Source organism: Mya arenaria, chromosome 17, assembly GCF_026914265.1.
Source record: "Mya arenaria isolate MELC-2E11 chromosome 17, ASM2691426v1".
In the NCBI taxonomy this organism is placed as follows: Eukaryota; Metazoa; Mollusca; class Bivalvia; order Myida; family Myidae; genus Mya; species Mya arenaria.
This window is the reverse complement of record NC_069138.1, coordinates 1054341-1126429: the sequence shown is the minus strand read 5'-3', so window position 1 is coordinate 1126429 and position 72089 is coordinate 1054341. Positions and strand designations below refer to the sequence as shown.

Below are 72089 nucleotides of genomic sequence, written 5' to 3'. Positions count from 1 at the left end.
TTAACATTCATACGTAGTATTGTGTAACCTTTTAATGAAACTTTACAACAGGTATTAATTTGTATTAACACACGCATCAAAATGACTTTTATTTTAAAATATGATCGGATTGCATGCTCGGGACCAGATGAGTTCGAACGGAAATGTGACGAACATTTGGAACAATTGCAAAATGAAATAAAAAAGCAGCGACATGAGAAAATGCTGATTTTGCAAAATGAAAATGATAAAATAGAAGAGGAGTTGAGATACTTAAAATATGAAAAAGACAGAAAATAAAATAAAAATAAAGGGACATTTTTTTGGGAAACCTAGCATTCTTTATATATGGAAGAAAAGGAAAAGACAGATAAAACGAGGAAATGCAATGACGAATTGACGAGCCGCGAAGACGAGATGAGCACGAAAAGAAAAGAAACGAAAAGTTGCATCAATTGAAAAATGATAAAAAGGAGCGATATGATAAAATGCTGATTTTGCAGTGAAAAACGCTAAAAGATCAAAAAAGATGAAGAGAATACAGGACTAAATTGAAATTAAAGAAAAGGAAAAGGAAGATAAAAATGTTTTTGGAAAACGGAGCTTTATACAGATGGAAGAAGAAAAGAGGAATGGAAATGGCGAATTGACGAGCAGCAAAGACGAGATGATTTCGAACAGAAAGGGATCGAAGAGTAGCATCAATTGAAACATGATGAAAAGGAACGATATGAGAACATGCTGATTTTGGCAGTTACTACTCTAAAAAAATCAGGAGAGCTGAAGAGAAAAGAGGAAGAAATCGAAATAAAAAGGAAAGGGAAGAGAGGTTTTTTTGAAAACTTAAGCATGAATTCAATACATCCACTTAAATTCTTTCATTCAGGCATGAACGCATATGTGTCTGTGAAGTTTTTATATGACTGATGAAGCACAAATAAATGCCGGTGTTTTGTATTTGTTGATCTTTATTGTTTGTTTTTTTTGTTTTTTTGTTGTTTTGTTTTTGCAGTTTCCTTTTTTGTGATTTAAATCTAAAAAGATTAATGAAGTTGAGACAGACTCATACACTGGAACTGATATTCAGATATTGTATATATTGAATCTTATATTCACTTCCATTGCTGTTTTGGCTTTCGTCGTCATTTGTTTTCCGCGGAGTTTCTTTTTCAATGCACCATGTTGATTTCTATTAAAAGTATAAAAAACAATTAAACAACTGTAAAAAATGTTTCGGATTTTAGAACAGAGAACTAGAAGATGGTTTATGTATGCAAAATGTAAAAATTATAGGCAAATATAGTGCTCTATTAGTTAATTATCATATAACACTTCCGATGAATAATTGCTATTCCAAAGTCATACGAAGCGTTATTACTGTCAAATGATTTTATTTCAGAAAGTTGTGAAACAGTCCCATGTATACACAGCTTTGATAAAACACAGTATTCTTTTCATAACAAGCGCAAAACAAAGTCGTTATAACGTTGTATATAGTCCTATGTCATTCGATTACTTTTATCATACTGTTCTATTTTAATGAATAAGGAAGGTTATTTTATATGCAAATTAAAATTAAAGACGCACAATATAGGTTGATGCTAATCTGTTTTTTATGCATGATCATGTTTAACACATTTGACTTTAATGATAAAAAGCATATGATCTTGGTACATATAAAAATAGCGTTGTTTTGGCGCTTCTTTACCGGGGATTTTGTAGCGACGTAGCTATAAATTTAATTTTGATTTTACTAAGGTTAAAATTTGCACCTGAATGATATGTTTTTCAATCAATAAAGTCAATTGAGTATATTGACATGAAGTGTGTTTTTTTTCCCAGTGAGACAGTGGAATACCAGTCCCACTTGGTGTTTTTCTACATGTTTGCGTGACACTGGAATAACAGTCCTATGTGGGGGGGGGGGGGGGTTCGGTCAGAGATTATGAGCTAATTGAAAAGCATTTATCACGGATTTGCTCGAAAAAAAATATACTTGGATACTTGTTACAACATTGATCTAGATTGAATAGCATCCTGCTGCCACTGTTAATTAACACACTGATCCATGAAAGTTCATTGAATGACTTTCAAAAATGTATAGTTAATTGTACTTTTCTATGATTAATCAGCAGTTAGAAGCAAAAGCAGCTGACATAAACAATACAGACTTAAAATATATTTTTTTAAATGTTACATTAATTCATATTGCAATCCCCTGTGGAATATTCGTATATTTAGGAAAATCATCGCCTGTTCAATCAATCGTCAGAATGCAAAACAATTTCACAGGAAAAATCATTTGTTGACCAGCTTTCAAAAATCTTCAAAAGAACCTGATATATAGCTGACTATATAGAACACTTAAAAACTGAAGTATTTTTACAAATATGCTAACGTAAAATTGTAAATTGACCGAACTTTAATCAAATTTAGTTTAATCATAATTTATTGCTCATTTCTGTCAACAGTATAAATTGCATACAATGTACACATACACATACTACTGAATGAAATCAAACAAAAAAAAGCTAATTGGTTGGGCTCCAAGTTATTCCAACATTCGTTTCAACACTTTACAGGCGTCAGTGTAACGTCAATGATAAAACGCTACTAGAAAATTGTGAAACTCTTAACTTCTTGAATTCTGGAAAAGTGAAAATTGGTTGCCACCAAAGATGAAAAAAAACAACATTTAATAACATCCCACACCATTTATATCGTGCGTGAGGTTGATAAAAATAGAAACGTTTGGTTTAACTGATATACTTCAATATACAACACTTTTTTTTTATCGCCTTTCTTTTCCAAAAGGTATTTTTTTTAAGTACTTAAACGATAATATATTAAGTATTTAGAAACAATAACATGCGTTATTTGTTTTATTTACATCATTTAAAAAATAATCATCTGCATCTTTTGTTTCTTGTCCACAATCACAAACAAGATTATCTCCAAGAAAAAATATATGGAGATGTTCATTTAGATTGCTGCCAGCATTTCTAATTCGTGTGAGGTTAATATTAAAAGGGTGTCCCAGACAATATAATATTTCGGAACAATGGAGTCTTTGTATGTATATTTATTTCGTGACTTAAAGTTGTTAAGCGTGCTACTGTTGCGAACGTGAATATCAAGTCGGTTCCAGAAATCTATGGAAGATGGAATGGTTGATTTCGTACAAACGCTTAAACGTTTATATGGTTACACGTATGTCTATTTCGAAGCGGATAGTTGCTTGTGTTATATTGTTTGTGGTATTTGGTCGCGAAGATACTGTCATGCTACGGATTTTTTGACGATACATGAAAATAAACGTTTGCATTTCCCAGCAATCACTTAGTGGAATCCAACCATATTCTATTACAGTCTATGGTTAGAAACTAATCTGGTCTTCCCAGTTACAAGTTTTGCCCCTTCATATTGCATTTTTCTAAACATTTCTTCTCATTCCTAGACGGCACAATTATCCAAAACTAAAGATGAATATCTTTTGCAAAGGTCCCATAATCGAGACAAGTAATTTTGTGTAAGTGTTATTTCTAACAAGTTTATATACTTTAACATCTCCTTGACACAAGCACTTTAGAGACTTATTTAATAATTTGGCATATATGCTTGTGCCATGTTAAATTCTCTGTAAACCAAAGTCCTTAGTGTTTATGATGTTCAACAACGTTGAAAAAAGTGCCATCGAACATAATATTTGGTAGAATTTGGACCAAGTACAGACCGTTGAGGTAGTCCAGCATTGAATTTGCGAACTTTAGATAACGTTTGTCCAACAATGACTCTTTGTGACCTTTACGTCAACTTATGAGAAATCCAAAATTTCACATAGTGTTCAATGCTTGATTTTTCTAAATTGAAAAATAAGACCTGTATGCCAGACTGTGTCAAAGGTTTTGGAAATGTCACAGAATACCAAGCATGTTGATTTATATTCATTAAATGCCTTACCTATTTGATTGTATAAGTCAATCAACTGAAATACCGCGAAGTGACCAGGCAAATCAAAACACCAGATTAAATAAGATTGTTGGCATTTAAATGGTTGTTACAATACCTTCCATGATCTTTCTACTTACACAGCTTTTTAATGAAATCGGTCGATAACTGGACGAGAGATCTATCACTCTTTTTAAAGAGGAGTAAATTCCCAGAGGCACGATACACGCTTTCATTAATCAATTTATTAAACAGTAATTGTAACGGATACGACACGGCGGAAACCGTTTCCTTCAACATGATTTAGCAATGTCTTCAAGCGTATTACTTTTTTGTCTTTAAGTTGGAGAAGAACGAGTACTGTTCCGGCAATTTTAGACACGAGGGTAAAGGAATCATTTAGTAACTTTGCTTTATCGTCATCTGTGAAAATAATGTTATTTGTTGTTGTATTTAAAAGTGGTAGAACAGCATTAATATTATTATTTACCTTCTTCTTCATCACTCTTACTACTTTCCAATATTGTCGTGCGTTTGGTTGACTTGCATAAGAAGTCAAGAAATTATCGCAATACGTTTCAGTCTGTCGCGTTTACGAGACATTCCATGACTTTCTGTTTTAAACCAAGGTTTATCATTAGTTCTTATCGTTACATCTTTCGACGGAATACGCACCCATGCCAATTCTAAAAATTTAGAAGTGCAGTTTCGCATGTATAATCAACTGGCGATTCTTGAATTAAGGACCAATCAGCTGTCAAAATAAGATGACTTAAAAAATTGTTTATCTGCTTTATTATAATTCCAAACAGTTCGAATGTTAGTATTTTCTGGATCAAAACTACTTTTAAGGAAAAAGTATGCTCCAAAATAATCGCTTATTTCACTAAAGATATTTAGGGAACCGACGTCAAATGGTTGTTTTGTTTCAGAAATGGCAATTGGGACTAAATGTGTAGAATTTGTAGCCATCACACTATTAATATTTATGCGAAAAGCTACAGAAACAAGCTCAGTTGCAATAAGGTTTAAACATAAACCCGGTTTAATGGCACTAGGTTAATGCCAAAGACATATAAGATAAAATCACAAACAAGAAACATGGAAAAATAAATATTCATAACCGGACTACTTTCTTACTTCAACCTATGACTTCATGTCATAATAGGTAGTTGTTAACATTAGTGAGCGCATTTAATATGTGTACTTTCCTTCTTAAAAAATATTTGGGGTTAAAATAAAGCAATAATTGAACAAAACACCTTTTAAAAATATAGCTCTGGTTTTATGTTTTATTATTAATGACAATAAATCAATTGCGGAAAACTGGAAGCTGATAATTCGTCTGCAGCACAGAGTCAACATCTGTCAGAGTTCGACTTGTTTAAATATAGTTTTGGTAGTTTTGAGTTGTTTGAGACGGAATTAAGTGAGGAAACTACTGCTGCTGAGATTACTCCGGGAATCGAAGAACTGATGGTCATTTCTTTTGATGATTTGCCTGAAGTTACAATTAAAAATAAAAGTGAAAATAAAAGTTTATATCTAGGTCAACACCTTAATGAAAGAAATTACATTTCAACCGTTCATGCATATAAACAACAGGGCAGTAGGTTTAATGGTAAAACTATTTTCTTAGGCAAGGAATAATGGAAGGTACATTTCAGAGTTTAAACAAGTCGCCTTTACCTAAACACATTACCTGAAAAGTGCTGTTAATCCGTTTCTAAATGGTAAAATAATGAGGAGTCGGCAGTCTTCACATCGACAATGTATTCATACGCATTAGAAGGTTACATGCTACTTGGAATTATCGAGTAATGAAAAACATATTAAAGTGATAAACAGAGAACGTGACTCAACACACATTTAAATACAATCAATCTTAGTTTATTTAATTAGAGATTAATTATGCATAACGTAGAAAATTATGCAAATATTGTGACCAAAGTGCGTTGAGATAATGAAAATAAACCGCACACTCAGTTAATAAGATAAGGTTGAATGCAATACGTTTCAAAACGAATTTAATGTTTTTAACATATTGCGTCGAAATCTAGTTAAGCAAGGATGGCTACAAAACCTGTGTTGATCTGTTTATGCCTTTTTCTCATTTTACTGTTGCATTTTGCTCTCTGTCAGGAACCTGGAATATGTACGTCAAGGTTTGATTACGATTATAAAATACTTAAAAAGCTTCACGACTTAGAGCTGGAAATCGAAGCCGTCAAACAAACATTACATGACAGAGGTAAGACAAATATGTCCTTGGATAATAGTAATTTGTTTTTTGCTGAAGTCTAAATTTATCAATTTCAATTTTACTGAGGATAATTGTTTGTTGCATTTTAAGATGTGCAATAGTTTTCACCGAGTGAGCAAGATAAGTAACATTTCAGGAATGGCTTTGCCGCATGTGAAGTAATTTCTTTTAAAGTTCACGAGATAATACATATTGCAATCTTACACTTTTTTATTTTTATTTTTTGTTTTAGTCTAACAACAAAAAATAAAGTTTAACTGATCAATAATAGGAAAACTGCGCGGAATTATCACCAAATGTCGTGATACAGGAGACGTAATACAAAACTATATTTTTGAACAATACACATATTAATGGAACACTATTTATCATGGTTTCAGTCGCATTTATGGCAGAACTATCCCACGATTTGACGTCATTCACCAAAGGAGCAACGGTAGTTTTTGACCACACCATTCTCAACAACGGCAGTCGTTACAACCCTAGCAACGGCGTTTTTGTTGCAAAAGCTCCTGGTCTCTACGTATTCCACCTCGTTGCCACGTCGAGGCCCGGGAGCGGCAATAATGTAAATGATTCAATTGTTGACATACTGCTCCACTTGAATGTTCTTACCTTACAGAATGCAGAAGTTGTTGAGGAATGCCAAACATTTAACCGTTTCAAAAGTTCATTTTGTGCAATGAAATTTTCCGGAAAAAAAGGAAATCCTGTTTGATTGGAAACCTGATAAAATCTTCTTTAATAAAACTGCCCATCTCCTTATTAAAGCTAATAAAAGCTACACATTTTGTAACGGATATATGAATTATTCTTGCTAAATATTGAACCTCAAAACTAAATGAAAAAGGATATTTTTATTCATTTTTGTTTTGAACATTCAAACGACATTTGCACTGTGGAAGGCCCTTATTATTATTCGCAAATCTATTTCCCAAGCTGTTTCTTGCAATGAACTAAGTGAATTCAAATTACTTAAATGTCCAGTCTGTCAATGAATTCATCTTAACTTCTCCAAAACTCTTGTTCTTTTTTGCATTCGCGATATAATTGTATATAGTTTCAATGGCATAGAGCATGTTAAACTTTACGTCAATGAATTGAAATAACATGATATATTATAGTTATATATATATATATATATATAGATGGCAAGTAAACTTTCAATAGGCATCAATACCATTTCATGAAAATAAGTCGTTACATTCGCACCCTGTAAGGTAGATGCAGCCAAGTTCGAGATAGCATGATTAAACAGCATTTGTAAATGATTAAGGGTTTTATAGTTGCTATGGAGATCCACTATTATGTGTTGTAATGTCAATTCCAGATTAACCTTCACGTCATGAAGAACAATGAACAGGTGAATTACCTGTTTCTAGAGAACAACGTAGATTTCCATCACCATCGTTCCGTCCCGACTGTCCTTGAGATCGCCGCAGGGGATCAAGTCAAGGTCATCGTCCATGGAAGTGGTGGAACCCCTACTCTTGTGGGATGTTGCTTCCATACACACTTTAGTGGATATTCGCTAAATCTCGCATAAACAGGTTATGCTCATTCGAAACCACTGACAGGCGAAATTTACTTATATGGGAATCATTTTCGCATTGACCGGCATGAAAACTCTGCGCATATCAAGTATTCTTTGAGAACTAATATTATCAAAAAAAACGAATGTTTTGAACAGGTTTGCGAGTAACAGTAAGGTGATGCATGACTGAACAATGGATATGGAATATACGCGGGAAATAAGAGAGCATAACTATACCTTGTCGATTGTAATTAAAACAGTGCTTTAATTTAATAATTTGCTTGTCATTCAACCGGATTTTGGCATTTATGGTTGCATTGATTTATTCAAAACCCATAAATGTTGCATTTTGTTTTTGTTTAAAGTTATACGAAGAAAATAATAATAGCTCATTTCAATTGTTGTATATCGCCATCTGTAAGAAATTGTTTAAAATTTATATAAAATTTCAGATAAAAAACTGACGGGCGATGCTTCATACTGGCCAATGATTTGTTATTTGTTATATATTATCATTTGGCTTATTGTTTCCAGTCATTTTACCAGCGTTGTAAAACCTGCAAGGCTTTTAATCAAAATTTGAGATGAATAATCATCAAAACACTGAGGATCTATTTGACGTTAATTGTGATCTAAAATTTAATGCGCTTAATGAAGTCAGTATACAACGACCCATGTGCCCTTGGTGAAATCTAAAAACAAATGCAATTTCTAAGTCATTTTTTTCCACAAATTGATATTTTAGTTATGAAAGAAAAATAACTATCAATCATGCTTTTTCTGGTCCGGATAGAAAACTAGCCAGATTTGGACGCTGTCCCACCATACCAGTACATATTTCAAGTTTTAATTTATCGATCAGCCATGTTGGTGGCCCGCAGCTACCCGATCTGTCTTGAAAGCTTCCTCTGACTTCCTGAATGCGCCACGAACACAAAAGTGATGCGTCAAACTCAAAGCAATGCTTACAAAATATTCGGATACGTGTTAACACCGAACTCGACGTGATACAGGTCACCAGAAAAGCGTCCTATCATAATAATCCCTATATATCACCTGTGTAATAATGAAAATGCGTGTTAGTTATATAAAACAGGAAACCAGGAAAAGGATGTGATTAAAGGGGTTATGCGAGTATAACAAGGCCTATCCCGTTAAATGCCAATTCATCTGAAAGGAACGGTAAGATACACGGGTTTAAATAAAAAGAATGGGTATTATTTAGTAAATTAATTTTTTAAGGCGTGCAGATTTCTTAAGTTTTTTTTAATGCCAACGTCTATTTGATAGCAATGAGTCCCACCGGGAGTAGGGGGTGGTATATATAAAGGATCTGACACTAGTTGTCATTTAATATAAGATTTTATTAAACGAGTTCATGAAATTTGTTAGTAAGCGAGCCTCTGGCGAGCTTACTAACAACTTTCATGGACGAGTTTAATAAAATTCTTGAATTAAATGACAACGGGTGTCAGATCTGTTTTATCACATGCTTAAACGGTGTTTTTATTACCAATTAAGTTCCACTTTCTGAACCGATTGTTTGACAGCCAAAGTACTCAAATTAGAATGTCAACGATGCGCCATATAAATAGTTCCAAATTAAAATGACAAAAGTAACTAGCAGTTATCAAGTTTTAAAATCTGATAAAGCGCTTAACAAGTCACAAATATAAAAATGTGTAGTAAAATATCCAACAACATGAATAACGAACGATATTAACCAAAAAACCCCAATAAGTACACAATTTGGTGACGTCACACTCAGAGTACATGCATTTACGCGGTTTATGTGACCTACATCGGTCTGTCAAGTTTTACTGTGTGCACGGATTTAAAAGTTATTCGCTGTCGCTTTCTACGATGATTTTGCAGCGATTTCTTGGTGTACATGATGTTTCACAACATGCAGATGATAACGGCGAAGCCTTACTCTGTACTGCATGGATGTTGATGTTGAAAAAAATAATTTCCACCAGGAATGTTTCCAGAGAACATGATGTTCTAGCCGCCATGGGATGTGTCATGAGATGTCTGTGCTGCGGAATTCGTATTTGTGTTTTCGGTAACCGACAGCTAATTAAATCGGCAAGCAAATGGCATTGATTGCTTATTGCTTGTGTTGGTCAAGATGGAGATGTTTGAACTGTCCTGTTTGTTACCATTGTGGCTGTATTTGTTGACTGACTGGATATTTCTGTGACTAGTAATCTGCATTATCTGGTTGGCGGAACATTCGTTATCAGAAAGATTTTGTACAAGATGCTTTCTGGCACTATGATTCGTTAGCCATTTCTCTCCCGGAAGTCTTACAGCTTCATTATTACGGTAAGTATTTGTTGGCATTTAAACCATTTTGTTTACAAACAATGCGGAGGGATATCTAGGTTGCGTGTGATTAGTCTGATCAATAGAAATGTCTGATAGGTTATCTTACACATGTGTAAGATAAAATATTCGTAATGGGTATATTACACGGAAAACAAAGGTAAGCATGTGATAAATAATATCTTTGCGTTCTGGTACCATATAGTATTTGTGTTATGTTTTACTCTTTACGTTTATAAACAAACGACATTGATACTTTATGCGGGGCTAACCCTTACCTCAGGGGCACGATTTGAACAAACGTGTACCTGGTAGGTTAAAACCAAAGGAGAAAGAATGACAAAATGCGAATATTTTAATGATGTTATCTTTCAGATTGGTAAGATAAAGCATATAGACTAGCCTACTAAGCGCACATTTATGTTAGCGGAATGTTTGTATTAAAGGAGTCATTTTAGCTGATGGCGAGTTTATTTTGAATCTAAGAAATGAAAACAAACGGTTTGAAATTTGCCATTGAACATTTCTTATAAAAATATAATGTCTTGTCAATACAAATAGATATCTATTACACTAAATATTAATTGATACTTAACCTTGAAACGTATTTGTCTCCATATTGAATTTCAGTGTCGTTATGATATGTATAAATTGACTATATCTGTAGTATGATTGACATTACCAAATATATGATTACCTTCACTTGTGTAACATGCAAATCTGATACTACTATCACTCTGTATAACATTGTACTTGTATGTTTTCACGAAAAGTTATATCGCCAGACAGAGCCCCTGGTGTTTTATACCGCGGTCTAAACAACGTTATTGACACGGTGTGATTATGCCCCATTTTGTAGACGGGATGAAACAACAGTGGCCCTGCTAAGCTTTTATACATGTACATGTATATATGATTATTGTTTTTCGTACTATTAATCAGTTATTTCGAATTCCTGTACCCGATTACCAATATTTTAACATGCGTTTTTTATATCCTATTTATGTTGTTGCATACATTGTAACCTGAATTAGTAAATAAAACGAGTTTTATAATCCAGCTAGCCTATAACGAGATCTGAATATCTGAAGAAAAAGATGCATGAAGCTTTGTTCTAACATATATTTATTCACTCAACCTGTAAGACATAGACACTCCGATGTAAATTTTAAGGTTACGTAACACCTGTAACATATCAGTGCAGCAGTCGCTTCGTCTAGCAATCCAGAGCTAAATACATTGTTTTGTAATGGGTTTATGTATAACTTAAATCATGTGAATGATTTTTATACCTTGAAAAATAACTGATGTATGCTTTCTTCATCACCCAACATTATGTGCCTTTAACACTATTTTAAAGCCAGTTTATCACATTTCAAATAAATACTCGAAAAAAGCGCAGCGGAGGATTCATTGTTGAACCCCAAGGAAATAAACGACTGTTTCAGTTGGGAGGTAAATCAGTGAAGTCATTGTTGAAAGTCAGTCAAATGGTATTTAGTTTTAAACCTGATACACCTCTATTGTTAAATTCCACGAAAATATTTTTTGCCAATGCATGTAGATGAAATTTATATTAAACTATGCGATTAAAAAGAATATATTCACAACTCGTGTGTCGCGACAAAGTCTGCGACTCTAACTTAAATATTTGTATCAATAAAATCAAATCTGTTGAACTGTTATATTTGTTAAAGTTAAAGTTATTTGAGAGACGCGGGCTAATCATATCTGTAGCAGATCACTTGTATCAATAATATAAAATATGTTGAACTGTTATACTTGTTACAATTAAAGTTATTTGAGTGACGCGGGCTAATTATACTTGTAGCAAATATTGCTAAAAGAGGATAGCAATTTTAGTCCTTTATATAAGATTTTTACAAGTTATGGTCCAACTGTGCTCTGGTAAGACAAACCTTTTTCATTACTTTTTTCATATTTATTTTCACTTTTTAAAAAAATAATGTGTTGAGCATAAACACTCTCCTTCGGGTTAACGTACTAGTACTGGTGTCATTATGAGATTGAGATCGAAATAAAAGTCGTAAAGATAAATGTAGGAGATTGTCAATTTACGCCGGTATGATGTTTTAAGCGATGTTCAAATGTAAACCATCCCAGGTTATTAACACGTAGCAAAGCCTGAGTTTCATAAGGGTAATGCTACAAGATTCTGTCTGCTCTTTTAAAATTTAAACATTTTATTTGAGCTTGATTTAGTTCCTATTGCACAAACTATACAGCAGTAATTTAAAAGTGTGATGATATATTAGCTTTAATATATATTTTTTATCTTTTGAAGAAACGCTTGAGGCTTTGTCAATTATTGTCGATAAAAACGCCGATGACTGCCTGACAAATCATAGTTTCAGCCATAGTATCATGTATGTGCAGGTTAAGAGATACACATCGTTTAAGTAGATTGTTTATCCTTATAAGCGTACATTTTTTAACATATGTTTTCTACACCAAAGTGATATTTTTTTATGCTTTGTTTGATATTCGATTCTTATGATTTTACATTATATCCTGATTCATAAACGTTTGAGACATCATTAATTCAATATTTAAAGAATTACGTTTTTGTAAATTGATATATTTATATTTAAACGAAATAGATGAAGATAGCAGAACCCCGACTTTATTTCCTGCTATCTAGACTTAACGTCACTCACTCACTCACTCACTCACTCACTCACTCACTCACTCACTCACTCACTCACTCACTCACTCACTCACTCACTCACTCACTCACTCACTCACTCACTCACTCACTCACTCACTCACTCACTCACTCACTCACTCACTCACTCACTCACTCACTCACTCACTCACTCACTCACTCACTCACTCACTCACTCACTCACTCACTCACTCACTCACTCACTCACTCACTCACTCACTCACTCACTCACTCACTCACTCACTCACTCACTCACTCACTCACTCACTCACTCACTCACTCACTCACTCACTCACTCACTCACTCACTCACTCACTCACTCACTCACTCACTCACTCACTCACTCACTCACTCACTCACTCACTCACTCACTCACTCACTCACTCACTCACTCACTCACTCACTCACTCACTCACTCACTCACTCACTCACTCACTCACTCACTCACTCACTCACTCACTCACTCACTCACTCACTCACTCACTCACTCACTCACTCACTCACTCACTCACTCACTCACTCACTCACTCACTCACTCACTCACTCACTCACTCACTCACTCACTCACTCACTCACTCACTCACTCACTCACTCACTCACTCACTCACTCACTCACTCACTCACTCACTCACTCACTCACTCACTCACTCACTCACTCACTCACTCACTCACTCACTCACTCACTCACTCACTCACTCACTCACTCACTCACTCACTCACTCACTCACTCACTCACTCACTCACTCACTCACTCACTCACTCACTCACTCACTCACTCACTCACTCACTCACTCACTCACTCACTCACTCACTCAATCACTCACTCAATCACTCACTCAATCACCCACTTACCCACTCACTCACTCACTCACTCACTCTCTTATTAACTCACTCACTCAATCACCCACTTACCCACTCACCCACTTACTCATTCTATAATACAGCGAAAGCTCCAATGTACATGTTTATGTGTTTTTTGTTGTTAACTTTTGTTTTAGAACAAAGTTACTATGTCGACATAAAGCGATAGGGGGATAAAAATAAGAATTAAAAAGCAAAATTCAACTTGTTTCTTATTTCTTAATTCATAAATATGCACAAATGCACAGCATACGGCAAGTAAGAGCATTTACGTAAACATGCAAGTTTCTAACAGCTACCCTAAGCCATGTTTATGTTACGCATTTTTCTATTCTCGTTACTCGCTGCATTCAAAAACGTCTTTATTATTAATATATGCAATAAAGAGCATGTATGCTGTTAACATACCCATGTTAATCGTTATTTTATTGCAATAAGCAGGACGCAAAAGGGAGCTTGCATTTATTTGTCTTATTAGGCAGATGTAATGAAATTTAATCCTTCATCTTCTTCAGCACAGAATAATATTCATTTTAAAGTAAAGCAGCATATACAAAATTCATTTTATCATATTTAATATGACCTACATTACACAGGACGTGAATAGGCCGGTTTCAAATTTCGTTTGCACAGTGAGAAATCTGAATACTTATTCCTTTTTTATGTATCAGGTTCGTATAAAGATAATGCAACCAAAGAAACAGACCTAAAATTAATCTGCCTTTATAAAATTTTAAAGTACAATTTTTACACGCAGCGAAGAGATATCAATAGTATAATATGTCACAAAACGGTTAAAGGTCCTTATATAACTATGTACAAGTTAACTGATTATGTAATTCCTTTAAATTTTGACATTAAACGACTGTTGGAGAAGTTGATATACGTTTCATATTCATCTTTTATTTAGAGGAATTTAAAAACAACGGAATTCTATCTTGACATGCGAAATTCAATTCTGACACTCTTACTTTCTCAACACTATTAGAGTGAAGTAACATACGGCAATGCTTGGTGTACCAATCCAGATAAGGACACGTGTTTGACGAAAATTACTCAATTTCCAAAATCTTCAAAATAAAAATAGTTTTTATATCTTGCTTAATATTTTTTTTTAAATTTAACATAAATCTTCACGAAATTGATCTTAAGTTCGTACCATTTACCAGTTACCGCACATATTCCTCCGCCAGAGCAAACGAGTAATATTTTCAGCCAAAATTTCAAGTCCTATTGGCGTCCTCCGATGTTTCGTTTGTAGCGTAAACTGTAGTCGCCCTAGTGCCATAACCTTATCTCTAACACGCCCTAACGCCAAGAAGTGATACGCCATACAACCGATCTATGCCGTAACCATATGTAACGCCATGATGTTCTTGGCGTTTGGACACTTTAGCTATAATATCAACAAAATGTGAAAGCGGCACACGACGTTTACACCACAGAAACATGCGCTAAATTTCATTTTTGCACCAGCGACATAACAGTTGTTTCGCTTTGCAGTAGAGTGATTACTGCGGATGTAAATCAAGTGATAACGTGATTATGATCATAATCATATGGCTTCTTTTAAACAAACAGTATTCTTAATTATTTCAATTAATTGCAAACTTTTAGCTTAAAAACAACTTAATTTATTAAGGCTGGATAAATTAATGCATGCATGTGTTTATTGGTTTGTCGAAACAATTAATATTTTCTATATGGTGGCAGGGATTTACTCTACATAATAAAGGAATTCACGGCTTAAAGGCCCGTTTTAAGTATTTTTGGCATGCCTATTCACAGATGGGCATCCCTTGTTAATTGCACTGGTCTCAGAGCAGTTATCAAATTTCTTTGTATTATAAAGTAAGATTTAATTGGGGATGTTTCAGTTTGAATATATTAACTGGCTATCAAATTATACTATGCAAGTATCATTTGAGTCATAGTACCAGTTGTACTTGCTTGCTTCATATTTTTTTTTTAATTTAGGTGTTTTCTTAATCAATGGTTCGTCACCATACGCGGGAATCGTTGTTGGAGATACTGGAACCTTTTGTGATCTTGGTTTTAGTAAGGAAGCGGCGAACGTAACCTGCACTAGTGCTGGATTAGGGTGAGAAATTTGATGATAAATAAATGACTTATTTCTATGTTATTTATCCATGTAAGTATTTTGTCCATGTAAGTGCAATCCTTAACTTCAAGTAACACTTTAGTACATATAATCGTTCATGTTCGTTCATGCCGTAACTGATGATACTAGGGGTATTATGTTCGTGGAATATATACGTACTTTATTCAATATTGTATACCGCAAACGCCTTAACGTACGATTTCTGTCCCTTAATGTCCACTGCCGAATGTATTCTCAGATGCTTTTTTTCTCCGTGAGCAATATAGGAACGATAACGATTAGTTCCTGCAATGAAACGAATTTAAGTATTTAAGCTAATTAACTTTATCGAGAGAGACACACACTTTTGCATAACCATTTCAGTGAATACAGCAAGCCTTACCCGTGGCCTAAATTAACTAACGGTGAAACGCCAACAGTGTAGAAGATCATAACGTGTACAGGATCAGAGACAACTATGGAGTTGTGTGACATTTCTGAAATTGAGCTAGACGGTTGTCAACCAGAAAACGTTGTAAGCATTGAATGCAAAGGTAAACGCATTGACCATATCAAACATTACTAGTTAATCTTGTTCAAAATTAAATAAAAATTGTTGAATTGAAATTACGAGGACAAGCCCAGAAGCAAAAAATAGAGGCCTAAAAGTCACAAAAGGCACATAACTACAGCATACCAGTCATTAAACGAGAACCAAAAATACGTCTGAAAGAGAAATTGAATAACAAACATATTCGAATTGTTTGTCGAATATTGCTTTTGTACAGTTTTATGTTTAAAACACTGTTGACTTACTTATTAAAGAAATGCGCTCTGACTTATCCATTGAGTATGCTTGAAGACCCAGTATCGTTTTAGCTATCCTCAGACGAGGAATGACATTATCTGACAAACTAGAATCTTATAATCCGTGTATATTTTTTTTATACATAAGACCCTTTCGAATAAAACACGAAATAATATGAATCACCGTGCATATAAGTTACCTTAATCACAGCAATTTTGGATTGGGAAAGTTCCTTGACAAAAAACTCTTAGTATGCAAATCATTGTGATCATATAACACACTCATATCTATGTATGTAAGTAGAATGCTGAAACAGTAAATGCCAACTATATATTTATTTTACAAGTAGTGCAACAAAGCTTAATACTTGCATCATTTATTTAGATTTGGTCAATATTGCAACCCTTGGTTAATCTTACCTAATTGACAGCTGGACCTATCAAATTGGATCCGTTATACGATAATGCATATTAAGGAGAGTTCAAATATTTCATTGACGGTTTGTGGTGGAGCATTTCAAATCGAACATCAAAAGTGACTGCGAAAAAAGTTTGCGAATTTCTCGGATTTGGGTATGTGTGATTATGAAATTTCCCGCTTGACTTTGAATTTATAAGCAAAAAATACAGCGAATTTCAGTATGAATCTAAAACAATGTATGTTACTCAGTTATTTCTCTACTAACTAATATAGTATGTATATAAAAGAAAAGAGCTACAGTACGACACAAACCTTCACCTCTGGGAATTCGTGCGATCGCCGTACACCCTGCACTGGCGCTCAGTCTGCTTCTGCGGGATTTTGCCGCGGTCATCCTGTGCTTAAGCAGGTTGCAAACACGTTACAATGTAAAATATCCTTAGATAACTTATAAAGCACGCTATACGGAGTAAATATGTCAACCGTTACTGGGCGTTGTAGGTTTGTGGGATTAAATTTCGAGCATGAGTTCCTGCAATCGGGCAAAGATATGTTTTCAATGGACTGTTATGGGACTGAGACAGACATTTCACAATGTTAATGGTCAAAGGAAGATAATGACAGAGAATATCAAACGCTGCAACTTTCCTATTCGGGTATGAATTATTTCGTATATTAGGAAGCTTTTTGTGTATCAATATATCTATTATGTTTATTTTCAGATGTTATTTAACATTTAACGTGATAAATAATCTACATATAATTTTTGAATTGCTAACGTTATGGCTAGAACAGTAGGCGTCACAGAAAGTCCCTCGCCGCTTTGGGAAGGGGCGACAAAAGAATGTAGACAAAATGCCCTATGCATTACTTAAAACCAGCATTTGAATAGGAAACATGAAATTGCTTAGGAATATTTAAGAATAAATCAACCTTATGTTAGAGTATCTGTTTTTCGTAGTTTAAACGTCGATATAGATTTACAATGTTATGGTTATAGGCGGTGGTGTTAGCATCGTCGAGTAAATGTTGTCATTCGATACGATAACATGCTTATTGAAATGTACCTCTATTGCCATTTAAGACTATGAAATAAAGAATGTTCGCCTTATTGGTCAGTCTAATGACGTCGGGCTAGTTGAAGTCTTTGTAAACAGCAATTGGCGGACAATTTGTGGGGCTGGCTTTACCAATTACTCTGCAAATCTAATATGCCAAGAGCTTGGATTCAGGTAAAATGTTCAACCAATCTGATATGCTAAGAGCCTGGATTCAGGTTAAATGTTCAACCAGTCGGATATGCCAAGAGCCTGGATTCAGGTTAAATGTTCAACCAATCTATTTGTACTTAAGCTGGTTATGTTACCCGTGAAGCTTACTACTGGACAATATTAAATAGTTTTCTCTTGTTTAAATCTTATGAAGTCAGACAAAAGCATTATACTCAATAACGTAATTTATATGTGGCGATTGGTATACATTTTGGGCATATAATTTTGATTTTCGCTGCCCGAGTTTTATAAACTTCATAATAACTTTATTTATTTTAGTCGCATACCCTTTTGCTAAGCGTTGCTTTATAAAACATGACACCTGTATATGTTTTTCAGCAATGCCAAATGGTATACAACTATGGATCAATCGAACAGTGATGCTAAAGTCGGGTCATTGATTTGGGAGCAAACTGATATATTATTACGAGATTGTGAAATTATACCATTGGTATATTATACTTATGGATCTGGTGATTGTTCTGGCAACGGGGTATCTATCGCATGTTTGAAAGGTTTGTATCAAATGAATCTGCATTGTATGTAACATTTTTGGTAGATGCTCTTCGAATAAGTAATTACTGTCGTTGTATTGAAACGTGTATTAGCTACCAAAATATTAAATCCTGCTACATGTCCAAGTAGTAGTTGATCTTACCTTAAAGTGCTTTTAAATATGTCAGGAAGTAAACATATTTACTTTCCAGCAAGGATAACGTTGCTTACTTGATCTAGGACATGTATCTTTATTCATAATGTTTGCAGATCAGCCAACCAGCACCGTTTCGACAGTAACACAAACTAACAATGAAGGCCTGGATATGTATCTAGTTGTGATTTTGATGTCCGTCATTTTGGGTATTGTGCTATGTCTTCTTGTTGGAGGACTGTTCTATTGCAAGCTGACAGGTATGTATCATTGGTGAAAATATCGGTCAGCTATGATGAAATTATGTTTTAATATACATTTGTAATTGTATTCAAACATATGTGTAGTACGAAGGTATTCCGGACCGTATTAACCACTTTCCTTAAAAAAATACAAAAACACCTAGTACATGCGATCGCATTCAACACGGTATGTTGTTTTGTATCTATTTGCACAAATAAGTTAAAGAATACGCTACTCCGTATGGACCGGAATATTTTATTCAATACAAATTTAAAAAAAAATAGTTTACTTTTCCAAGTAGGTAGACTTTGTTTTTTCAAATCGAAACCAAAAGGCCAACGAGGAAAGGTATGATAACAATTCATTTATATTGATGTTTAGGGGATAATATACAAGTAAACACTCATCATTGACATGGTACATTACTAACATTTATGCATTGAGCAAATAAGCACAGTTAAAATGCCTTACGCAAATGCATTGGCTCCAAATTCAGTTACGTCTTGTGTATGGGATTGTGCGTCTAAACAGAGTTTATATTTGAATGTTCGACTTCAGGTCTTGTCTGGGTAGGTTTCATTGAGTCTCAACACTAAAAACTGTCATAATCGATGTTATTGTGATATTGTGAGTAGACACTAGCAAAACGTTGAAGGTGGCAATTGCTTAGTATGACATACACGAGCTCTATGGTGGTTTGTCAAAAGATAAGATAGCATATTGACGCCGTTTCAAAATATTTAAAAAATAATGATTCCGAATATCAAGACCCGAATCAATTCGTAAGTGTATACTTTCCCTGTGTCACGGTACCGATACCTACACATGTGGTGAGGAGGTGTGTAAGCGGTCCGGTAGCTCAGTCGGTAGAGCACTCTCCCTGATAGCGAGGGTCCCGGGTTCGAGCCCCGGTCTGGCTGCACACTTTTCTCACCCTGTGACATTTGGCACATGTTATAGGTCTTCCGGGACGAGACCGGGAACCAGTGGTCAACAGTGAATGGTTGTAAACATCCGGTTTTAAATTGACAGACGATTTTGGTGACATTTCGTCTTATTTATATTTCATTTGACACTTATATAATAAGTGCGTGGTTGTGTTTGATAGATATACGTGTCTTGTGAGAATATTGACACTATTTAGTGCATTATTTCATTGGAAGTGAAACTTAGACTATTTAAATAGCAGTTTCCTTGATTTGACAGCTGATTAAATCAACATAAGCATTTCATCGGTGACATTCTACATTAATCAACATTACGCATTGGGACTTCAGACTTCATACTACATGGACAATTTATTTAGTGTTTTGAATATTTAATTAATTACTTTTGATTTTTTGATTGATTGCTTTATGAATTTATTTTTCAATTGTTTAAATTTTTGATGTATTGTTTCAGATAGTATTTTGAGTGAACATACCTGGGCACAGCACAGCATGCAGCTCTTACACATCCTGTTGCAGTTGTAGCATAACAAAGGTGTTGGTGAGCAATTAACATCGCATTTCATTCATTTACTTAACAACTTATTGATAATATAAAGGCATTTGATTGACTTGAATAAATCCATTCTTCTCTTTCTTTCTACAAGTCCCTTGTGTCTGTTTTTCACTTTGTCTTTGAGTCCACCGGTATATTATACCCCTATTATACCCCTGTGTTATTTATATATTTTGTAAAAAAAAAAAAAAAAAAAGCATAAATCTTGGTCAGATTTACTAGGTTCTTTTTGTCTTACTTCATACAGATAGACACATAGTTGTTTAGCTCTTAGCAAAGTTTAGTGTTTACACTGTGTACGTAGAGGAGAGATTGCAGTTGAACATAGTAGTAGTAATGTATGTAGTATGTAGGTCTCTTTAGTAGTCATTTTTATTGCCATATTTTTCTAGGCAATGAATTTTGCGTTCGCACCGACAATAACCCCTTGACCTATGCGTTCAAATCAGCGAAACTTGACGCTTTGTCACACAGATGGTTAGCAGCGTTGTCAGCCTTCAATTTCAATATTGTCTACCGTTCAGGAAAAGAGAATATAGATGCAGATATTCTTTCCCGTCTTCCTGGTGTTTCGCGGAGTAAGGAGAACGTTATGTTTCCGGACGTCATCAAAGCTTTGTGTCACTGTACCGATACCTACACATGTGGTGAGGAGGTGTGTAAGCGGTCCGGTAGCTCAGTCGGTAGAGCACTCGCCCTGATAGCGAGGGGTCCCGGGTTCGAGCCCCGGTCTGGCTGCACACTTTTCTCACCCTGTGACATTTGGCGCCCAACGAGGGACCGTGGCAGCACTGTTTGGCAGCATAATGCGCTCTCAGTGTTAATTATGTGCATTCCTTAGCACTGGTGTTCCTCAAATTCGAGGACGGATTTCCAGTTTGCATGGAAGTATTTGATTACCATCTAGTGAGAGTTTGTCCTATTATTGAGTGTTTGTCCTTCTCACAAACGGCAGCTCAGACACCAAGGGACGAGGTTGATCTTGACACTCCATTAGCTGATATTGATTGGAAGGTTGAACAGGCTCGGGATAGAGCTATCAGTAGGGTGGCAGAGATTTTGAAGTCAAGTTCTAGACTGACTCGCCAGATGTGCTTAGAAATTGAGTCAGTCAGGAAGTTGCTGAGGGAGCGGAACATGTTATTCTTTCGGGATGGTTTGTTGTACCGTCATGATATGTCAAATGATCATCCTGTAGACCAGTTGGTTGTTCCAGACGTATTTTACGATATTATATTTGCGGGTCTACATGATGAGGCAGGTCACCAGGGCAGAGAACGTACACTTTCTTTGATAAAATCTCGATTCTTTTGGCCAGGTCTCGACTCGTTTGTTGAAACACGTATCAGGCTTTGTAAGAGGTGCATTTGTCGTAAGACAAGAGAAAAGGTATCTGCAGAATTGGTTTCCATCGAAACCACGTACCCTCTCGAACTTGTATGCATTGACTTTCTTACCTTAGATATGTCCAAAGGAGGATTTGAGAAAGTGTTGGTCATCACAGACCATTTCACTCGGTATGCGCAGGCCATACCAATGAGAAATGAAACAGCTCGGTCCACTGCCAAAGCGCTATTTGAGCAGTTCATTGTACATTACGGGTTCCTAAGTCGTCTACATAGTGACCAGGGACGCAACTTTGAGAGTGCTATTATAAGGGAACTTTGCGACATTGCAAAGCTCGAGAAAAGTCGTACGACCCCGTATCACCCGCAATGCAACGGCATGGCCGAACGTTTCAATCAAACACTTATGAACATGATTGGGACACTCGATGATGAGAGAAAACAGAACTGGAAAGCCCACTTACCAACATTGGTACACGCTTACAATGCTACTCGGCATGAGAGTACCGGCATGACGCCATACTTTTTGATGTTCGGGAGACATCCGAGACTAGCTATAGATGCGCTCTTGGGCATTGAGCCAGATTTTTCTTCTTCAGATAGGTCAACTTTTATTCAGGGTATTCAGGAGCGTATTGGGTTTGCCTACAAAGCTGCGACTCGCGAGGCTCGACGCCAAGCACGTCGTCACAAGAGACGTTACGATACAAGAGTACGGGAAGCGAAAGTAGCGGTTGGCGATAAGGTTCTTGTCAAGATGGTTGGTATCAGGGGTCGCCACAAGCTTGCGGATCGGTGGTGCAGGGACGTGTATGTCGTCATCAGTCAGCCGAATCCTGATATCCCCGTCTTTCGAGTGAGGAAAGAGTTTGCTAGAGGTCCAGTGCGAACCCTTCACAGAAACCTTATCCTGCCTTTGTCTGGCATTCCACTTCTTGCACCTCTTCGTTCCCCTGATTCAAGGGATCTGTCTGGCATCGATGTAACCGACGATACAGATTGTTCTGGCAATATAAGTGAGGCTCAGCAAGCGTTACCGCAGAGTTCATTGTCACCTACTGCAGCTGTAGCTAATACTGCCGTTCTATGCGACAACTTACCGGATATGACACATGCGGATGTATTACCTAGTTTGTCAACGCCATCGCCAAGGTATGTGATACCACAGCGGAGGACGAGACGCATCACTCAGCGCCCTGCTTGGATGCAGAGTGACACGTGGGTCACATAGTCACCATTTACCGTTACACCAACAATGAAATAAAATAGTGACATAAAAGGATTCACATCATTTACAATAAGAGTGGTTTTTTGTGCGGATTGAGATTTTTTTTAATACACTTGAAGAAATTTTGGTAAAATCTTCTGACAAGATTTTCCGTGATATGTTTTTATACAACTTTTGTGCCAGTTGTATAATATATGATGATTACATAATGTGCATCATTCTGTTTAAGACATTGAGCATGTCTTAATTCAGACTACGCCATAAAGGCAGGGTCTGCTATTGCATGGAAATAGGCCTATTTCTGTTGTTTTTTTTTGTATGATTATTTAGTTTGTATGTATATGTGTAGCTAGTGTTTAACAGTGCACTTAAGTATAGAATGTAGTAGTAGTTACTGTATGGAATGTTAAGGTATTCATTTAGCTTGCAGTTGCTAATTACGGTAAACCTAAGTAGACAAGCTTGTGCTCTGACAGCATTTGTTTTCATGTTAGTAACTATGGACAGTAAACTATGTACTGAATTTGAAATGTCGGGACGCCATTTACCCGAAGGGGGAGGGTGTCGCGGGGTCAATTTGCCCTGCTCTATATGTTTGTGTTAGTGTCATATGTCTACATGTATGTTTATCCAGTACACGTACTTTCCAAGTCCATCTTTCTTGTGATAATCCATTTTCCTATTCTTCCATTCCTTTCAGTCATTCCTATCATTCACTAATTCATATACTAATTTCACTTTCATTTTCGCTTTCACTTTCTATATTTATTAAAGTAGTTCGCCTCGTGCACAGCTGGTGGCGGTATTTTCCTCGTGCACAGCGCACTCATATTTTGTCGATGGAGATGTAAACATCATTGGATAAATTTGGAAACTTTATTGTTTCATTTCTTTATAAAAGTGTATTTGGATAATTCCAGTCGCCCCGAGAGACGAACCATTTCATTCGCGACACCTGGTCATATGAGCACCAGAAATGGTTAATATTTATCTCATCTTCATCATCATCATCATCATCATCATCATCATCATCATCATCATCATCATCATCATCATCATCATCATCATCATCATCATCATCATCATCATCATCATCATCATCATCATAATCAACATCATTATCATCATTATTATCATGTATCGCTTGATTCGAACCAGGGTGTTTATTTACCAACGCTCTGAGACTAAGTTTGAGATCTAGGACTCGAATGCAACCATCTTCATTTTCTTCTTAATCGGTGATAACAAAAGTGCTGTAAAGGTCAAATATATCATGCTTTTCTATTTTCAACTTTACGAATTCTTTATGTGTTTTCAAAATGCTAAAAAACATGATATAACAGCTATATGGCATCGGTAATTCGTTACATAGACAGTTTTAATTATTTGATATTATTTTTGTTACAGTAGTTGGTTATCACTGTCGTATTACAGGATTATCTGTATTATATTTTAGGATTACTGTTCAAATTGGGTCTCAAGCACATGGAACAAGTCTTAGCCTGCCCTTGTTGTGAAACACACAATGTAACAAGAAGACATACCAAGGGCATAGGGCAAATCTTTTGTATCGTCTTCTATTTATCTATTTAGGATAGTATTTCACTAAGCACGTAATACCCTTAATGTTTGAATAAAATATCGTTGTCAATAAAAGATGGAGTTACGTCTAGGAACGGTAAAAAAAAAGCTTCTTGACCTAAAATATCAACTTCATGTTTTTAGTCCCCAACCGAATTCGCAGAATAAAACACAATCTGGAGGACGTTCGCCGGTGTCTGTTGTTAACAAAAGTGGTGAATGCAAAAGTGATGACGTAGAGTACACGACAATTGATGACTCTGATGAACTTGGAGAGAATCCCCAGAATGAATACTATCAACTCAGGTATACAAACGACGGTAAAGTACATACGAACGATTCGAGAACAAAAAACTTTTGATGATTATTTGCAACCGGTCATGGGGAAAATCACATCGGATGCAGATGACAAGCTTGATGACGACGGCTACTTGGAACTCGTTCCAAAAGTTCAAGCGGATGGCTATATTCTTGAAAAGTTTTCTGGTTGAACCCGGATACGGTTGTTAACTCATTAAACATGTGAAATTAGATTTTTGACAAAAATGCATGTATTTGACTTGCTTTAACAATTAATATGGAAAATAAGATTCATTTGCGCATACCCAGGCATGGAAAAACACAACTTATATTCAACAGTTAAGCATACCTTTACTATCAAAGCGGACACATGCTAAGCCTATATGTAATGGATATCTGTGCAGAAACAATAGTACGTCCTGTGTGCTTCTATGTTTATATAGTTTCATTGAAATATAGACACAAAAGAGATGAAACATCGCTTTATTCCAAAATGATATTGTTGACTAGTTTTGATTATTAATAAGTATCTTATTTTTTATATATACTAATGATTCTGTGCGTTTTAATATAACGTCTGTATTATGCTTATATATTGCTGTCTGGTTGTTTAGTTCATGTCAAATGCTCATCTATAGAGCCTTGATGTTGAATGTAACCTAAACTCTTAAGAACTGATAATGCAAAACATGTATATATTTTGTCTAACGACAGATCTGCGGAGCCATATTTAATCCCTGTTAGCTTGTCAAGTAAGTCACGTGCAATCCAATAAAAAACATGTACAAACTAGTATAAGTGGATGATGTTAGGTGAATCCAAACAAACATTAAACTAACAAAATCTAATTATTTTTATTTAGGTTGTTGCCCTTGTATCATCAACATTTAGAAGTTGCCATGTATATGTTCTGTTTGATAATATTCCTGGGTGTTTTAATATTGAATAACTTCATTTCATATGCTCATATATAGAGCAATAAAAAAATGCTGAATAAAACTGGCGAACTTGCTTTCTTCAATTTATAGAGAATACAATGTTAGTGCCGTGGATGGAAGATATTTATCCGGCAAGGAGGAAGAATCGGGTGAGCCGAGGCATGAATTACCTTGAAATTATCAAGTATCTTTTAAACATAAGCAAGACAAATGATTTGCCTGTTGACATTGACACACTAGGTGTCTAAATACCCATGTTTAGATGTGTCCAAAAATATTTCTGAAAACTATTTATTTGTATTCAATACGTGTATAGTCACATTTATTGCATTTTAATACGTCAAGATCTATTCAAAACATTAACATTTTTGAAAGTGCATACATGTGGTTTAATCACGAAACATAATAAGATCATGTAACACTTATTCCTCAAGTCACAGGCTTGAACGTTCACGAGTGTTTAAAAGTAATCGCTACGTGTTCAATGAGACTGAGAAGAATGGTTTATGTTTTAAAAAAGGTCACCTGATATGATTAAATTATTCAAATAGAATCAAAAAGAAAGGGCTAATAAAGCGATCGGTTAATGTTGAGGTATTTCTTAAGAGCAGAAAAGATTGCCATTTGCTTATTATAACATATATACTACACAAAGGGACCTAAATAATGCATATTGTAAAAATACTTCAACTTTCTTTATCATTTTTGTTGGATTTGTTTGTTTAATTCTAATGCAATTCATATTTTGAATTAAACTTGTTTTTGATCATTTTATGGTGTTGTAATCAAAATATCGCAATTCGTGTATCTCTATAATCCATTATGGTCGTTGATAAAATGCCGAACTGTCAACTAAATAATCAATTTAGATGTAATCTCTTATGATAATCGTATATGTTCAGTTTATCTAGTAATCAATATTGAAAACATAATGATAAAACCATGTCTTTGTTATACAATATTTGTGGTTTTTGGATATTTGTTAATTGGAGAGTTTTGCTCTATAAAGTCATTAAAAAATCTCATTTGTTAATAGCACAAACTTTTCGAGGCAATATCACTGCCCTTCTCTCACTATTTTTTTTAAACATTACACTACATTACTTTATAACTGTTAAAATCATATTTCGTCGCAGACTCAGCTAAGTTTACATTTTTAAAATTAGCGCTTAATGGTTTCCTAGCTTATAGTGTGCCCATCTAGCATGTAAAAGTCGCGTTATACATAGCGATATTAGTTTTATGTCAGTTTTTGACAGCTTCTCTTCTCTTGCAAGTGTATCATCTTTTGACTTGTCCCTTTAAGCACTTCACCGCAAACAACTATACTGGTGAGAACCGATCACATTTCCTACTCCTGAAATATTCCTTTACAACATAACACCGCCAAGATAAGAACGTTAAAATGACCTATTTCTATAAACTACCCTTTTTAATTATACAACTTCTGGTTTTAAACGATAACATCGCCATTTTCCCATCCATCATCTGCTGGTTTGAACCGATAACATCGGTATTCCTAAAAATAATTACATATGCTGGTAACAAGAACATTAAGTGGTTGAACATAATATGATCCCCAAGGATCCGAAATCAGGTAATGGTCCACTTATATGTTGCCATCCTATTAAAAAGCTCACGTTTTTCAGTGCCCAATGATATCACCAATGGTCAATAAGGTGCACAATTGCATGCAGAGTATATAGTGTCATAATCTGTTTGGGATTTACTTGTGTACTAGTGGTATACATATATTTACTGAGACTGAACAATGGTGTTTGCAGAAAGGTAAAAGTTTAGTGTATTATTGCAGTAAAATGCTGCAACATTACTTAACTAATGAACATTTTAAATTTCAGAATACATCATTAATACAGGTCAGTATGCATCGGTAAGGTCTGCTTAAAATGTATACATCACTGGTATCGAAGTACACTAATGTCTTGAAAATGATTTATTATTATGCAAAGTCATAATCAACGATGGTCAAAAATTCATTCAAATTGCAAGCTGTTTAAATTGTGTCACAAACAGATTTGGATTTACTTTTGCATCAGTTGTATATATACTTTAACAAGGGTGAACAATGATGTTGGCTGAAAGGTAACAGGTTAGTGTATTATTGGAGTAAAATGTTGTAACGCTGTTTTGTATATTATATTGTGGTGTTTGACGACGTTAAAATTTATAAGTTTGGAGGTCAATTTTTGAAACATGTCTTTAAATACTAATTTTGAAAAATGACTTGAAATTAATTTATCCGTTTATATGTTAGTTTTACTTTATTCTTCATTATTTTCAAGTTGATGCTAGCTCCTTATAATTTTAACCTTAATAATACATATAACTGTTTGGACAAGTATGAGGTTATGTGCGCCAATTTCTCTATGTAAATAGGAAATAACGTCCTGATCATATTACAAAATTATGAAGTCATTTAATTACTTATGTTGATGTTCTAACCTTTGATTATGTATACAACTGCAATATATTAGCGTTTATTTTTTTTTGATAGACATTTAAAATAATCAATCATTCTTGTTTCATTAATTAAATAATCAGACAATAATTAAAAAATACGTTGACTAACCTGTCTGAAAAAAAATATTTTACAAGTCAGGAATACTTGTTTTAACCAGTCTACAATAAAACAAATACCTGTATGTAGTGCATGTTTCAAGGTCGAACGCGTCAGTTCTGAATACGAAACGACTATTTAATCTTCGTCCAAGATATAAGCAAGGCCAATTAATTCAAACGGATATCTGCTTTATCTAGTTATAGAATCGTTAAAATCAAACCAGCGGAGAAATATTTTTAATTAGATATAAATATTTATAATAACTTCTGTTCACGAAAAGTTTGATTGTATAAAAGGCCAGACCATTTTAATCTTTTCGTCCGACGGATTTACATAAGGAAAGAAATGGAGCTAGCAAGCGGGGAAAGGGTAAATTTTCCATTTCACTTAAAACAGTAGCCAGCGTAGGTGCACTCATTTACTTTCAATAAAATTAATACTAAGAAGGATGGTCATGAACAGTTACTACAGTATTGCCTCTCATAAGTATAAGTTAAATGAACCACCCAGATAAAAAACAAGTATGCATACAGCCTTTTGGAAGTTGTCAGTGGCATAACTAAGCATTCTTTTTGCAATGATACATAAAACATGGATTCACTTAAAATTAATATTAAAACGCTGGTCGTGAACAATTACAACATAATGCACCCTTAAAAGTATAAGTGAATTCCTCCACCAAAGAAGCATTTATTTTTTACACGTACTTTAGTCTTGTGGAAGTCGCAGGGTTTTAACGAAGTATCTGCTTGCTTTACTACCAGCATGGCTTTATTTCGAAGCATTTTTTTTCGAATTTGTGGAAGGAAAAAAGGATAGGTCGCTAAAACAAACTAATGATTTTTCTTCATGTTCTTAGTATGGTAAATACATAGAGAATACATTAATTTTGGTGTTACCAAATTCCATTCGTGTTGCACCTTGCTTATTAATTGCGCAAATTGACCTTTGGCCATTATTAAACTTGCAACAGTTTAGAAAAAAAAACACAATGTGGGCCCAGTGTTCAAAAATTGAATTATACCCTGTTAAGGATAGAGGATAAGATAAGGTCAAAAAAATATTGGACGAACAAACACAAAAGAAAAATAACTCCACAAACAGAGTCAATTACAAATACCAAAAAGAGAAACAGCGCAACAATAAACTCAAGCATCAATACCTAGCAAATTCAAAACAAGCGACACAGCACTGCAATAAAACACACTGATCAAGGTTAATCAAACACAAAGCAAGAGATACAGCACCTCAATTCAACACAGGGATCAAGGTCTATCAGACACCAAACAAGAGAGAGAGAGAGAGAGAGAGAGAGGAGAGAGAGAGAGAGGAGAGAGAGAGAGAGAGAGAGGAGAGAGAGAGAGAGAGAGAGAGAGAGAGAGAGAGAGAGAGAGAGAGAGCACAGCAATGCAATACAAGGATCAAAGCTTAGCTAATACCGCAACCAAGATACGCTGAGCTGCAATACAACACAAGGATCAGAGCCTAGCTAATACCGCAACCAAGATACACTGAGCTGCAATACAACACAAGGATCAGAGCCTAGCTAATACCGCAACCAAGATACACTGAGCTCCAATACAACACAAGGATCAGAGCCTAGCTAATACCGCAACCAAGATACACTGAGCTGCAAGACAACACAAGGATCAGAACCTAGCTTACACCGCAACCAAGATACACTGAGCTGCAAGACAACACAAGGATCAGAGCCTAGCTAACACCGGAACCAAGATACACTGATTCAAGACAACACAATGATCAGAGCCTAGCTAACACCGAAACAAAGATACCCTGATTCAAGACAACACAAGGATCAGAGCCTAGCTAACACCGAAACCAAGATACACTGATTCAAGACAACACAAGGATCATAGCCTAGCTAATACCGCAACCAAGATACACTGAGCTGCAAGACAACACAAGTAACAATGCCTTGCAGATACCATACAACAGATACAGCGCTTCAATACATACATATATGGGGATAAACCAGTTTCAGGGTGTTCACCATAGAAATATAAATACATTCAAACTGAACATTTAAGCCTCATGAAGCCCAAAATCAACCTTTTTTGTCATTGTGTCATTGTTATTTACATGTTTTCTTCAGATGGCTTGTGTTTATATCTGCGTTTCTTGCGAACTTAATATCGCTGGGAGTAATTTTCTCCATGGGGACATTATTGTCAGATATTTAGCTTGTTAATTAATAAACAATGACAATTATAACGTCACATCCAGTGGCCTTGGGGTTGCGTTTAAAGGCACAGTAATAACGTAATAACAGCCAAACAAGCATCCTGCAACAGCCTCTCATTATTCGTCATTGTTATAAAACACGATAACCTCATTGGCTCTCTTGATAATCAGAACTCAGAAATCTTGAGAAAAAAACAGTAAAGCTTACGCATTTTATGTTTCAGGCGTCTTCCACGGAGCTCTGCTTCAAAAGTTTGGTGTACGAAACGTTGCGCTGTGTCTTTCCTGTACCATATCTATAAGTTTTGGCATCAGCTTTTTTGCTACGTCAATAACATTTCTAGTGATATCAATTGGATTATTTGGAAGTAAGTACTGGAGAAAGGGAAACAATCGGGTAATAAGCTTCTTTCAATATTTGTTCATCCGTGTTCCGTATATATGTCAAGGACGGCATTGGTAAAGCGCTATTCAGTATTTAATACAAATACGATATCTATTTCATAGGTTCATCATCCATAAAAAGTAGAATTATTCCTTGTGGTGTCCAAACCTTGATACGATTAATATTAAAAAGTATTGCTGAAACATTTTAAAAGAAAACATGTAAATAACACATTCAGCTATTGCCAAGTGATCGTTTTAGATGTTTAAGTTATGTTTGCACATAGAATGGTTTAAAGAGACCCAAAAGTGTCTGGTTACTAGGCATAACATTTACATATGAATGGTCGGTTAAATACCTTAAAAATATGTGTAATTGCATTTCCTCTGCTTAATTGGTATAGGTATTCCAGTCAGTGGTATTTTCATATCAACTGCCGCTGCTACCGGTCGTCATTTCCATGGCAAACAGGGAATATTTCTCGTATCTATTGTCAATGTTGGATCAGGTCTTGGTGGAGTCATTTTCCCTTACGTCTTTAATTATATGATGTAAGTGTTTACGTATTCATAGTATGTTTTATTGGCTTGATTGGAATATGCAAAATCATTTTACCTATACACTTGTAATTAATTAAAGGAACAATAACAGGATTATAGTACAAGCATTATATGACATGACCTCACACAAATTACAATAGAATTTCTTTCAACTGGTTTATTTACATAAATATGTCATGTATAACAAAAGTCTTAAGGAATCCTAGTAATGGGAAGTATTAAAAAATACGAAAATCGGTGATTGCATTTCCCCCCCTTGCCACCCATGTTGAAATATGTTATTTTTGCATATCTGCATAAATGGTCCAGTACTATCCACAATCTACAAGACACTTTGGTTAAAAGATATGATTTTGGATGCAGTACAGTGCATGTCCCGGTTTTATTTTTCCAGTCAGCTCCTTCTGTAACACTTGTCTGACTTATTAAAAATATATTAGCACGATACTAAAATGACTTGCATTGCATTTTGAATAGGCACCACTCTAAGTTCATAGCTTCTGTATTTTATACTATTAAATGTTGTTTCAATATGTTTCTAGCTTCTTGTCAATGCATTATGTTTAAAAGATAGATAAGTCTTTACGACATATTGTACTTTTGTATCCGTATATTTGGATATCCATACTTTTCGGATTATTTTTCTTATACATTCAATTAAACAGTTGGTTCATTTGTGTTTTAAATATGCAAATGATACTTGTTTGGTTCTTTATGATACATACTTCATGATTTTACTAGATTTTCATTCAAACCTTTTTACTTTGTGGTCTTAATGACCTATCATTTTTGGATTTTATGAAAGAAAAGTTAAATTGTCTTCTTTATACAAGTTTATATTTTTTATTGCAGCAATCACAAAATTGTCATTTTGGATGATGCCAGTACCTGGCAACTCAACTTAAAATTCGGAAAATAAACTTGGAATGTTCCAATGGCATTTTTGTTATCATATATTTTGAATAAGCATGTGTTTTATACGTTATCTACTCGGATCTATGTGCAGCAAACGTGCAAGCTTCAGGTGGAACATTCAAATGTCTACCAGAGTTTTGAATCGGGAAACCATGTTTTCAGAGGAAGTGATCACCTTTGGCTGACAGTAAATCTTATCATTGAGCTAGTGCTAATGAGGAGTATCAAGACCTGTTGTGGCCCCACAAGAGGGATAACAGAGCAGCAGCGTGTTACATGTCTCTTTGCATTGCCAGCTTGTTTTGAAGTCAACAATTCCAGACAAGAACTAACAGGAGTAAACTTCAACACTGGTGAGAATAACAAGAACATGACAAATGCATGACAAGCACGTGACATGAAGGACACACACTTAGTTCTGAACCATCACCTTAAAAGAAACCCCTTCTGCCAAGATCGAAGCATGCTAAGTAGTGTCTAGACTGGGGTCCATGCACAAATTACTGTGAATGTTGACAAAGCGGAAACTATCGGGAACACCATCTTGGCCAGGATGGTTGGACAACCACTGCACAATCAGGATGAAGGATAAAGCAACCACCTTAAGCACTCAATTCTCAGTGAAGATTTTCGGCGAAGCAATACAGGTGGATCCCCGACCTCTTTTCCAGCGACTCACAGTTACTGCAAAAGCATCACAAGATCTGGCATTAGTGTTCAAGTAAGAGCTATGCAGTCACCAACCAGCAATTTTTAATACCTCACTGCTGCTTCGATGGCCACAGAAACTACTGACTTTTGATGAGGACATGCCTATTGCAATGAAGAAAGATAAGTTCCTCGGAAACAACACGAACAAGCAACAGTTCATCACATGCTCAGTTGGCTGCCTCAAGAATAAAACCGGTCGAACGTTTTATGCCCAAGGTGATGCCGATCTTCTCATATAGCTGTAAAGAGTAGAGTCTGCCACCTCAACAAACACTGTGCTCACTGGTGATGATACAGATCTGCTCATACTCCTCATCTAGCATACCAACCTCATTCACGTGACATTTTCTTCCAACCTTAGCCAAAGAATAGCACGAATAATTCAGATGTATGGAACTTTACAGTTCTCAAGCAGTATCTTTGTCGCAGTGCGTGCACTCACATACTCTTCATGCATGCGATCCTTGAGTGTGACACGACTTCCCGCCTGTATGGTATTGGTGAAGAAGCCGCACTCAATAAAGTCATGACCAGTTATTACTTTCGTGAGGAAGTAACAGTGTTTGGCACACCGTCAGCATTAAAAGCAGATGTTATGGCAGCAGGATATAATGCTTTGGTGCGTTTGCACAATGGGAAGCCGGGTGACTCAACTTTATACGGAAAAAACCGTTTTAATGGGGAGGTGGCTACTACAATTTCTCATTAACAGCAACAGAGCCTAACACGTACCTCAGCAGGAACATACTATCACAGTCTCCGTGTAAACTAACAGGTGTAGCAGAGAAAAGGAACCGTTGATGATGTTCTACCACAAAACTGGGAATGGAAAGAGAGTAATAGGGTACTTTTCCTGTCCGAACTGACTTACCACCAGCTCCAAAGTAACTCCTGCAGGTCATCAGATGCAGCTGCAAGGACAGATTGCAGCAGTCTGAGGTGCACATACAAAAAAAACATAAAATTGCGTGTTCTGCTGTATGTCGCTACTGCAAAGGATCAAAGTATGCTAATTCATTTCAAGAGGCTGAATGTGATACCGGTGAATTTGACGATCATGAAAACAGTGACTTAACAACCAGGCAATGTCTGACATTTCAACAATTTATGCTGCCATATTATTAAGTATAATAGTGATGTTTCTTTAATATATTGTTTTTGGATTACGACTCCTTATCGTTATGCATTATTATTTGTGTTGAACATCAGGGCATCCACTACAGAAGTATATAAGTCAGGCTTTTGTAAGTGGAAGTCATCTATAGGTCTTATCTGAAGTCAATGGTCACCTAGTTAAACCATCTTCCTCAGCAGCTATGTTTTTTAGCTATAGATATATTGTTAGAAAGTCGCTAAATATCCAATTATAATGTAGCAAAAAGTGGTACCGAAGTAGGGTTAAGAAACACTTTTTGAAATACTTTCAACCACTTGGATTCCGTGGGATTTTTTATTGGTTATAGATGACACATTGAGTTATAAACACATGCCAGATATTCTGTTGCAATTTGTGGTAGGTTCAGCCCTTATTTGTAACAAAATGACTGTACTATTATGGCTGTCGCATTATACGTCAAAAGGAAATGCAAATGATATATTTCTTACCCTTCTCTGAACGATAAACAATATGATAACCAAAGTCAAAATCTGTTTGAAAACTTTGGAACACACAAATCCTTGTTTCAGGGACAGCTTTTGGCTACGGGGAACATATCTACTTACTGGTGGGATTTTCCTGAATATAATACCATTGACTTTGTTATGGAAGCCACCTATAACAAAGAAATCGAGGCCATCAGCTAATTTTAAAGATTTAACTGGTGTAGAAAATAAGGCTTATAAGGTCAGTAGCGGTGAACTTAATAATATACGAACGAACAAATGCGACGTTCGTGCTATTGAATTAAAAAAGGAAACATTAACTTCTGTAAAATGCGAAATGAATACAGGCGATGGCGAAAAATATACGCTTTTCACAACAATGAAGAAACTTGTTACAGACAAAGCGTTTATGTGTTTTGCATTTGGACTTGCAGCAGCATATTCATGTAACACAGTGTTTTTGGTGTATGTGGTCGACGCACTTCAGGACTCGGGGCTATCTGAGACCAGTTCTACTCTAGGTCTACTTTTATTGAACCTGGCAGGCATTCTTGGACGTTTTCTTCCAGGCTTTTTGACACAAATTAAACATATAACTGTGTTGACAGTTCCAATAATTGCATGCATAATGATTATATTATCGCAGCTGGGATTTACACTACTTAATAGTACTTCTACACATTTCCTGTCGTGCATAATAGCGGGAACAGCAATTGGAATGTGTGTGTCTACTTTTGGTGTGGTTACTTTGAAACTGGTTGGTATTGCACGACAATCAAATGCAATGGGACTATGTTTAAGTCTCTCGGGGATAACAAACGCCTTTTTGGGACCATTAGGAGGTATGTGCTATTATAGACCAGAGAGGGGTTTCTGATAAGCAATACGACTGAATGTGAAATTGCTCGTGGTCCCCTTTTAATTCTACGTGAACGCAAAATGAATTCTATCAATACTTTACAGTGCGTGTCATTTACATTTTGGTTAACATTATATTATGTGAACAGCTGAAAATTATTAAAATATTATGTGTTTCCAGTCGGATTAGTTTCTTGTTAAGGTATTCTATGTACAATGTAAAGTTTGGTGCCTGGTGACCCCTTATCATTTTGATATCATTTAAAAAGCTGCAATAAGTTCTAATAATATTGAAGTGCTATACATATCATTATGGTGCTATTTGGGCCTAAAAAATTCCAAACTCGTTCATTTACTTTCGAGTTCAGCTACAACAAAGAACAACAAATGCAAATAGCCATAGTTTTATAATATACTTTTGGGTCATCATTTTTATACAAAAATTCAGTATTATTATTCGGTCAGTATTTTGTTATACTACTATTTTCAGTAAGCTCTTGACACTCAAGTAAAACCAATATTACCAAGCATCAAAATTGAACATTGCTGCCAATGGCTGGATATTACAAGAACATTCGAACATCTGATACCATAAATGTAATCAATTAAGTTTTCAGGCTTGATCCGAGACATTTCAGGATCTTATACGATTCCCTTTCTACTATCGGCCTTCATGGAAGTCATGGCGATCGTTCTACTGATTATGGCTCAGTTTTTCCGATCCAAAGATCGAAGTAAAATAACAGTGAGCAGAAAGGCGTCTGTGTTCTATAACACACGGTTATGATCTGCACTGTAATTAGTTTGACATGGACATGTTCTAGCGATAACAAAGGCCTTATGTGTGGTTTTGAGATAAGTGAACAATTGGTTTACTCACAAGTTAAGGGAATAATCAGTGATACGTAAAGGTGTTCTTAAACCGAGCATGCCAGTTTACAAATTAAAGGTATATCCAATTTAAAATCAAATCTGAAATATACGTGTAGTGAATACAAATGATTTATTCATCATAATTACATCATAGAAACCCATCATGTTAAAGCGCAAATACTTAGAATTCAATGTAAAGATTCAAAGATGAAATCGAAAAAAAGATCAACGTGTCGATAATGAAACTAAGATCTGAAGTATTATCAAGACTATAAAAATCAAATTCAAATTAATTAAACAAAGCAACATATAAACTTTTGAGCTTAAAGCATTCAAAACTTTCCCTGAGCTTCATGGTAAACTTGTATAATAAGCACAAAATCAAAATAACAAACTTTTTGGTGCGAATGAACATTTTTGTGTGTTTTAATGTACTGAGCATAGTTTACTTGATTGCTTTATATTCGAAGAATAACTTTACATTCTCATTACGTCACAATTAATAACACGACACGCAATAGATACTGACGTTAGCCAGGCTGTATGAGGCACCGTTTAACCAATCTGCTCCAAGATCTTTACATACAACAGGCACCACCGCTAAATTTCCCCTGAAAACAATGATTGTGTTATCAATTATTCATCCAGTGTAAATCATTGGTTCATTTTTATGGGGCAGTAAGTCATAAATACATAATTATTATGGGTTATTATATAATGATATTACATATTTCGTATTTTCATTGAGTTACTTATACAAAGAAATGTAGGAAATAATTGCCATAAACGTATTTTAAATGATAAATATTAACTTAAAGACAAACTCATCTGTATGCCCCTTAAAGAGCATGCCTTCGTTTTGTTACCGGCGTGTGATTAGGTGATTAGTTTTCTCGACAAACCTGTATCCAAAATAAGGTTTTAACAGTTCTCCATCAGGCGGCGGTTTTGTACAAAGTTTGTTATGCAGTGTGAAGAAAATAAACTCTCAATCAAACGGTGGCGGGATATGTAGTAGACTGGTTCATTTAAAATGGTAAATAAATAGTTATGTTATATTGATTTAAAGTCTTCATTTGAAATAAAATATTGCCTTTAGAAGGAAACATTAATGACGTATTTTGACAAAAATGATGCGTCAGACTTAAAGCTGTGTTTACAAAATAGTCATACCTGCGGTATCGACAGATACGTGTTTACACCGAACTCGACGTGATACAGTTCACCAGAAAAGCGTCCTATCATAATATCCCCTATATATCACCTGTGTAATAATGAAAAAGTAGATAATTCTATGAAACCAAACACAAGGTAAAACATGTGATTTAAGGAGTTGTATGTGTATCAACAGGACTATCCCGTTAAATACCTTTAAATCAAAACGGCAATGGTAAAATTTACGGTTTTGATACTAAAGAATGGGTATTATTATGTAAATTATATTTTGTAAGACGAGGATATTTCTAAAGTTATTTGATGGCAAAGGCTATTTGATAGCAATAAGTCCCAGCGGGAGTAGGGGTGGTTTATATTATGTATGTGCCTTCTGGTTCCCTACAGTATTGTTATACTGTTTTGCACTTTACTTCTATAAACAAATGACATTGATCCATTATGCGGGGCCAATCCTGACGACAAAGCCACGTTTTAAACAAATTTGTACGAGATAGATTGATATAAAAGGAGAAAGACATTGATACATTATGCGGGGCCAATCCTGACCTCAAAGGCACGATTTAGTTCCTTTTTGAGATCTCGAGGACCTCTTTTATTTACCACGTAATAGGGACCATGGGGTCGGGGCCATCCATGGGCCCTTACAACATTCAAAAACAGTATTATTCAAAGTGCATGCAGTTATCAAGTTACAGTTTTGACAAAAATGTTAAGATATTTAGAATAGCAGTACTATATGTATTGCAAATGTTTAATAAATCTGAGTATGAAATGTTTTTACCATCGAAAGCAAAAGAGGCAAAAGCATAGCAGCAGATACAATGCACTTCAAAAGTGCCTTTTTAATGATTGAGATCATTATAAAAATTTACATTGTACTCGTATGATTTTAGTTTTTCTTTTCCGAAAAAAGATATTATTTTACTCTCGAAAGCAAAATGAGTAAATAAAGCAACGGATGTGTATCAGCATTATATAAATAAATAACAACTATAGCTTAATAGTAAAGCAGGTAAACACTTATACAAGTTTATACATGACAACAGTCCTTAAGATGTCTGACTAGTGTCATACATTCTGAAAAAAGAGAGCCAAAAGGAGACATCAAATAATAAAGTACTCTTTAACTAGTTCTACTGACCGGTTATTGTCAGACCATTTTAATCGATCTTAAGTAGATATTTTAATGTCCAGTAACATTAGTTTAATATCTGTGTATTTCTGTTCATAATTTATGCAGTTTCTACTTTTCCACATCCGCCACTTCTTTTCTAACAGTATAGTGTTTGTTTTTTGCATTTTGTTGGAAATAAAGAGTCCAAGCAAGGCTTATGATAGTTGGTTTGTTATTTCTATTTGTAATGTGTTTAAGGCTATATGTTCGACAATCGAAATTATTTCCTGCCAAAAGTTTTGCGCGTGCTTACGTTTCCAGAACAGATGAGTTAAAATTTTCTTGTTCATTGTTGCAGATTTTACATAGTCCGTCTGAATAATTCATTTAGATAAGTTTTTGCTGCGTGAAAATGGTTTGGTGTAATATTTTGAATTGCAACTGTTTTGCTTTTAATGACGCTTTTGATTTGTATAGACAACTATAAATTTCAAAGTCACGATTTAAACAAATTTGTATGAGGTAGATTTATATCAAAGGAGAAAGATTGACAAAATGCGAACATTATAATGATGTTATCTTTCAGATTAAGATGCAGCATATAGACTACCTTATTAAACGCCTATTTATGTTAGCGGAATGTTTATATTAAAGGAGTCATTTTAGCTATTAGCGAGTTTATTTTGAAACTCAGAAATGAACACAAACGGTTTAAAATGTGCCTTTGGACACTTCTTATTATCCAATTAGCCAATAAGGATCTGGGGCCGTATCTAGCAATCCAGAGATAAATTAAACTTTTTTTGATAATTAAGTGATCAGTTTATTTATAACCTCAAGCATGTGCATGATTTATAATTTTTTTTAAATAAATGATATATAATTACTTCATCACCGAACAGTGTGGGCCTTTAACACTGAGAGAGCAAGTATATCACATTTCAACTATATACTCGAATATTACGCAATGGAGAGTTCTATTTTCAAGCTCAGTGAAATTAACGACTGTTTCAGTTGGAAGGTAAATCAGAAAAGACATTGTTGAAAGTCGGTCAAGTGGTATTTAGTATTAAAACAGATTCAATTCTATTGCTAAATTCAACGAAAATATTTTGTGTCAATGCATGTAGACACGCCTTTTGAATTTGATATTAAACTATGCAATTTAGAATAAATTCACAACTCGTTTGACGAAACCATGTCTGCAACGCTTAATAAAATACTTGTATCAATCATATCAAATCTGTTGAAATGTTATATTTGTTACAAATTAAGTTATTTGAGTAACGCGGGCTAATTATATCTGTAATAAACAGAATGGCATTTTTTTTCCTTTACATCGGACTGTTACAGGTTATGGTACAAACATTTTTAATTATTTTTTTTATTATATGTTATTACAAGAATAAAAATAATAAAAAATATAAAATAATAATAATAAGATATTAAAACGTAGCAAAGCGAGAGTTATAAATATACTAAAGAGATAAAAATTGAGGACTAACGGACTTAATCTCACTCACTCACTCACTCACTCACTCACACACTCACTCACTCACTCACTCACTCACTCACTCACTCACTCACTCACTCACTCACTCACTCACTCACTCACTCACTCACTCACTCACTCACTCACTCACTCACTCACTCACTCACTCACTCACTCACTCACTCACTCACTCACTCACTCACTCACTCACTCACTCACTCACTCACTCACTCACTCACTCACTCACTCACTCACTCACTCACTCACTCACTCACTCACTCACTCACTCACTCACTCACTCACTCACTCACTCACTCACTCACTCACTCACTCACTCACTCACTCACTCACTCACTCACTCACTCACTCACTCACTCACTCACTCACTCACTCACTCACTCACTCACTCACTCACTCACTCACTCACTCACTCACTCACTCACTCACTCACTCACTCACTCACTCACTCACTCACTCACTCACTCACTCACTCACTCACTCACTCACTCACTCACTCACTCACTCACTCACTCACTCACTCACTCACTCACTCACTCACTCACTCACTCACTCACTCACTCACTCACTCACTCACTCACTCACTCACCCGCGCACCCGCGCACCCGCGCACCCGTACACTCACCCTCGCACTCACCCTCGCACTCACTCTACTATACAGCGAAATCTCCAATGTACATGTTTATGTGTTTGATGTTGTTAACTATTGTTTTAGAACAAAGTTATTCTAATGTCGACATAAAGCGATTATAAGTAAGGAGGATAAACATAAGTATAAAAGAAGCAAAATTCAATTTGTTTCATATTATCTTAAGCCATTCTTAGCCTATGCATTTGGCTGTTCTTGGTACTTGCTGCATTAAAAATCGACTTTTATTATTAATATATGCAATAAAGAACATGTATGATGTTAACATACTCATGTTAATCGATATTTTATTGCAATAAGCAGGACGTAAAATGGAGCTTGCATTCATTTCTTTTATAAGGCAGTTGTAATGAAATTTTACTATTCATCTTCTCTTGCACAGAATACTATCCATTTTAAAGAAAAGAAGCATATACAAAATTCATTGTGTTTTGTTTAATATGACACAGGACGTGAATCAGCCGGTTTCATTTTTGGTTAGCACAATGAGAAATTTGTATATTTATTCCTTTAAGATGTATCAGGTTCGTAAAAAAACATAATAAAATCAAAGAAACTGAACTGAAATCAATCTTCCTTATTATAAGTTTAAAGTAAAACGTTTACACGCAACGGAGAGATACCAACAGTATTTCATGTCATAAAATGGTTTAAGTTCCTTATATAGCTATGAACAAGTTAACTGATTTTTAATTCCTTTAAATTTCGACATAAAATTGCTGTTGGAAAAGTTGATATACGTTTCATATTCATGTTTCATGTAGCAAAATCCGAAAACAACGGATTCTTATCTTGACAGGCGAAATTCAATTCTGACATACTTACCTTCTCCATAGTATTATAGTTAGATAACATGGGGAAGTGATTGGTGTACCGATCAAGATATGGACAAACCTTTCGACGAAATAACTCAATTTTTGAAATTTTCAAAATAAAAATAGTTTATATATTCTGTTACATTATGTTTCTCTTTTAATTAAACATAAATATACACAAACTCGACATAAAGCTCGATTGTTAACCGCACACATTCCTCCACCAGAGCAAACAAGTCTTGTTTTCAGGCAAAAACTTCAAGTCCTTTTGACGCCCTCTGTTATTTCGTTTGTAGCGTAAACTGTAGTCGCCCTAGTATCCTGACAAGACCGCTAACCCGCCCTTACGCTAATAAGTGATATGCAATAGAACGCCAGCATACCCTAACCATGCGAAACGCTATGTCCTTGGCGGTTTGACACATAAGTTATATTACTAACACAATGCGTCTCCTACACCACAGAATACGCTAAATATATTTGTTTGCACCAGCGACATAACAGTTGTTTCGCTTTGCAGTACAATGATCACTGCCAATGCAAATCACGTGATAACGTGATCATGATCATAATCATATGGCTTTATTTAAACAAACAATATTCTTAATTAGTTCAATTACTTGCAAACTTTTAGCTTAAAAACAGCTCAATTTAATGAGATTAAATAAATTTTGGCATATATGTGTATATTTGTTTGTCAAAACAGCTATTGTTTTGTATATAATGGCAGAATATTTCTTTACCCATCAAAGGATTTCACTGCTTAAGAGATTGCAAACAGACGTCATGTCGACCTCCAGAAAATAAACTCAATCACCTCTATTCATTCATCTCATGTTATCAAAGGACACTATTTCATATTGAGTATCAATTATTGCTAATTTGTGTTCATTTTTGGTAAGGATACGTTGGATCACCCTGCACTAACCATTTCGAATGTTCCGACCAAATCAACCTGGTTTGTGTGGATAATGCCTGCAACTGTGCATATGGCTTAAACCGCAACGGGACAGACTGTGCGGGTAACCTAGGTAATTATGTTTCATACATTTTATTGTGCATTATTAGGTGAGATTTAATTGATATGTTACAGTTTGAAAAGAAACAGCACTGGATAGCATTACAGTGCACTGAAGGTTTTCACGATTAGTTGGCTATCTAATTATGATATGCAAGTATCATTTGAGTCATAGCACCACTTGTGCTTGCTTGCGAGATATTACTTTTACAAATTTAGGTGTTTCCTTAATCAATGGCTCGTCACCATATGCGGGAATCGTTGATGGACATACTGGAACCTTTTGTGATCTTGGTTTTAGTGAAGAAGCGGCCAACGTAACCTGCACTAGTCTTGGATTAGGGTGAGAACTTTGAAGATAAGTAAATGACCTATTTCTATGTAATCTATTGAAAGGCTTATAACACACCAGTTCGTCCAATCCTTAAACTCAAGTTATACTTCATTCCATATAATCGTTAAGGTTCGTTTTTGCTGGAATATATACGTACTTATTTTAATATATGATCACGCATACGCCATAACGTACGATATATGTTCCTTTATGTCGACTTTCCACACACCACAACATGTTTTCTCAAGGGTGTTACTTTCTCCTAAAGAATTAAAGGAACGAGGAAGATTAGTTGCTTAAATAAAACAAATTTTAGTATTTAAGCAATTTAACTCATTGACAGAGACACCCACCTTTGCATAACCATTTCAGTGAATACAGCAAGCCTTACCCTATGCCTGAATTAACTAACGGTGAAACGCCAACAGTGAAGAAGATCATAACGTGTACAGGATCAGAGAAAACTCTGGAGTTGTGTGACATTTCTGAAATTGAGCTAGACGGTTGTGAACCAGAAGACGTCGTTAGCATTTAATGCAAAGGTAAACGCTAAACAAAAATTAGAAGTTAATCTTTTTCAAAATAAAAAAAAATAAAAAATAGTTCAATTGAAATTACGAGGACAAGCCCAGTAGCAAAGTGACAATGCTCAACACTCACTTAAGGCAAAATGCTGAGACCTAAACGTCACAATATGCACATAACTACGGCATATCAGTCACTGAACGAGAACCAAAAATACTTTGGAAAGAAAAAAAATGAATGAAAAACATATTCAAATTACTAGTCGAATATTGCTTTTGTACAATCTTTTGTTTAAAACACTGCTGACTGATCCATTGAGTATGATTGCTTGCTTGGAGACCAAGTATCGTTTTAGCTTTAATTTGGATTTGGTCAATATTGCAACCTTTGGTTAATCTAATCTAATTGACAGCTGGACCTATCAAATTGGATCCATTATACGATTATACGATAATGCATATGAAGGAGAGTTCAAATATTTCGTTGACGGTTTGTGGAGGAGCATTTCAAATCGAACATCAAAAGTGACTGTGAAAAAAGTTTGCGAATTTCTCGGATTTGGGTATGTGTAATTATGACATTTCCCGCTTGACTTTGAATTTATAAGCAAATATACAGCAAATTTCAGTATGAATCTAAAACAATGTATGTTAATCAGTTATTTCTCTACTAACTAATATAGTATGTTTCTAAAAAAAAGAGCAACAGTACGACACAAACCTTCACCTCTGGGAATTCGTGCGATCACCGTGCACCCTGCACTGGCGCTCAGTCTGCTTCTGCGGGATTTTACCGCGGTCATCCTGTGCTCAAGCAGCTTGCAAACACGTTACAATGCAAAATATCATTAGATAACTTATAAAGAACGCTATACGGAGTAAATATGTAAAACGTTATTGGGCTTTTTAGGTTTGTGGGATTAAATTTCGAGCAAGAGTTCCTGCAATCGGGCAAAGATATGTTTTCAGTGGACTGTTATGGAACTGAGACAGACATTTCACAATGTCAGTGGACAAAGGAAAATAATGACAGAGAATATCAAACGCTGCACCTTTCCTGTTCGGGTATGAATTATTTCATATATTGGGAAGCTTTTTGTGTATCAATATATCTATTATGTTTATTTTCAGATGTTATTTAACATTTAACGTGGAAAGTAATCTACATATAATTTTTGAAATGCTAACGTTATCGCTAAAACAGTAGGCGTCACAGAAAGTCCCTCGCCGCTTTGAGAAGGGGCGACAAAAGAATGTTGACAATATGCCCTATTCATTACTTAAACCAGCATTTTATTAGCAAACATGAAATGGCTTAGGAATATTTAAGAATAAAGCAACCTTATGTTAGAGTATCTGTTATTCGTAGTTTAAATGTCGATATAGATTTACAATGTTATGGTTATAGGCGGTGGTGTTAGCATCGTCGAGTAAAATGTTGTCATTCGATACGATAAAATGCTTATTGAAATATCCCTCTATTGCCATTTAAGACTATGAAATAAAGAATGTCCGCATTATTGGTCAGTCTGATGACGTCGGGTTAGTTGAAGTCTTTGTAAACAGCAATTGGAGGACAGTTTGTGAGGCTGGCTTTACCAATTACTCTGCAAACCTGATATGCCAAGAGCTTGGATTCAGGTAAAACGTTCAACCAATCTGATGTGTCAAGAACTTGGATCCAGGTAAAACGTTCAACCAATCTGATATGCCATGAGCTTGGATTCAGGTAAAACGTTCTACCAATCTGATATGCCAAGAGTCTTGATTCAGGTAAAACGTTCAACCAATCTGATATGCCATGAGCTTGGATTCAGGTAAAACATTCTACCAATCTGATATACCAAGAGCTCGGATTCAGGTAAAACGTTCAACCAATCTGATATACCAAGAGCTCGGATTCAGGTAAAACATTCTACCAATCTGATATGCCAAGAGCTCGGATTCAGGTAAAACGTTCTACCAATCTGATATACCATGAGCTCGGATTCAGGTAAAACATTCTACCAATCTGATATACCAAGAGCTCGAATTCAGGTAAAACATTCTAACAATCTGATATACCAAGAGCTCGGATTCAGGTAAAACATTCTACCAATCTGATATGCCAAGAGCTTGGATTCAGGTAAAACGTTCAACCAATCTGATATACCAAGAGCTTGGATTCAGGTAAAACATTCTACCAATCTGATATACCAAGAGCTCGGATTCAGGTAAAACGTTCTACCAATCTGATATGCAAAGAGCTCGGATTCAGGTAAAATGTTCTACCAATCTGATATACCAAGAGCTCGGATTCAGGTAAAACTTTCTACCAATCTGATATGCCAAGAGCTCGGATTCAGGTAAAACATTCTACCAATCTGATATACCAAGAGCTCGGATTCAGGTAAAATGTTCAACCAATCTATTTGTTCTTTGGCTGGTTATGTTATCCGTGTTATCCATGCATGAAGCTTACTACTGTACAGTATTAAACAGTTTTCTCTTGTTTAAATCTTATGAAGTAAGACAAAAGGATTATACTCAATAACGTCACTATCTTTTGCGACTACCGATTGGTATACATCTCGGGCATATCATTTTGATTTTCGATGCCCAAGTGTTTTAAACCTGATAAGGGCTTTATTTCTTCTATTTGCATACCCTTTTGCTAAGCGTTGCTTTATTAAACATGACACCTGTATATGTTTTCAGCAATGCAAAATGGTATACAACTATGGATCAATCGAACAGTGATACTAAAGTCGTGTCATTGATTTGCGACCAAGCTGATATATTAATACGAGATTGTGAAATTATACCATTGGCATATTATACTTATGGATCTGGTGGTTGTTCTGGCAACGGGGTATCTATCGCATGTTCGAAAGGTTTGTATCAGTGGTATCTGCATCGTATGTAACATTTTTGGGAGATGCTCTTCGAATAAGTATTTGCTGTTGTTGTATTGAAACGTATAATTGCTACCAAAATATAAAATACTGCTATATGTCTAAGTAGTAGTTGATCTTACCTTAAAGTACTTTTAAATATGTCTGGAAGTAAACATCTTTACTGTCCAGCAAGGATAATGTTGTGTACTAAATCTAAGACATGTATCTTCATTCATAATGTCTGCAGATCAACCAACCAGCACCGTTTCGACAGTAACACAAACTACCAATGAGGTCCTTGATATGTATCTAGTTGTGATTTTGATGTCCGTCATTGTGGGTCTTGTGTTATGTCTTCTTGTTGGAGGATTGTTTTATTGCAAGCTGACAGGCATGTACCATTGGTAAAAGTATCGGTCAGCTATTATGAAATTATATTTGGATATACATCTGTTATTGTATACAAACATATGTGTAGTACGAAGGTATTCCAGACCGTGTTTACAACTTTCCAAATAAACCGGAGTTTTTCAAGGAATAAGAATAATATTCTGAAACATGAAATAAAAAAAAACACCTAGTATATACAATCGCATTCAACACTGTATGTTGTTGTAATATACTTAGATGCTATTGCTAATACTACTTCCTATTTAAATGGACGCATTTATTTTGCATTGATTTTCACAATTTAGTTAAATAATACGATACTGCTATGACCATGTTACATGTATTGTATTCAATAAAATTTAAGGTAATTTCATGTTTTACTTTTCTCGATAGGTAAACTTTGTTTTTCACAGCGACACCAAAAGCCCATCGAAGAAAGGTATGATAACAATCATTGGCGTGATACAATGCTTAAGCGTTATTTATTGAACAAATTAGCAGAGTTATAATGCCCACCGCAAACGCAATGGCTCCAAAACTCACTTACGTGTTGTGTATGGGTGTGTGCGTCTAAACAGAGTTTATTGTTGAATGTTCGACTACCGGGCTTGTCTAGGTAGTTTTTATTGTGACTCAACATTGAAAACTGTAAATATGGATGCTATTGTGAAGTAGACACCAGGAAAGTGTTGATGGTGGCAATTGCTTAGTATGACATATACTAGTTTTATTCTTAAGTGGTTTGTCAAAAGATAAGATATTATACTGATGCCGTTTTGATAAATTAATAAAAAAATAACAATGTGAATCTCAAGTTCAGAATCAAGACGTAAGTTAATACTGACTCTAGTAATATTAACCACGGACACAGTTAAATTGTGGTGCAAGAGTGTATTCGATCCATGGTTCATATTAACAAACGTTCTGGTGACTGAGTTCTTAGAAGACTCGAATTTTTCTTCCTCCAAATTAGTGATGGTAGAAGTATTATAAAGGTCAAAGACAGCATGTATTATTATATGTTAAACTTTACTATTTCAAACCAACTTAAGATCAACAAATTACGCTTAAATTTGTTTTCAAAATGCTGAAAAACAATGATATAACAGCGATATGCCATCGGTATTTCGTTATATAGACAGTTTCTATTTATTTATTTGATAATAGATTTTGGTAGTTGTTTATCATTGTCGCATTACAGGTTGATAGAACTATATTTTGATTTTACTGTTCGAATTAGGATTCAACGCACATAGTACAGTGCTTAGCTTCCCTAGTTGTGAAACAAACAATGTAACAAGATATCAATGACCTAGGGCAAATATTTTGTATCGCCTTCAATTTTTCTATTTCGGAAAGTCTTTCAATAAAAGATTGAGTAACCGTCTAAGAACGGTCGAAAAAAAAGCTTCTTTGACCTTAAATATTAACATCATGATTTCAGTGCCCAACCGAGTTCGCAGAATAAAACACAATCTGGAGGACGTTCGCCGGTGTCCGTTGTTAACAAAAGAGGTGAATGCAAAGGTGATGACGAAGAGTACACGACTATTGATGACTCTGATGATCTTGGACTGAATCCCCAGAATGAATATTATCAACTCAGGAATACAAACGACGGTAAAATACATACGAACGATTCGAGAACGAATACTTCTGATGATTATTTGCAACCGGTCATGGGGAAAATCACATCGGATGCAGATGTCCAGCTTGATGACGACGGCTACTTGGAACCCGTTCCAAAAGTTCAAGCAGATGGCTATATTCTTGGAAAGTTTACTGGTTAGACCCGGATACGGTTGTTAACTCATTAAACATTTAAAATTAGATTTTTAACAAAAATGAATGTATTTTACTTGCTTTAACAATTAATATGGAAAATAAGATTCATCTACGGATACCCAGGCGTGGAAAAACACAACTTATATTCAACAGTTAAGCATACCTTTACTGACAAAGCGGACACATGCTAAGCCTACTTGTAATGGATATATGTGCAAAAACAATAGTACGTCCTGTGTGCTTCTATGTTTATATTGTTTTATTGAAATACGTACACACAAGAGATGAAATATGGCTTTATTCCAAAAAAAAGTGTACATTAGATTTGATTATTGATAAGTACTTTTTATGTATCTTTTTTTTATATGCATAATAATGATTCTATGCGTTTTAATATAACGTCTGTATAATGCTTATATATTGCTGTCTGGTTGTTTAGTTCATGTCAAATGCTCATCTATATAGCCTTGATGTTGAATATAACCTAAACGCTTAAGAACTGATTATGCAAAACATGTATATATTTTGTCTTAAGACAGATCTATCGAGCAATATTTAATCCAATTTAGCTTGTCAATTAAGTCACATGCAATCCAATAAAAACATGTATATAATAGCATAAGTGGGTGATGTGAGGTAAATCCATACAAACATTTGACTAACAAATGCTATTCATTTTCATTTATTTGTTTCTTTTGTATAATCAACACTAAGTATTTGTATATCTTTTGTTTGATAATATTCCTGGGTGGTTTCATATTATGGTTGTTATACAAATTTGAGTATTACTTCATTTCATATGCTTATATGTAGAGCAATATTTTTTTAAATAATACTGGCGAACTTGTTTTAGACTGATGATCTTAGCATGTATATATTGTTTCCAAATGCTGAGCCTGATATAGTCTCCAATTTATAGAGAATACATTGTTAGTGCCTTGGATGGAATACATTTATCCGGCAAGGGGGGAAGAATCGGGTGAGCCGGGGCATAAATTACCTTGAAATTATCAAGTATCTTTTAAACATGAGCGGGACAACTGGTTTGCCTGTTAACATTGACAAACTTGGTGTCTAAATACCCATGTTTAGATGTGTCGAAAAATAGTTCTCAAAACTATTTATTTGTATTCAATATGTCTTTAGTCAAAGTTATTGTATTTTAATACGTCAAGATCTATTCAAAACATAAACATTATTGAAAGTGCATAAATGTGGTTTAATCACCAAACATTATAAAATCATTCAACAATTATTCCTCAAGTCACATGCTTCAACGTACACAAGTGTGTTAACAAGTTATCGCTACGTGTTCAATTAGACTGAAAATAATAGTTTATGTTTTAAATAAGGTCATCTCACATCATTAAATCATTCAAATAGAAACAAAAATAAAGGGCTAATAAAGCGATCGGTTAATGCTGAGATATTACTTTAAAGCAGAAAAGATTGCCATTTGTTTATTATAACATATTTACTACACCAAAGGGGCCAAAATAAATGCATATTGTAACGATACTTTAACGTTCTTTATCATTTTTGTTGAACTTGTTTGTTTAATTCTAATGCAATTCCTATTTTTAATTAAACTTGTAACATGTTTGTGATCATTTTATGGTGTTGTAATCAAAATAACGTAATTCGTGTATCTTTTATAATTCAATATAATCGTTGATAAAATGCCGAACCGTAAACTAAGTTATAAATTTAGATGTAAACTCTTATAATAATTGTTTATGTTCAGTTTATCTAATAATAAATATTGAAAACATAATGATCAAACCATGTCTTTGTTATACAATATTTGTGGTTTTGGGATATTTGTTAATTGGAGAGTTCTGCTCTATAAAGTCATTAAAAATCTCATTTGTTAATAGCACAAAATTTTCGAAGCAATATCACTGCCCTTCTCTCAGACTATTTTTTCAAACATTACACTCAATACATTAAAACTGTTAAAATTATATTTCGTCGCTAAATTTAAAATGTTTAACATGTTTAAATAGCGCATAATGGTTTCCAAGCTTATAGTGTGCCCATCTTGCATGTAAAAGTCACGTTATACATAGCGATATCAGTTTTATGTCAGTTTTGACAGCTTCTGTTCTCTTGCAAGTGTATCATCTTTTGACTAGTCCCTTTAAGCACTACACCGCAAACAACTATACTCTTGAGAACCGATCACATTTCCTACTCCTAAAATATTCCTTTACAACATAACACCGCCTAGGTATGAACGTTAAAATGACCTATTCCTCAAACTACCCTTTTTAGTTATACAGCTTCTGGTTTTAAACGATAACATCGCCTATTTACCATCCATCATCTGCTGGTTTGAACCGATAACATCGGTATTCCTAAAAATAATTACATATGCTGGTAACAAGAACATTAAGTGGTTGAATAGAATATGATCCCCAAGGATCCGAAATCAGGTAATGGTCCACTTATATGTTGCCATCCTATTAAAAAGCATACGGTTTTTCAGTGATATCACCAATGGTGAATAAGGTGCACAATTGCATGCAGAGTATATAGTGTCATAATCTGTTTGGGATTTACTTGTGTACTAGTGGTATACATCTATTTACCGAGACTGAACAATGGTGTTTGCAGAAAGGTAAAAGTTTAGTGTATTATTGCAGTAAAATGCTGCAACACTACTTAACTAATGAACATTTTAAATTTCGGAATACATCATTAATACAGGTCAGTATGCATCGGTAAGGTCTGATTAAAATTTATACATCACTGGTATCGAAGTATACTAATGTCTTGAAAATGATTTATTATTATGCAAAGTCATAATCGACGATGTTCAAAAATTCATTCAAATTGCAAGCTGTTTAAATTGTGTCACAAACAGATTTGGATTTACTTGTGCATCAGTTGTATATATATTTTAACAAGGGTGAACAATGATGTTGGCTGAAAGGTAACAGTTTAGTGTATTATTGGAGTAAAATGTTGTAACGCTGTTTTGTATATTATCTTGTGGTGTTTGACGACGTTTAAATTTATAAGTTTGGAGGTCAATTTTTGAAACATATCTTTAAATACTAATTTTGAAAAATGACTTGAGATTAATTTATCCGTTTATATGTTAGTTTTACTTTGTTCTTCATTATTTTCAAGTTGATGCTAGCTCCTTATAATTTTAACCTTAATAATACATATAACTGTTTGGACAAGTATGAGGTTATGTGCGCCAATTTCTCTATGTAAATAGGAAATGACGTCCTGATCATATTACAAAATTATGAAGTCATTTAATTACTTATGTTGATGTTCTAACCTTTGATTATGTATACAACTGCAATATATTAGCGTTTATTTGTTTTGATAGACATTTAAAATAATCAATCATTCTTGTTTCATTAATTAAATAATCAGACAATAATTAAAAACTACGTTGACTAACCTGTCTGAAAAAAAAAATGTTTTACAAGTCAGGAATACTTGTTTTAACCAGTCTACAATAAAACAAATACCTGTATGTAGTGTATGTTTTAAGGTCGAACGAAACGACTATTTAATCTTCGTCCAAGATATAAGCCAAGCCAATTAATTCAAACGGATGTCTGCTTTATCTAGTTATAGACTCGTTAAAATCAAACCAGGGGAGAAATATTTTAAATTAGATATAAATATTTATAATAACTTCTGGTCACGAAAAGTTTGATTGTATAAAAGGCCAGACCATTTTAATCTTTTCGTCCGACGGATTTACAAAAGGAAAGAAATGGAGCTAGCAAGCGGGGAAAGGGTAAAGTTTCCATTTCACTTAAAACAGTAGCCAGCGTAGATGCACTCATTTACTTTCAATAAAATTAATACTAAGAAGGATGGTCATGAACAGTTACTACAGTATTGTCTCTCATAAGTATAAGTTATATGAACCACCCGAATAAAAAAAACAAGTATGCATACAGACTTTTGGAAGTTGTCAGTGGCATAACTAAGCATTCTTTTTGCAATGATACATAAAACATGGATACACTTAAAATTAATATTAAAACGCTGGTCGTGAACAATTACAACATAATGCACCCTTAAAAGTATAAGTGAATTCCACCACCAAAGAAGCATTTATTTTTTACACATACTTTAGTCTTGTTGAAGTCGCAGGGTCTTAACGAAGTATCTGCTTGCTTTGCTACAACTAGCATGGCTTTATTTTGGTGTTACCAAATTCCATTCGTGTTGCACCTTGCTTACTAATTGCGCAAATTGAACTTTGGCCATTATTAAAGTTGCAACAACAAAAACAAAACAATGTGGACCCAGTGTTCAAAAATTGAATTATACCCTGTTTAGAGGATAAGATAAGGGCAAAAAAATATTGGACGAACAAACACAAAAGAAAAATAACTCCACAAACAGAGTCAACTACAAATACCAAAACGAGACACAGCGCAACAATAAACTCAAGCATCAACACCTAGCAAATTCAAAACAAGCGACACAGCACTGCAATAAAACACAATGATCAAGGTTTATCAAACACAAAACAAGAGATACAGCACTTCAATTCAACACAGGGATCAAGGTCTATCAGACCACCAAACAAGAGAGAGAGAGAGAGAGAGAGAGAGAGAGAGAGAGAGAGAGAGAGAGAGAGAGAGAGAGAGAGAGAGAGAGAGAGAGAGAGAGAGAGAGAGAGAGAGAGAGAGAGAGAGAGAGAGAGAGAGAGAGAGAGAGAGAGAGAGAGAGAGAGAGAGAGAGAGAGCACAGCAATGCAATACAAGGATCAAAGCCTAGCTAATACCGCAACCAAGATACACTGAGCTGCAATACAACACAAGGATCAGAGCCTAGCTTATACCGCAAACAAGATACACTGAGCTGCAATACAATACAGGGATCAGAGCCTAGCTATTACCGCAACCAAGATACACTGAGCTGCAATACAACACAAGGATCAAAGCCTAGTTAACACCGCAACCAAGATACACTGAGCTGCAAGACAACACAAGGATCAGAGCCTAGCTAATACCGCAACGAAGATACACTGAGCTGCAATACAACACAAGGATCAGAGCCTAGCTAACACCGCAACCAAGATACACTGAGCTGCAAGACAACACAAGGATCAGAGCCTAGCTAACACCGCAACCAAGATACACTGAGCTGCAAGACAACACAAGGATCAGAACCTAGCTTACTCCGCAACCAAGATACACTGAGCTGCAAGACAACTCAAGTAATAATGCCTTGCAGATACCATACAACAGATACAGCGCTTCAATACATCAGGGTGCTCACCATAGAAATATAAATACATTCAAACTGAACATTTAAGCCTCATGAAGCCTTAAATCAACCTTTTTTGTCATTGTGTCATTGTTATTTGCATGTTTCATTCAGATGGCTTGTGTTTATATCTGCGTTTCTGGCGAACCTAATATCGCTGGGATTAATTTTCTCCATGGGAACATTATTGTCAGATATTATGGACACATTTAACGTATCCCGGTCCGATGCTGCACTTGTGCAGTCTGTAAACATTGCAGCCAGTCTCTGTTCTGGTAAGTTTAATTTTTGTATTTGATAACCAAAATCAAGTTTTAGCTTGTTAAATAATTAACAATGACAATTATAACGTCACGCCCAGTGGCCTTGGGGTTGCGTTTAAAGGCACAGTAATAACAGCCAAACAAGCATCCTGCAACAGCCTCTCATTATTCGTCATTGTTAAATAACACGATAACCTCATTGGCTCTTTTGATAATCAAAACTCAGAAATCTTGAAAAAAACAGTAAAGCTTACGCCTTTTATGTTCCAGGCGTCTTCCACGGAGCTCTGCTTCAAACGTTTGGTGTACGAAACGTTGCGCTGTGCCTTTCCTGTATCATATCTATAAGTTTTGGCATCAGCTTTTTTGCTACGTCAATAACATTTCTAGTGATATCAATTGGAATATTTGGAAGTAAGTACTGGAGAAAGAGAAAAAAAATCGGATAATAAGCTTCTTTCAATATGTGTTCATCCGTGTTCCGTATATATGTCAAGGACGGCATTGGTAAAGCGCTATTCAGTATTTAATACAAATACTATATCTATTTCATAGGTTCATCATCCATAAAAAGTATAATTATTCCTAGTGGTGTCCAAACCTTGATACGATTAATACTAAAAAGTATTGCTAAAATATTTTAAAAGAAAACATGTAAATAACACATTCAGCTATTGCCAAGTGATCGTTTTAGATTTTTAAGTTATGTTTGCGCATAGAATGGTTTGAAGAGACCCAAAAGTGTTTGGTTACTAGGCATAACATTTACATATGAATGGTCGGTTAAATACCTTAAAAATATGTGTAATTGCTTTTCCTCTGCTTAATTGGTATAGGTATTCCAGTCAGTGGTATTTTCATATCAACTGCCGCTGCTACCGGTCGTCATTTCCATGGCAAACAGGGACTATTTCTCGTATCTATTGTCAATGTTGGATCAGGCCTTGGTGGAGTCATTTTCCCATACGTCTTTAATTATATGACGTAAGTGTTTACGTATTCATAGTATGTTTTGTTGGCTTGATTGGAATATGCAAAATCATTTTAACTATACACTTGTAATTAATTTAAGGAACAATAACAGGATTATAGTACAAACATTATATGACATGACCTCACACAAATTACAACAGAATTTCATTCAACTGGATTATTTACATAAATATGTCATGTATAACATACAAAATGTCTTAAGGAATCCAAGTAATGGAAAGTATTGAAAATTACGGAAGTCGGCGATTGCATTTCCCCCCCCCCCCCCCTTGCCACCCATGTTGAAAGAAGTGATTTTTGCATATCTGCATAAATGGTCCAGTACTATCCACAATCTACAAGACACTTTGGTTAAAAGATATGATTTTGGATTCAGTACAGTGCATGTCCCGGTTTTATTTTTCCAGTCAGCTCCTTCTGTAACACTTCTGATTTATTAAAAAAATGTTAGCACGATACTACAATGACTTGCATAGCATTTTGAAAGTTCATAGCTTCTGTATTTTATACTATTAAATGTTGTTTCAATATGTTTCTAGCTTCTTGTCAATGCATTATGTTTAAAAAGATAGATAAGTCTTAACGACATATTGTACTTTTGTATCCGTATATTCGGATATCCATACTTTTCGGATTATTTTTCTTATACTAGCCTCATTTTTGTAACATTCAATTGAACAGTTGGTTCATTTGTGTTTCAAATATGCAAATGATACTTGTTTGGTTCTTTATGATAATTACTTCATGATTTTACTAGATTTTGATTCAAACATTTTACTTTGTGATCTTAATAACCTATCATTTTTGGAATTTCTGAAGTTTATATTTTTTATTGCAACAATCACAAAATTGTCATTTTGGATGATGCCAGTACCTGGCAACTCAACTAGAAATTTGGAAAATAAACTTGGAATGTTCCAATGGCATTTTTGTTAACTGATATTTTGAATAATCATGTGTTTTATTCGTAATCTACTCGGATACACGTGCAAGCGAGTTTTGAAGCGGGAAACCATGTTTTCAGAGGAAGTGATCACCTATGACTGACAGTAAATCTGATCATTGAGCTGGTGCTAATGAGGAGTATTAAGACCTGTGGTGGCCTCACAAGAGGGATTACAGAGCAGCAGCGTGTAACATGTCTCTTTGCATTGCCAGCTTGTTTGAAGTCAACATTACCAGTCAAGAACTAAAAGGAGTCAACTTCAACACTGGTGAGAATAACAAGAACATGACAAATGCATGACAAGCACGTGATATGAAGGAGACACACTCAGTTCTGAACCATCTCCTTAAAGGAAACACATTCTGCCCAGATCCAAGCATGCTAAGTAGTGTCAGGAATGGGGTCCATGCACAACTTACTGTAAATGTTGACAAAGCGGAAACCATGAAGGATAAGGCAACTACCGTAAGCACTCAATCCTCAGTGAAGATTTACGGCGAATCAATACAGGTGGATCCTCGACTTCTTTTCCAGCGACTCACAGTTACTGCAAAAGCATCACAAGATCTGGCATCAGTGTTCAAGTATGAGCTATGCAGTCACCAACCAGCACTGTTTGATACCTCACTGCTGCTTCGATGGCCACAGAAACCAATGACTTTTGATGAGGACATGCCTATTACAATGAAGAAAGATGAGTTCCTCGGAAACAACAAGAACAAGCAACAGTTCATCAACATGCTCAGTTGGCTGCCTGAAGAATACAACCTGTCGAATGTTTTATGCCCAAGGTGATGCTGATCTTCTCATATATGTGTAAAGAGTAGAGTCTGCCAACTTAACAAACACTGGCGACGATACAGATCTGCTCATACTCCTCATCTAGCATACCAACCTTATTCACGTGACCTTTTCTTCTAACCTTAGCCAAAGAAGAGCACGAATAATTCAGATGTATGGAACTTTACAGTTCTCAAGCAGTATCTCTGTCGCAGTGCGTGCACTCACATACTCTTCATGCATGCAATCCTTGAGTGTGACACGACTTCCCGCCTGTATGGTATTGGTGAAGGAGCCGCACTCAATAAAGTCGTATCCAGTTATTACTTTCGTGAGAAAGTAACAGTGTTTGACACACCGTCAGCATTAAAAGCAGATGTTATGGCAGCAGGAGATAATGCTTTGGTGTGTTTGTACAATGGGAAGCCGGGTGACTCAACTTTATACGGAAAACCCGTTTTAATGGGGAGGTGGCTACTACAATTTCTCATTAACAGCAACAGAGCCTAACACGTTCTTCAGCAGATACATAATATCACAGTCTCCGTGTAAACTAACAGGTGCAGCAGTGGAAGGGAAACGTTGATGATCTTCTACCACAAAACTGGGAATGGAAAGAGAGTAATAGGGTATTTTTCCTGTCCGAACTGACTTACCACCAGCTCCAAAGTAACTCCTGCAGGACATCAGATGCAGCTGCAAGGACAGATTGCAGCAGTCTGAGGTGCACATACAAAAAAAACCCCATAAAATTGCGTGTTCTGTTGTATGTCGCTACTGCAAAGGATCAGAGTGTGCTAATTCATTTCAAGAGGCTGAATGTGATACCGGTGAATTTGACGATCATGAAAACAGTGACTTAGCAACCAGACAATGTCTGACATTTTAACAATTTATGATGCCATATTATTAAGTATAATAGTGATGTTTCTTTAATATATTGCTTTTGGATTACGACTTCTTATCGTTATGCATTATTATTTGTGTTGAACATCAGTGCATGCTCTACGGAAGTATATAAGTCAGGCTTTTGTAAGTGGAAGTCATCTAGAGGTCTTATATGAAGTCAATGGTCACCTAGTTAAACCATATTCCTAAGCAGCTATGTTTTAAGCTATAGATATATTGTTAGAAAGTCGCTAAATATCCCATTATAATGTAGCAAAAAGTGGTACCGAAGTAGGGTTTTGAAATACGTTCAGCCACTTGGATTCCTTGGGATTTTTTATTGGTAATATATGACACATTGAGCTATAAACACATGCCAGATATTCTGTTGCAATTTGTGGTAGGTTCTGCCCTTATTTGAAACAAAATGACTGTACGTTTATGGCTGTCGCATTATACGTCAAAAGGGAATGCAAATGATATATTTCTTTACCTTCTCTGAACGATAAATAATATAATAACTAATGTCAAAATATGTTTGAAAACTTTGGAACACACAAATCCTTGTTTCAGGGACAGCTTTGGGCTACGGGGAACATATCTGATCACAGGTGGGATTTTCCTGAATATAATACCATTGGCATTGTTATGGAACCCACCTATAACAACGAAATCGAGGCCGTCAGCTAATTTGAAAGATTTAACTGGTGTAGAAAATAAGGCTTATAAGGTCAGTAGCGGTGAACTTGATAATATACGAACGAACAATGGCGACGTTATTGCTATTGAATTCAAAAAAGTAACATTTACTTCTGTAAAAAGCGAAAATATTACAGGCGATGGCGAAGAATATACGCTTTTCATAACAATGAAGAAACTTGTTACAGACAAAGCATTTATGTGTTGTGCATTTGGACTTGCAGCAGCATACTCATGTAACACAGTGTTTTTGGTGTATGTGGTCGACGCACTTCAGGACTCGGGGCTATCTGAGACCAGTGCTACTCTAGGTCTACTTTTATTGAACCTGGCAGGCATTCTTGGACGTTTTCTTCCAGGCTCTTTGACACAAATTAAACATATAACTGTGTTGACAGTTCCAATAATTGCATGTATAATGATTATATTATCGCAGCTTGGATTAACAGTACTTAATAGTACTTATGCACATTTCCTGTCGTGTATAATAGCGGGAACAGCAATTGGAATGTTTGTGTCTACTTTTGGTGTGGTTACTTTGAAACTGGTTGGTATTGAGCGACAATCAAATGCAATGGGACTATGTTTAAGTCTCTCGGGGATAACAAACGCCTTTTTGGGACCATTAGGAGGTATGTGCTATTATAGACCAGAGAGGGGTTTCTGATAAGCAATTAGACCGAATGTGAAATTGCTCCCCTTTTAATTCTGCATAAACGCAAAATGAAAAAAGCAATACTTAACAGTGCGTGTCTTTTACATTTTGGTTAACATTATATTATGTGAACATCTGATAATAATTAAAATACTATGTGTTTCCATTCGGATTAGTTTCTTGTTAAGGTATTCTATGTAAAATAAAGTTCGGTGTCTGGTGATTCCATATTTTTTTAATAGCATTAGAAAGGCTAAAACGATGTCTATTTAACTATTGTTACAGTTGTGCTATACATATCATTATGACGCTATTTTGGCCTAAAATATTGCCAACCCGTTCATTCACTTCAGTTTAGTTGAAACAAAGAACAACAAATGCAAATAGCCATAGTTTTATAATATTCTTTCGGTCATTTTTAATACTATAAATCAGTAATATATTTCAGTCATTGTATTTTTATACTAGAAATCAATTGAAACCAATATTACCAAGCATCAAAATTGAATATTGCTCCCAATGGCTGGATATTACAAGAACATTTGAACATCTGATACCATAAATGTAATCAAATTGGTTTTCAGGCTGGATCCGAGACAATTCAGGATCTTATACGATTCCCTTTCTACTTTCGGCCTCCATGGAAGTCCTGGCGATCGTTCTACTGATTATGGCTCAGTTTTTCCGATCCAATGATCGAAATAAAAGGACAGTGAACAGAAAGAAGTATGTGTTCTATAACACACGGTTATGATATGCATTGTCACTAGTTTGACGGCCTTATTTATGTTTTGAATAATCAAACGAACGCTTAAACAAGGAAAATCTAACTAGCCAAACACTAACCAGACAAACTCGTGCAGCAAAGATATAAGTGATACGCAAACACATCATTTCATAACATTCAAACATCGGTTATCACTTAATTTAATGTTGAACATACTTAACATGATAAGTGTAATATCGTTTGAATGCCAATAAACGAGCTTGAATTAACTTCTTGTTCATTATTTAACTTCAGGACGACGGAATGTGATTATTGTTAATACTTAGTCGGTCAACAAATAACTACTGGACATTGATTGTCCGTTTACTAACAATTAATACATTACGTATTGTAACAAGTACATATAATTTACATAGATTGTACATGTAGCTGATACTCATTGGTGCACACTCTATAGCTGATACTTTTCCCCCGTTACAACGGTTTCCGCATAATCACATGTACAGTGATCAAAAGTGCCCGCTTTGCAGCAGGTACCCTCCTTGTAACAATTGTTCCCGCTTGCTCACATAGTTGTACAATGATCCTAGGTGCACATTCTGTAGTTGATACTTTCCCTGTAGAAATGGTTTCCGTTTGCTCACAAAGTTATACACTTATCTTTGGTGCACACTCTGTAGCTGATACTCTCCTTGTAACAATGGTTCCCGTTTGCCCACAAAGTTGTACACTTATCTTAGGTGCACAATCTGTAGCTGATACTCTCCGTGTACCAATGGTTCCCGTTTGCTCACAGAGTTGTTCACTTATCTAAGGTGCGCACTCTGTAGCTGATAATCTCCTTGTAACAATGGTTCCCGCTTGCTCACAAAGTTGTACACTTATCTTTGGTGCACACTATTTAGCTGATACTCTCCTTGCAACAATGGTTGCGGTTTGCTCACAAAGTTGTACACGTATCTTAGGTGCACACTATGTAGCTGATACTCTCCTTGTACCAATGGTTCCCGTTTGCTCACATAGTTGTAGAATTATCCTAGGTGTACACTCTGTAGCTGATACTTTCCCTGTAACAATGGTTCCCGTTTGCTCTCAAAGTTGTATACGTATCTTAGGTGCACACTCTGTTGCTTATACTTTCCATGTAACAATGGTTGCGGCTTGCTCACATAGTTGTACAATGATCGTAAGTGCACACGCTGTAGCTGACAATTTCCCCGCTACAACGGTTTCCGTATGCTGACATAGTTGTACAGTGATCGTAGGTGCACACCCTATAGCTGTTACTTTCCCCGTAAAATGGTTCCCGTTTGCTCACATAGTTGAACAATAATCTTAGGTGCACACCCTATAGCTGATACTTTCCCCGTAAAAATGATCCCCGCTTGCTCACATATTTCATTGTATTATGATTCTAGGTGAACTCTCTGTAGTTGATACTTTCCCCGTTACAACGGGCAAATCGTATAAAACTTTGGCTTATTTGCAAATCAAGCAATATTATCAGTCAATTGCCATTATTTGATAAATAACCAAAAAAAACAAAAAAAACCGGTTTTGTACAAGTGGCTGTGAATGTTAACAAATCAGTACATTGTGCCAGGGTGTAAGCTGTATGTCACGTAGTTTCAATAAGGTATACACGAACAACTACATACTGATACGGTGGACATCGGAGGCGAACCATGTAGCAATAATTTTCTCTCTGTTTAAGTTGTTGCCATTCATAGAAGTATAAAATAATGAGACTGACATTGCCAAAAGTGATACAAGTAAACAATCCATCTACTGTAGCCGCTGTTAAAATTGTATGCATATTAATTTTATTCAGGATTAACTTGTTGGTTTTAGGTTAATATTCTAATGACGTAGTGTTAAAGTAGCACAAAATCGATTATACTTTTCTGATCTACCATTTAAGCTAGTGAATATATCAAAGTAGTATAAGTCGTACTTTGAATATACAGTTATAATCATTAGCATACTATAAAGAATTAATACATAGTAATTCACATATATCCATAGTAAATATGGTAATGACTTCAAATTGAATATAATTGCAACAAATAATTGACTTGATTAGCTGGGACAATCTAGTGACCGCGACCATTGCTTAAATACATAACAAACTATAAAAAACCCATAAAACATAGTAACGATTAACACATCTATAACATTTATTACAGACCGATTGTGGAAAAGAAATTATATAACTAATTCTATGTTGATTCTGCATCTCTCCCACCGTGCCCGTTTTAGTTTTCCGATTGTAAAATGAATGTGATAAGCGACCAGAAGAATTTGATATCTTCATGCTTAAAGTACACAATATATATGCCGCTTATTGAACAATCTTAAATATAGTAAATTATATAAAATAAGGCAGCTGTATCTACCACAGAATCCAGGTTTACTGTAATTCCCTTTTAAAAAAATTGGGACACACCTGATGACCACAAAAGCTAACATATGTTAAATTCTTTATCCATTGTCAAAGCGAAATAATCCCAATTGAGTAATAAAGTGGAAACAAATATACAATATAACAAGATTGTAATAAGTAGTTTACGGAGGAAAGATGGCCGTGTGGGGTATTGATATGACTGTCTTCTGTTCGTTTGCGGGTTCGATCTACCATTTTGTGATAAAGCGATCTAAACACTCTTCAGCCATTTTATTGGTTGTAGAATCATTAATTTGTCTAACATGCACACTCTGAAATAGAAGTTCAAAATAGCATACGTGTTTTGGTCTAGGTAGTTTAAATTGGTTAATAAAAAAAAATTGACACAAAAAACAACAAATAACTAAATACCTTCTAAATGTGTCAAATTATTGCATTTTTGTTTGTTTTAAATTAAGTACACTTTTTAAAAAATACTAATTTCACAGCCATCTGTTTAGCTAATATATAGCTAGGTATGTGTGTACATTGAAACAGAACACATAAGGTTTTATTGAGCTTATTTTTATACAGAAGTCTTTAGAAAGATTTATATCTAAATTCCTTACATACCCATAATATACATTTTAACCTTGATACTGGAATCAAATAACATTTCAAAGACTTTTGTACTGCAATTATCCAAAATAACCGACTCAATATATAAATTTATGCAGAACAGTTGATCTGATCTAATTATAGGATAAGAACATGTAAAATGAACTAGTGTCAAACTGTTCGAATGGACCCATATTCATTTACGGAGTTACTAATTATTTCAAATAATCTACAATAGAACACATATTGGTAAGTAATGTGAGTCTGATTGCAAAACAGATTTGGTTTTACAGATACAGCATGTTCTACTTAAATTGTATTTTTACATTATTTGTGGTTTACTGAACTCAAGTTAAAGAGTTTGTAAAACGGTCTCAGTATTCATGAATGCCGCTACCGCCATTTGTAATGATGTGATGCTGCTACCGCCATTTGTGATGCTGTGATAATGCTACCGCCATTTTTGATGTTGTGATGCTGCTACTGCCAACTGTGATGCTGTGATAATGCTACCGCCATTTTTGATGTTGAGATGCTGCTACCGCCATTATGATGTTGAGATGCTGCTACCGCCATTTTTGATGTTGAGATGCTACTACTGCCAATTGTGATGCTGTGATAATGCTACCGCCATTTTTGATGTTGAGATGCTACTACTGCCAATTGTGATGCAGTGATAATGCTACCGCCATTTTTGATGTTGTGATGCTGCTACCGCCAATTGTGATGCTGTGATAATGCTACCGCCATTTTTGATGTTGTGATGCTGCTACTGCCAATTGTGATGCTGTGATAATGCTACCGCCATTTTTGATGTTGAGATGCTGCTACTGCCAATTGTGATGCTGTGAAAATGCATAGCCATTTTTGATGTTGATATGCTGCTACTGCGAATTGTGGTGCTGAGATGCTGCTACTGCCAATTGTGGTGCTGTGATGATGCTACCGCCGTTTTTGATGTTGAGATGTTGCTAATGCCATGTGTGATGCTGAGATGCTGCTACCGTCATTTGTGATACTGAGATGCTGCTACCGTCATTTGTGATACTGAGATGCTGCTACCGTCATTTGTGATACTGAGATGCTGCTACTGCCATTTGTGATACTGAGATGCTGCTACCGTCATTTGTGATACTGAGATGCTGCTACCGTCATTTGTGATACTGAGATGCTGCTACTGCCATTTGTGATGCTGAGATGCTGCTACCGTCATTTGTGATACTGAGATGCTGCTATCGCCATTATGATGCTGTGATGCTGCTACTGCCATTTGTGATGTTGAGACGCTGCAACCGCCATTATGATGCTGTGATGCTGCTACTGCCATTTGTGATGCTGAGATGCTGCTACTGCCATTATGATGCTGTGATGCTGCTACTGCCATTTGTGATGCTGAGACGCTGCAACCGCCATTTGTAATGCTGTGATGCTGCTACCGTCATTTGTGTTGCTGAGACGCTGCTACCGCCATTATGATTCTGTGATGCTTCTACCGTCATTTGTGATGCTGAGACGCTGCTACCGCCATTTGTGATGCTGAGATGCTGCTTCCGCCATTTGTGATTCTGAGATGCTGCTACCACCATTTGTAATGCTGCGATGCTGCTGCTGCCATTTGTGATGCTGCGATGCTGCTACCGCCATTTGTGATGCTGAGATGCTGTTACCGCTATTATGACGCTGAGATGCTGCTACCGCCATTATGATGCTGTGATGCTGCTGCTGCCATTTGTGATGCTGAGATGCTGTTACCGCCATTATGACGCTGAGATGCTGCTACCGCCATTATGATGCTGTGATGCTGCTGCTGCCATTTGTGATGCTGAGATGCTGTTACTGCCATTATGACGCTGAGATGCTGCTACCGCCATTTGTGATGCTGAGATGCTGCTACCATAATTTGTGATGCTGAGATGCTGTTACCGCCATTATGATTCTGAGATGCTGCTACCGCCATTTGTAATGTTGTGATGCTGCTGCTGCCATTTGTGATGCTGAGATGCTGGTACCGCTATTTGTGATGCTGAGATGTTGCTACCGCCATTATGACGCTGAGATGCTGCTACCGCCATTATGATGCTGTGATGATGCTACTGCCATTTATGATGCTGTGATGCTGCTACTGCCATTTGTGATGCTGAGATGCTGCTTCCGCCATTTGTGATTCTGAGATGATGCTACCGCCATTTGTAATGTTGTGATGATGCTACTGCCATTTGTGATACTGAGATGCTTCTACCGCCATTATGATGCTGTGATGCTGCTACTGCCATTTGTAATGCTGAGATGCTGCTTCCGCCATTTGTGATTCTGAGATGCTGCTACCGCCATTTGTGATGCTGAGATGCTGCTTCCGCCATTTGTGATTCTGAGATGCTGCTACCGCAATTTGTGATGCTGAGATGCTGCTTCCGCCATTTGTGATTCTGAGATGCTGCTACCGCCATTTATGATGCTGTGATGCTGCTACTGCCATTTGTAATGCTGAGATGCTCCTACCGCCATTTGTGATGCTGAGATGCTGCTACCGCCATTTGTAATGTTGTGATGCTGCTGCTGCCATTTGTGATGCTGAGATGCTGGTACCGCTATTTGTGATGTTGAGATGCTGCTACTGCCATTTGTGATTCTGAGATGCTGCTACCACCATTTGTAATGTTGTGATGCTGCTGCTGCCATTTGTGATGCTGAGATGCTGGTACCACTATTTGTGATGTTGAGATGCTGCTACCGCCATTTGTGATTCTGAGATGCTGCTACGGCCATTTGTAATGTTGTGATGCTGCTGCTGCCATTTGTGATGCTGAGATGCTGGTACCGCTATTTGTGATGTTGAGATGCTGCTACCGCCATTTGTGATTCTGAGATGCTGCTACCGCCATTTGTAATGTTGTGATGCTGCTGCTGCCATTTGTGATGCTGAGATGCTGCTACCGCCATTTGTGATGTTGAGATGCTGCTACTGCCATTTGTGATGCTGAGATGCTGCTACCATAATTTGTAATGCTGAGATGCTGTAACCGCCATTATGATTCTGAGATGCTGCTACCGCCATTTGTAATGTTGTGATGCTGCTGCTGCCATTTGTGATGCTGAGATGCTGGTACCGCTATTTGTGATGCTGAGATGCTGTTACCGCCATTATGACGCTGAGATGCTGCTACCGCCATTATGATGCTGTGATGATGCTACTGCCATTTATGATGCTGTGATGCTGCTACTGCCATTTGTGATGCTGAGATGCTGCTTCCGCCATTTGTGATTCTGAGATGATGCTACCGCCATTTGTAATGTTGTGATGATGCTACTGCCATTTGTGATACTGAGATGCTTCTACCGCCATTATGATGCTGTGATGCTGCTACTGCCATTTGTGATGCTGAGATGCTGCTTCCGCCATTTGTGATTCTGAGATGCTGCTACCGCAATTTGTGATGCTGAGATGCTGCTACTGCCATTTGTGATGCTGAGATGCTGCTACCGCTATTTGTGATTCTGAGATGCTGCTACCGCCATTTGTAATGTTGTGATGCTGCTGCTGCCATTTGTGATGCTGAGATGCTGGTACCGCTATTTGTGATGCTGAGATGCTGTTACCGCCATTATGACGCTGAGATGCTGCTACCGCCATTATGATGCTGTGATGATGCTACTGCCATTTATGATGCTGAGATGCTGCTACCGCCATTTGTGATGCTGAGATGCTACTAACGCAATTTGAGATTCTGAGATATAACTACCGTCGTTTGTGATGCTGAGATGCTGATTACACAATTTGTGATGATGTGATGCTGCTTCCGCCATTTGTGATGCTGAGATGCTGGTACCGCTATTTGTGATGCTGAGACGCTGCTACCGCCATTTGTGATGCTGAGATGCTGTTACCGCCATTTGTGATGCTGAGATGCTACTAACGCAATTTGAGATTCTGAGATGTAACTACCGTCGTTTGTGATGCTGAGATGCTGATTACACAATTTGTGATGATGTGATGCTGCTTCCGCCATTTGTGATGCTGAGATGCTGGTACCGCTATTTGTGATGCTGAGACGCTGCTACCGCCATTTGTGATGCTGAGATGCTGTTACCGCCATTATGACGCTGAGATGCTGCTACCGCCATTATGATGCTGTGATGATGCTACTGCCATTTATGATGCTGAGATGCTGCTACCGCCATTTGTGATGCTGAGATGCTACTAACGCAATTTGAGATTCTGAGATGTAGCTACCGTCGTTTGTGATGCTGAGATGCTGATTACACAATTTGTGATGATGTGATGCTGCTTCCGCCATTTGTGATGCTGAGATGCTGGTACCGCTATTTGTGATGCTGAGACGCTGCTACCGCCATTTGTGATGCTGAGATGCTACTACCGCCATTATGATGATGTGATGATGCTACTGCCATTATGATGCTGTGATGCTGCTACTGCCATTTGTGATGTTGAGACGCTGCTACCGCCATTATGATGCTGTGATGCAGCTACTGCCATTTGTGATGCTGAGATGCTGCTACCGCCATTTGTGATGCTGAGATGTTGCTACCGCCATTTGTGATGCTGAGATGTTGCTACCGCCATTTGTGATGCTGATATGCTGCTACCGCAATTTGTGATACTGAGATGCTGCTACTGCCATTTGTGATGCTGAGATGCTGCTAACGCAATTTGTGATGCTAAAATGTTGGTACCGCCATTTGTGATGCTGAGATGCTGCTAACGCAATTTGTGATGCTAAAATGTTGCTACCGCCATTTGTGATACTGAGATGCTGCTACTGCAATTTGTGGTGCTGAGATGCTGCTAACGCGATTTGTGATACTGAGATGCTGCTACTGCAATTTGTGATGCTGAGATGCTGCTTCCGCCATTTGTGATACTGAGATGCTGCTACTGCCATTTGTGATGCTGAGATGCTGCTACTGCCATTTGTGATGCTGAGATGCTGCTAACGCAATTTGTGATGCTAAAATGTCGCTACCGCCATTTGTGATACTGAGATGCTGCTACTGCAATTTGTGGTGCTGAGATGCTGCTAACGCAATTTGTGATGCTGAGATGCTGCTACTGCCATTTGTGATGCTGAGATGCTGCTACTGCCATTTGTGATGCTGAGATGCTGCTAACGCAATTTGTGATGCTAAAATGTCGCTACCGCCATTTGTGATACTGAGATGCTGCTACTGCAATTTGTGGTGCTGAGATGCTGCTAACGCAATTTGTGATGCTGAGATGCTGCTACTGCCATTTGTGATGCTGAGATGCTGCTAACGCAATTTGTGATGCTAAAATGTTGCTACCGCCATTTGTGATGCTGAGATGCTGCTAACGCAATTTGTGATGCTAAAATGTTGATACTGCCATTTGTGATACTGAGATGCTGCTACTGCAATTTGTGGTGCTGAGATGCTGCTAACGCAATTTGTGATACTGAGATGCTGCTACTGTATTTTGTGATGCTGAGATGCTGCTTCCGCCATTTGTGATACTGAGATGCTGCTACTGCCATTTGTGATGCTGAGATGCTACTTCTGCCATTTGTGATGCTGAGATGCTGCTACTGCCATTTGTGATGCTGAGATGCTGCTAACGCAATTTGTGATGCTGAGATGTTGCTATCGCCATTTGTGATACTGAGATGCTGCTACTGCAATTTGTGGTGCTGAGATGCTGCTACTGCCATTTGTGATGCTGAGATGCTACTACTGCCATTTGTGATGCTGAGATGCTGCTACTGCCATTTGTGATGCTGAGATGTTGCTACTGCCATTTGTGATGCTGAGATGCTGCTAACGCAATTTGTGATGCTAAAATGTTGCTACCGCCATTTCTGATACTGAGATGTTGCTACCGCCATTTGTGATACTGAGATGCTGCTACTGCAATTTGTGATACTGAGATGTTGCTACCGCCATTTGTGATGCTGAGATGCTGCTACTGCAATTTGTGATGCTGAGATGCTGCTACTGCCATTTGTGATGCTGAGATGCTGCTACTGCCATTTGTGATGCTGAGATGCTGCTACTGCAATTTGTGATACTGAGATGTTGCTACCGCCATTTGTGATACTGAGATGCTGCTACTGCCATTTGTGATGCTGAGATGCTGCTACTGCCATTTGTAATGCTGAGATGCTGCTACTGCAATTTGTGATACTGAGATGTTGCTACCGCCATTTGTGATACTGAGATGGTGCTACCGCCATTTGTTATGCTGAGATGCTGCTACTGCCATTTGTGATGCTGAGATGCTGCTACTGCCATTTGTGATGCTGAGATGCTGCTACTGCCATTTGTGATGCTGAGATGCTGCTACTGCCATTTGCGATGCTGAGATGCTGCTACTGCCATTTGTGATGATGAGATGCTACATACGCAATTTGTGATGCTAAGATGTTGCTACCGCCATTTGTGATGCTGAGATGCTGCTAACTCAATGTGTGATGCTGAGATGTTGCTACCGCCATTTGTGATGCTGAGATGCTGCTACTGCCATTTGTGATGATGAGATGCTACTTACGCAATTTGTGATGCTGAGATGCTGCTACCGCCATTTGTTATGCTGAGATGCTGCTACTGCCATTTGTGATGCTGAGATGCTGCTGCTGCCATTTGTGATGCTGAGATGCTGCTACCGCCATTTGTGATGCTGAGATGCTGCTACTGCCATTTGTGATGCTGAGATGCTGCTACTGCCATTTGTGATGATGAGATGCTACTTACGCAATTTGTGATGCTAAGATGTTGCTACCGCCATTTGTGATGCTGAGATGTTGCTACCGCCATTTGTGATGCTGAGATGCTGCTAACGCAATTTGTGATGCTGAGATGCTGCTGCCATTTGTGATGCTGAGATGCTGCTACCGCCATTTGTGATGCTGAGATGTTGCTACCGCCATTTGTGATGCTGAGATGCTACTTACGCAATTTGTGATGCTGAGATGTTGCTACCGCCATTTGTGATGCTGAGATGCTACTTACGCAATTTGTGATGCTGAGATGCTGCTACTGCCATTTGTGATGCTGAGATGCTGCTGCCGTCATTTGTGATGCTGAGATGTTGCTACCGCCATTTGTGATGCTGAGATGCTACTTACGCAATTTGTGATGCTGAGATGCTGCTACTGCCATTTGTGATGCTGAGATGCTGCTGCCATTTGTGATGCTGAGATGCTGCTAACGCAATTTGTGATGCTGAGATGTTGCTACCGCCATTTGTGATGCTGAGATGCTACTTACGCAATTTGTGATGCTGAGATGTTGCTACCGCCATTTGTGATGCTGAGATGCTGCTACTCCCATTTGTGATTCTGAGATGCTGCTAACGCAATTTGTGATGCTGAGATGTTGCTACCGCCATTTGTGATGCTGAGATGCTACTTACGCAATTTGTGATGCTGAGATGTTGCTTCCGCCATTTGTGATGCTGAGATGCTTTTTACGCAATTTGTGATGCTGATATGCTGCTACTGCCATTTGTGATGCTGAGATGTTGCTACCGCCATTTGTGATGCTGAGATGTTGCTACCGCCATTCGTGATGCTGATATGCTGCTACTGCCATTTGTGATGCTGAGATGTTGCTACCGCCATTTGTGATGCTGAGATGTTGCTACCGCCATTTGTGATGCTGAGATGCTGCTAACGCAATTTGTGATGATGTGATGCTGCTACCGACACTAGTGATTCATATTGTTCATACTTAAACCATTCTTACTTTATTCATCATAATTTATGTCCAAAAACAAGGGATCTATTTGGTGTTGTTTGTTTGTACTGCATCTGATCATTTGGGTTTGCAATTGTTTAGTTATCCTATCCTATCAAGGGCGGGGTCAGTATCTGACGTTTAACGGATACATGGAGGCGAAGCTCAAGACATCCACACCTTCAAGTAATATCAAGGTATAGGGTGTAACTGCGAGCTTAGGGATACTATTCAATAAAATAAATGTATCTCTCCGAGACGTTAACGACAGAGAAGAGTGGAAGTGTTTATAATATATCAAACGTACTGCGCTTTGATCCGGGGGGATGCATTCGGGTCAAGTGGGATTTTGCAGATTTCGAATAATCAAAGATAGAGCCGAGTGAAATCATATTCTTCAAACATCCACAACGAGGCAGTGGAGTGGAATACGGTTTAATCAATAGGTTGAATACGCACAAATGTAACTATATTAATGTATGTACTGCTTGCATCGTGGTTATGATTTGGATGCATTCAGGTGGGCTTTTTATTCGCTCCTCTGAATGGACACAAGTTCTGGTTGTACCCATGAAACAGAATCAAGCGTGTTTGTATAAGCTGTCCGTTGAGCCTTAAAAATAGTATAGAATGGAAAAAAGACTGTGCAGGTGTATGATGCAAATATATCAAATGCAATCAGTCGACACAATTTCAACAACGCACCTGATATGATATAATTGTGGGGATACGAATAATAATATTGGCATTCATTGCCAGCGGAATTTAGATTGAAAATATTATCAGGATCTTGTTTTTAATAATTCACGAAACATTGGCGATCATACTGTGTGGGATTCTATTAATCATTATGAAAAGGACAAATCCTTTGCATGTCAACAGAATCATGTTTTTTGGTTTAATTAAAAACAAATGTGATAAGACATACCTTAACTTTGTGGGGGTTATGTCAACCGTTTTCCACATAAAAGCTCGTTCATACAATAGATACCCATACGATAACGAGGAACAATTTTTGTATCTTAATTAAAATCTCAGGTAAGATATGCTTTGCTGTGGGGTCCTATCATTATATTGAAAATGATAGTTCGTTTACACAGATGAATATCACAATATACTCGTACGTCATACTTTCATGTCACCGGACACTATAAAATAGATGATCATGCGAACGCCGAACTGAATAGGAACCATGGCTGCTGGAATACTATCGGGTATGTAACAAACTTGATTTTCACGTTGACTGTACTGATTTAAACAAACACATTTGCTGTAATGTATTTGAAAACTGTTTAGGCTTGTATCTTGTATA

At 36.3% G+C, this 72089-nt stretch overlaps 2 protein-coding genes, 1 long non-coding RNA gene and 1 other non-coding gene across 4 annotated transcripts; all 4 read left to right on the top strand.

Moving 5' to 3' along the window:
- Window positions 1-5935: 5935 nt before the first annotated feature.
- Window positions 5936-11282, top strand: LOC128224052 (collagen alpha-1(VIII) chain-like). The gene is made up of 3 exons (XM_052933684.1): window positions 5936-6178; window positions 6571-6758; window positions 7521-11282. The coding sequence occupies exons 1-3, from the start codon at window positions 5998-6000 to the stop codon at window positions 7734-7736; spliced, it is 585 nt and encodes a 194-aa protein (XP_052789644.1). The 5' UTR covers window positions 5936-5997; the 3' UTR covers window positions 7737-11282.
- A 9977-nt stretch (window positions 11283-21259) lies between these two features.
- Trnas-uga (transfer RNA serine (anticodon UGA)) lies at window positions 21260-21332 on the top strand. Its single transcript has one exon. It is a non-coding gene; the product is annotated as a tRNA-Ser (tRNA).
- Window positions 21333-42841: 21509 nt separating this feature from the next.
- Window positions 42842-44262, top strand: LOC128224054 (uncharacterized). The gene is made up of 4 exons (XR_008259419.1): window positions 42842-42969; window positions 43176-43299; window positions 43663-43832; window positions 44228-44262. It is a non-coding gene; the product is annotated as an uncharacterized LOC128224054 (long non-coding RNA).
- A 1-nt stretch (window position 44263) lies between these two features.
- Window positions 44264-50505, top strand: LOC128224049 (uncharacterized). Its single transcript, XM_052933680.1, has 7 exons — window positions 44264-44377; window positions 44725-44879; window positions 45308-45455; window positions 46512-46687; window positions 46938-47081; window positions 47474-47519; window positions 48525-50505. The coding sequence occupies exons 2-7, from the start codon at window positions 44774-44776 to the stop codon at window positions 48868-48870; spliced, it is 966 nt and encodes a 321-aa protein (XP_052789640.1). The 5' UTR covers window positions 44264-44377; window positions 44725-44773; the 3' UTR covers window positions 48871-50505.
- Window positions 50506-72089: the final 21584 nt, after the last annotated feature.

Coding starts and splice junctions, on each gene's coding strand:
- LOC128224052 (XM_052933684.1), top strand. CDS start 5,998: ATGGCTACAAAACCTGTGTTGATCTGTTTATGCCTTTTTCTCATTTTA. Junction 6,179..6,570: donor ACAAACATTACATGACAGAG/GTAAGACAAATA, acceptor TCATGGTTTCAG/TCGCATTTATGGCAGAACTA. Junction 6,759..7,520: donor GGCCCGGGAGCGGCAATAAT/GTAAATGATTCA, acceptor TGTCAATTCCAG/ATTAACCTTCACGTCATGAA.
- LOC128224049 (XM_052933680.1), top strand. CDS start 44,774: ATGTTTTCAGTGGACTGTTATGGAACTGAGACAGACATTTCACAATGT. Junction 46,688..46,937: donor ATCTATCGCATGTTCGAAAG/GTTTGTATCAGT, acceptor TAATGTCTGCAG/ATCAACCAACCAGCACCGTT. Junction 47,082..47,473: donor GTTTTATTGCAAGCTGACAG/GCATGTACCATT, acceptor TTTTCTCGATAG/GTAAACTTTGTTTTTCACAG.